At 47.9% G+C, this 72,089-nt stretch overlaps 1 protein-coding gene across 6 annotated transcripts; it reads right to left on the reverse strand.

Moving 5' to 3' along the window:
* Nucleotides 1–30,554: 30,554 nt before the first annotated feature.
* LOC123401313 (probable magnesium transporter NIPA8) lies at nt 30,555–58,465 on the reverse strand. Of its 6 annotated transcripts, XM_045095090.1 has the most exons (15): nt 58,089–58,463; nt 57,459–57,521; nt 57,090–57,356; nt 50,525–50,609; nt 50,368–50,429; nt 32,748–32,833; nt 32,576–32,649; nt 32,214–32,316; nt 32,003–32,131; nt 31,801–31,900; nt 31,583–31,702; nt 31,382–31,472; nt 31,248–31,305; nt 31,033–31,159; nt 30,555–30,953 (listed from the first exon to the last, which is right to left on the reverse strand). In XM_045095090.1, the coding sequence occupies exons 3-15, from the start codon at nt 57,180–57,182 to the stop codon at nt 30,792–30,794; spliced, it is 1,290 nt and encodes a 429-aa protein (XP_044951025.1). In that variant the 5' UTR covers nt 57,183–57,356; nt 57,459–57,521; nt 58,089–58,463; the 3' UTR covers nt 30,555–30,791. The 6 variants fall into 6 exon arrangements, with proteins under 6 accessions (XP_044951025.1, XP_044951026.1, XP_044951024.1 ...); XM_045095091.1 differs by lacking the exon at nt 57,459–57,521 and having other exon boundaries at nt 31,248–31,302; nt 58,089–58,465; XM_045095089.1 differs by lacking the exon at nt 57,459–57,521 and having other exon boundaries at nt 58,115–58,463.
* Nucleotides 58,466–72,089: the final 13,624 nt, after the last annotated feature.

The following is a 72,089-nucleotide window of genomic DNA, read 5'->3' on the forward strand; positions in this document are numbered from 1 at the left end:
CTAACCAGCGTGACGAGGGAGATGCTCGAGCAACACTTAGAGGTGTGCTTTGACGCACGCCCCCGCAAGAGGGAAGTACGGCGCTAGGGGCACAAGAGTTCATCGCCCAAGAGATTGACAAGGTGCGAGAGGCGTGTGCGATGCGAGGCGAGCATAGCATGCAACACCCCACCAACTTGGCTGCAACCCCCAAGAAGAACGACCAGGTGCGCATGTGCGTCGACATCGCAGGCCTCAACATGGATGACTCCCGGGACCTCTTCTGGCCATCAGGCGTTGGCTTGAGCAGGGGCGTCACTGCCAGCAACACACATGCCCTTCAGCATGGAAAATGCTGCTGCCACTTTCCAAAGGCTAGCGCGGCTCATGGCGATGCCTCGCAAGCCGTCGAGGCCTCGCGAGACCCGAAGACCTCAAGCGTAGGTCGGCCCTGAGCGGTGAGCCTCTGTGGTCTGCCTCACCAAGCAGCTCGATGCCCCAGAAGCGTCTTGATTACCAGGTGACTTTTTGGTTGTTGAATTAAGGACGCCCGTCGAGTTGCCTTTACCTCGAGCTGGCAAAGTTTCGTCCTTGCAGCTTCCTCGCTTTTTGGTTGCGTACCGAACCTAATTACCTTTTTGTTGAGTTTATGTTGTCTACCTAAATCTTGTGTTTGATATCTCAATGCCATCTAAAGTCGCCGCGCTCTCGTGATTCTCCCCTTGACCGCCCCATGACTGGGGGCTGGACACGGTGTCTGTGTTCGGGTCCTCCCCTGCAACGTTAGTAATCCAAGAGACCGGACTCTGCCTCACGGGGCAGCCCCCGTGCACGGCACCTCACAAAGTTCATTGGTGTCCCGCCCTTTCATGGGATCGTCGTGGTAGGTAAGTAAGGGCACGTCCAAATTTGTATAACTGCGCGCTTAGTGTTTCACCACCCCAGGTGCCACGCGCTCGCCGAGTTTTCCCTTGAACATTTCATGGGAGAATTCGACATGGAATTTGTGCTAAGGTACGTCCCCGTAGCATCGCTAGGCCTGAGCGACCGAGCCCTGCCTAGCAGACCAGGCCTACACGTGCCATCTCGTTTGCACCCCAGTACCCTATGACGTCGCACAATGGTCTCGAGATGACCGCCCGGCGCGTGTCACCCTGAGCATTCGGATGACGAAGGGAGTGATGTGCCTTGCGAGGCCCTCGCTTAGCCCTCTAGACGCGGGTTGCGTGACCTCGCTACTGCACCAGGGGCTGAGTGCAAGTAACGTGAGGGTCGTGGAAGTGGCTCCTGAACCTTGCACCTGGAACCCTCAAAGTGTCCGCTTGTGACCTTCTCACGTAAGAATGAGGTGGGGCTATACACGCCTCGGAGACACTCGGTGCGCCACTCCTTGGCTTCGGGAGGACTCCCGCCCATGCCCAAGTGGAAGCCTCGTGCTCCGTGCTGGCGGAAAATGGTCGAACCGTGACTATGCCCATGCCAAGTGGAAGCCCCATGCTCCACGCTGGCAGAAAACGGTTGAACCGCAACTATGCTCACGCCAAGTGGAAGTCCCATGTTCCGTGTTGGCGGAAAATAGTCGAACCGCGACTATGCCCATGCCAAGTGGAAGCCACATGCTCTACGCTGGCGGAAAACAGTCGAACCGCGACTATGCCTATGCCAAGTGGAAGCCCCATGCTCCATGTTGGCGGAAAACAGTCGAACTGCGAATATGCCCATGCCAAGTGGAAGCCCATGCTCCACGCTGGCGGAAAATGGTCGAAACATGACTATGCCCACGCCAAGTAGAAGCCCCATGCTCCGTGCTAGTGGATAAAATAACTGAGGGTGCCCTATAGATCGCACCAACCTCAGGGTGAGTTGTGCCATACATGGCTCCTGCCGAGGTCGCTGTTGGCTTCCTCCCGCGACTTACGCTTGCTAGCCACCCCTCGGGCCCTACGCAAGTGGGGGATGGACACGGTGCCTATGCTCAGCACAGGCCCAGCGGCAGTAAAGAACGCATGGGACCAATCTCGGGCTCACACGCCTGCTCCCGCGCATGCCACCCCACCAAGTCCCTTGGTGTTTGGTCTCCTCACGTGGCACCCAAATGCAAGCTAGCGAGCGCCCTTCATTCGGAATAGAGCTTGTGCACGAGAGACTCTTCTTTAGGACGGATCGCCTAAGGGATCTTGCAAGGTGTGCCCAGAGGGTGACAAGCTTCTAACGTTGCAAAGCACTAACGAATACTGAGGCACGCACGGGGCTGGGCCCTGTCAATGCAAGGCGCAAAGCAAGCAAAAAAACAAACCCAAGCATGGGAGGAGAACCCCGTGAAGGAAATTCTGAAGCGGGCGCACGGATAGAAGACGTGACGGGAAGTAAGCTACGGGGAGGCACACCCTCATGCCCCGTGTGCCTCCGCACGCCACGACCACCATGTTGCGCGTTCCAAAGAATTGGGTTGACGGCTTTGTGATACGTCTCCAACTATCTATAATTTTTTATTGTTCCATGCTATTATATTATCTGTTTTGGATGTTTTATATGCATTAATATGTTGTTTTATATTTTTTTGGGACTAACCTATTAATCTAGATCCTAGTGCCAGTTTCTGTTTTTCCCACATTTTTGAGTATTGCAGATAAGGAACATTAAATGGAGTCCAAACGGAACAAAATCTCCGGAAAGATTTTCTTGGACCAGAAGACACCCAGAAGACTTGGAGTAGGGGGCAGGGTAACTGCCGGGAGTCCACAAGCCTGCAAGGCGCACCCTCGGGGTGGCCATGCCCCCTGGCTTGTGGGGCCCCTGCAGGTCTCCTAACCCTATTTCTTGGCCTATAAATTCCCAAATATTCCCGTATCGCCAAAAAGAGCAGCAAAATACTTTTACGCCGCCGGGAGCCTCTGTTCCCGTGAGATCCAATCTGGGGCCTTTTCCGGTACTCTGCCGAAGAGGGAATTGATCATGGAGGGCATCTACATCAACTCCATTGCCCCTCCGGTGAAGCGTGAGTAATTCACCACATACCTACGGGTCCATAGCTAGTAGCTAGATGGCTTCTTCTCTCTCTTTGATCTTCAATACCATGTTCTTCATGATCTTCATGGAGATCTATCCGATATAATACTCTTTTGTGGTGTGTTTGTCGAGATGCAATGAATTGTGAGTTTATGTTCAGATTATCTATGGATATTATTTGAGTCTCTTCTAAATTCTTATATGCATGATTTCATATCTTTTCAAGTCCCCTCGAATTATTGGTTTGGTTTTGATATAGGCGAGGGTGTCCCGATCATTCGATGAGATGGTGGCTATCGATTTGGTGGAGACGACTTTGACGATCCGACTACAAACGTGCATGAGGTTGCGCCTTAGCAATCACTAAACCAACTCCAAGAGGTTATTGACCACGTCGGAGCACGATCAACCTGACCACGAAGGTCTATTCCTGCAAGCAATCGAAGAACAAGCAAGAATATGATATTGCAATGTGAATATTACGAATATAGATTAAGTATTGATAAGGGTGGGGCTCTGAAAGCGGTCTTAGTCTGGTCGTTGGACACAAACGAAGTACACGAAGTTGCAATGGCTAACTTTTAACTAAACAAATCCCAAGCAAAAAGCTACTAGGTTGATCTGCTTATATAGGACCAAGGGATGGCGGCAAACGAGGTGGGAGGACATCCTAAGGCATTCCAAAACTAGCCCTAGGTCGTACAAGGCCTTAGGGCCCAAGTGGAGGTGATGCAACACCTTTGGACTTGTTGTTTGACTCGGATTCTGGTGCAATGTCATACCGTTTGGTCTATATCTCCACGCTCCGGACGAATTTGAAGGTGCTCCAATTGGGCTGGAAAGCACATAAAATCTAATGGGCATCCCAAAAATAATCACCCCATTCGGAGTCTGTATGAAAATGTTGAAGGCGTTTTGGTACAGGTACGTCTGTGCAGTACGAATCTGAGTCTACAACGTGAAAGACTTGGACTATATCTTCTCTTGGGGTAAAAGTGACGTAAGATAAAACTTCTTGAACAGCAACTAATTATTTCCTTTGACATGAGAGGACCACTTGAATAGCACCGAACCATTTCCTCTTCCCTTATCATCACACGTGGTTCATACTAGTGTTCGACCATTCTGCATTTAGGTATAAAATAAAAACAAGTGAAGTATTTTTGTTCCGGATAACATAAATAAATTATTGCATGACTTTTATCATAAATCACCTCAAATAAATACGCATATGCAATGATTGTGGTAATATCAAAGGTAGTCATGTCCTCACCATCCTCCCCTTTTTGAAAATAAAGTCGTTCTTGGCGCTGCTTAATCTGAAATATGGCTAACAAAAGAGATAAGGTGTACATGTTGTATATGTATATGTCATACATTTTTACTTACCTTGATTTTTACACATATGACACATATATACATGAGTAACTTTCATATGTTATGAAATATAAAGCCAAAATATTATCACAAGAAGTAGAAAGCATGAAAATATTGCAACTCAGCTTGCACATATGAGTGAAGTCCTTGTTCATATTAAAAGATTGACAATGTTCATCATTAAACCATCCTAACATTGGTGAATACACTTTCATTGTTTCAAATTTACATGCTACAACAAGATTAAATAAACAAACATGCAACAAGTCATTTGACATAGAATCATCACCAAGATTAGAGGTCATAATAAAACGATTAAACATTGGCGCAATTATTTTGAAAAATACTTGATGCAAATTTGATTTATTCTCTCATTCACATGGTTCTTTTTCATCAACAGTTAATTCAATCAGTTCAATCAACATTGTTGATATTGTACTTAGTTGATCACATGGCAAAGTCAAATCATGAACGTTGTCCTCCAAAATAGGCTGTGTGACCAAAGTAATGGGTAGCTCATCACATGTTACATTGCAATTGACAAGGCATTCATCATACTCATGTGGAGGTGGAAGATAAGTACCTATGTCATTACCTCTTATGATCAACTCAGATGATGTAGCCACTCTCGATGGTAACGTATCACATGGTGAAGGTGATATAGCCCTCACAACAATTGATGTGGTTGTCATCGTACGCCTAGTAGTTGAAGGAGCATCCATATCAACTCTTGGAATAAGCACCTTGCACTCTTTCTCCTTGTGGGCAACACGTCGTTTTATTTCCTGTTCAGCTTTGCAAGAAAGACGAAACAAACGATCCATAGGATAACACTTTTCATGGCTTAGTATCTCCTGAATATCATGGTTTAATCCTCCCCAAAATTTATCCATAAAATCTTGTTCACTTTCTTCTAATGAGGAATGCAACAAGGTTGTTTGTAAATCATCATAATATTTTCTTACAGTGTCACTACCTTGTTTTAAATGTTGTAACTTTTTAATCATGTCATGAGTATAATAAGCAGGAACGAATGTGTGTCTCGTGGCAAGTTTCAAATCATCCCAAGTAGTAGGTATATAATCAGGGTGTAACCGACAATATCCACTCCACCAAACTGAAGCATAACCAGTGAAAGAACTAACCGCAATCTTAACTTTCTTATGTTCAACAAAATTATGGGAAGCAAATATATCATTTATTTCAAATTCCCATTCAATATATAAAGCAGGTCTAAAATGGACATTAAATGGTGGTATAGAAACATTAACCTCATGATGTGTATTTTTATCTCTCTGCACCTCTCGTAACAGCTGTTGTGGTGGCACGTCTCCCACGGTCGAAGAAGCCCATGAACTGACAACTCTGGATCCTGTCATGACTAGTAGAAACAAGAAACAAAAATCCAAGAACATTGTTCGTATGAACTACGAGGATGTGGTGGTAAAACGCTTAGAGTAAAGCAAATATCAATGTCTTATAAATTCTTACCATGCAGCAGGCGGTGACCGGCAACCGACGGTTTCAATATCTCCGAAGCTTGAGTAAAGCAATTACCAGGTAAACATATCTATACACGCTGTAGAAATATGTGGATCTAGGATGCTTAATATATGGTAGCAAAAGATTAGCAATGATCAGTTCAGACATGCAATGCTGAATAAACGCTCAACGACGGTAGTGTGCTGGTCCTAGGCTAGACCGTACTAGAGACGTGAGCCTAGAACACTAACGGAGTCACATCAAAGCAGAAATAGCAGCAACGAATGATATGAAGTAGCTCTCGATAGGAAGATATAAGTGAAGATCACAATGATAGTAAAGATAGTGATGATAAATGACCCCTAAGCAGGATAAACCAAAACTATCTATGCAACTTCACTCTTGAAAATATGATTCCAAATTTCTGATATTTTTTCTCAAGAATGCTACTGAATCAAGCTTTCGAATGCAGAAAGAATCACTCAATTCCGAGATCGTATGAGGACTCAAAAAAATCTTGAACGGGCTTGAAAAATATTGACAAATAGTGTTCCTCATGTTCGGAGGGCAAAAAGTCCTATCTAGAAGCCGATTTTTAGGTGACAATAATGAACTAACTAGATGAACTATTTAGATGTGGATCGTCGATAGATCCAATTTGAGTACTCGTGGAGCCAAAACGGACTTCGTATGACGAAGATATGCCTGTTTTACTGAACACTGCACAAAAAAGTTTCCAATCCGAATTCAGATATGGGATTGAGTCTAGACAGATCCGAAATTTTTTTTCTCACAATTTTTTATAATTTTTTCTCTATATTTTTCTCTGACTTTTTTATTTCTTTTTTTCTCTTTTTTTTTGCTCTCACTTTTGTTTTCTCTTCTCTCCGACAAATCAAATAAGGCGTAGATTGGATCAAGCGTAGATGCGTACGGTGGAAATTGATGGTAAGTGGTGGGCGACAACGGAAGGGATGACGGCAGCGTGGTGCTGGTATAGGGCAGCGGCAATGAAGATGGTGTGGCGGCGTGGTGGTGGTATAGGGCAGCAGCGATGAAGATGGTGCGGCGGCAGCGTGACAACTTGTGAACAGAACTCGAAACTCTAAAAAACTAGACGCTAAGACCAGCAACTTGACACGAGATGCAACCGATAATTCAAGTATGCAAGCACTAAAAACAAAATTGCAAAGGCTGAGACTTTCTTGGACAAAGGATGACTAGATATATCTCTTTTTTATTGTTTTTTCTTGGGTAATAGGTAAGAAAAATAAATCTAATCTAGGGATAACTAAAAACTCTCATCGAGCAACCTGAAAACTGATACCACTTGATATAGGCGAGGGTGTCCCGATCTTTCAATGAGATGGTGGATATCGATTTGGTGGAGACGACTTTGATGAGCCGACTACAAACGTGCACGACGTTGCGCCTTAGAAAACGCTAAACCAACTCCAAGAGGTTATTGACCACTCCGGAGCATGATCAACCTGACCACGAAGGTCTATTCCTACAAGCAATCGAAGAACAAGCAAGAATATGATATTGCGAACATAGATGAAGTATTGATAAGGGTGGGGATCCGAAAGCTGTCTTAGTCTGCGAAGTACACGAAGTTGCAATGGCTAACTTTTTACTAAACAAATCCCAAGCAAAAAAGCTACTAGGTTGATCTACTTATATAGGAGCAAGGGGTGGCGGCCAAGGAGGTGGGAGGACGTCCTAAGGAATTATAAAACTAACCCTAGGTCGTACAAGGCCTATGGGCCCAAGTGGAGGTGATGCAACACCTTTGGACTTGTTGTTTGACTCGGATTCTTGTGCAACGTCATACTGTTTGGTCGATATCTCCACGCTCCTGACGAATTTGAAGGTGATTCCAATTGGGCTGGAAAGCACATAAAATCTACATTGCATACCAAAAAGAATCACCCAATTCGGAGTCCTGATGAAATAGTTGAATGCGTTTTTGTACAGGTATGTTTGTGCAGTCCGAATCTGAGTCCAAAACGTGAAAGGCTTGGACTCTATCTTGTCTTGGGCTAAAAGTGACGTCAGAGAACTTCTTGAACAGCAACTAATTATTTCCTATGACATGATAGGACTTCTTGAATAGAACCGAACCATTTCCTCTTCCCTTGTCATCACACGTGGTTCATACAAGTGTTCGACCATTCTGCATTTAGGCATAAAATAAAAATAGGTGAAATATTTTTGTTCCGGATAACATAAATAAATTATTACATGACTTTTATCAGAAATCACCTTAAATAAATACACATATGCAATGATTGTGATAATATCAAAGGTAGTCATGTCCTCATCAGGTTTGGCCAACTAGATTGGTATTTTTTGCAATGGGAGAAGTGCTTAGTTCTCGTACAATCTTGCGGTGTCCTCACCCAGTGACGAAGTAGGGGTAGTGAGGCACGTATTGTATTGTTTCCATCAAAGATAAAAAGATGGGGTTTTCATCATATTGCTTGAGTTTATCCCTCTACATCATGCCATCTTACTTAATGCGTTACTCTGTTCTTCATGAACTTAATACTCTAGATGCAGGCAGGAGTCCGTCGATGTGTGGAGTAATAGTAGTAGATGCAGAATCTTTTTGGTCTACTTGAAAGGGACGTGATGCCTATATGCATAATCATTGTCTTAGATATCTTCATAATTATTTTCTTTTCTATCAATTGCTCGACAGTAATTTGTTCACCCACCGTATTATTTTTCTTTATGAGAGAAGCCTCTACTGAAACCTATGGTCCCCGGGTCTATTTTCCATATTGTATTTTCAGATCTATAAACCAAAAATACCAAAAATACTTTGCTGCAAATTATTTAATATTGTTTCCGCAATCTTGTATATCTATCTCTATCGGATCTCATCCTTGCAAATAACTCTCAAGGGATTGACAACCCCTTTTTAGCGTTGGGTGCAAGTGTTTGATATTTGTGTAGGTACTACTATTGGGGCCTTGTTTATTCCTCCTACTCAATTGATACCTTGGTTCTCAACAAACTGAGGGAAATACTTATCTACTTTGCTGCATCACCCTTTCCTCTTCAAGGGGAAACCAACGCAAGCTCAAGAGGTTGCACTTTGCGCGGCTCGGTAGACCTCGGTACTGTGACTTGACATGCCAGCAATGACTGAGTCAGGCTCGAGGCTGGCTCCTAGTGACGCAGAGCGCCAAGGCAATCGCAGAGAAAGGGACAAGCCTAACAAGGAGAACTAAGAAGAAACTCATTTTCGATGGGCATTAACTTAAAACACAAGGGCCATAATCCTTCTTATACGCCCTCGCGGGGCCACCATGTTTTTTTGCACGGAAGGTAAGAAATATAAACAAAAAGGGTCGGGCTCGAGTAGTGCCGCTTCCAGGATACCGGCCCTGGCGCCACCTCCACCTAGTCTGAGCCCTCCTCCTTGACACGGACGCGTGGGGAGCTGTCGCGGTCGTAGCTCCCGGAAGAAGTGCTACTACCACCATCGTCGGCGGAGGAAGTACATCCGCCGTTGTTGCTTTCCATGCAGTAGTCCAGGCAGTCATCGACTCTCTCGAAGATCTTCAATAAGAGTGTGGCGAACCCGTCGAACTTGAAGTAGAGGACATGGCCCTCCTTCAAGTCGGAGTGAGAGCGAACGATTTCCACCCCCGCGCCAGCTACATGAAGTCGTGGGGGTGAATTCTATCGTCACCTAGGAAGGCCCGTTGCAGCAGTCATCTGGCTGCAGCCACAAGCCAAAGGGGTGCGCTCCACCATCTCCCCCGTGAAGGAGATCGGGAGCTGGAGCCAGGTATGGAGTTGGCCCTCTATCTCCATGATGAACTCATGGGTTGCATCCGCGGAGTGGCTCCATGACCGGGCTGACCAAGAGGCCCTGCATTCCTCTTGCCCCGCCAGCGGCCACCTCGCCCCCCACGGCTATGCCCGTGGGCTGACCTTCCTCCTCGACTGCCTGGGCCGGCGCGAGTCGCCGGCGAGGCGTGCCCGAGCCCCCTGAGAGGCGCCCCGGGCACGGTAGCGGACGCACAGGGGTGGCCTCGCCCCCTCGCCGACGGCGACGCCTCCGCCTCCTCCCCCGCTGCCTTTCCCTTCTCGATGGAGGAAAACCTCCTCAAAGGCGCCATCATCAATGCAACAACACATGAGACAGAGGTACTAGCAAGAACCACCCTTGTACTCCCTTTCTCGCTCTCAAGCAACCCAAATAAGCACAAGTAGGGTTTTACACCACAAGGTGGCCCGAACCTGGGTAATCTGCCATGTCCATTATTCTTCCTCCTTAGCTCGACCATGCCGGAGTGTTGTCGTGAGGTTGCGCTGTTGAGTAAGGCAGAAGAACCCGCGCACCCCAGAGTTCGAACCTATTTGGGTCCCCGGAGCCCTAATTCCGACAGTACTCTAACAGCCCGAGACCGACGCTCCAAAAGATTCCCCTTTTATTCTGTTGCCGCCCTGTGATTATTTGTTTGTCGCATTCATCATCTCATCATGTGCATCACCTACATTGCATTGGCACTCCATTGCCGCCAGTTTCCAAAACGTGCATCCATTATTAGTTGCCAGTTCTCTCTGTTTTCGTCGTTGTCCGTTTCGAGACCAACCACACACGCACGTGTGTGCGGCATCGTTAAAATATTGTTTTTAAAAGTGTGTATAAAACTTTCTCGGATTGGTTGAAACTTGGCGTGCGGTCTTATTTTAATGTAGGTAGGACACCTGCCAAATTTCGTCGCAATCGGAGCTCGTTTGATACCCGTACCATTTATTATATAGTGGCACTTTAGCCGATTCAATTTGTCACACATTCGGTGTTTTAAAAACTCATGTCACGGGCCACAAGTCTCCCTCCCATCCCCACAAAGCCTCTCTAACACATCCTACTTTAGCCCACCAAAACCACCTCTCCGATCAGACCGTCCGATCGCGATCGGAGGGTCGAAAAACACTCAAAACCCCCTAACCCTAGCCCCAATACTATTTTAAAAGCCGCCCTACCTATTTTGGACAAAACCTAGACCTTCTCCTCATTTTCCCCGCCCCAACAGCCACCAGCCGCTAGACAGCTCTCCTCCCACCTCGAGCTGTAGGGCCCGCGAGGCCTAGATCCAGCCCGCCCAGGCCATGATCGCCCCATCGTCGTCACAGCAGCAAACTCCCGCAGCGCACCGCACCCACCCGAAACCCTCGTCCCCAGCAACGGTGCCTCGCAGGCTGCCTTCGCCTGCGCGCTGCCCTTCACGTCGTCGGCCACCTCCGGTACTGGATCCGGCTGCCCTACCGCCTCCCGTGACTGGATCCACACCCGACCAGCAGCCGAACCACCCCGCGCGCCCAAGACGCCACCCGCCGCCGGCCAGCAGCTTCCCATCGCCGGGAACGGACCCCTCCGCCCGGGAGTCATCGGGTCCGGCCGATCTCCACCGCCCCATCCGGTCTAGTCGCTCGCCGTCCTCCCTTGGCCGCTGGGGGCGCCGCTTGTGCCATTGTCGTCGTCCTCCCTGCAGGCGAGCACGAGGTAGGGGCGGGTAGGAGCGCCTGCTCGCTCGTGCGTGAGCCAGCCTCCTTGGCCAGGCCCAGCTCCGCGTCGCCTCGGCCTAGTGCGCTAGCCCTGCCGGCCCAAGTGGCCACGCAGGTGAGGTCTCCCCCTCTGCCTATTCCTCGCTTTGTGCGCTCCATAGCTTTCGAGCGCCATGCATGTATTGCGGCTTTTAGCTTTCGGCCCATGATTTTTTAGTGTCTCCGAATTATCCCTTTTAACCAGTGCTTTTAATTTCAGAAAAATGTCCCGTTTTAAACCGCCCATAACTTTTAAATCGTGCATCGTATGCAAAAACCGTAGATATGTAAAACGTGTAGAATTTCACGTAGATTAATATTTTCCAACTCTCATGCATATTTAAAACTGTTTAACATGCTGTTTGCATTGGTTTGTGTGACAACATGTTAAAACAGGTTAATTCATAGCTAGTTAACCGTAGCTCTGTTGGACATGAGCTATATTTGTAAACCAACTAGAATGACTCGTAGTTTTCCGTGAACCACTTTATTTTGCCGTTTAACAAACCTAATATATGATTAGGTCAGACCTGAATAGATTTCAAAACTAAAGTGTGGGGTTAGTCCGGAGATGCTATATGATGTTTCCGGTCTCATTTAAAATGCCTAGATAGGTATTTTAATTACGCTTCGCATCCTGCCATGTTTAAGAACATTTAATATTGAGGTATACCTAAACGAGAGTGAACTGAATATTTGAATGTGGAGTTTCATCAATATGCAACTCGTTGCATACTAAGCTTCACTTAATGTGTAGTGTTTGATTGATGTGCATTGCCATGCCATGCCTTGCATAATTGAATTGATCATGCATCATATGTGTTGTGCATCATGTCGTGCATATGTTGGGGTGTTATCATGTGTTGTTTGTTGTTTCGGTTTGCTTCTTCTCGATAGAGTTCTGCAAGCGTGTTGGCATGTGAGGATCCATTCGACTACATTTGTTTGTCTGCTTCATAGAGTCGTTCTTCTTCCAAGCGGGGTCACAAGAAAGATGGCCATTTCCCTAGATACCATTACTATCAAGGCCATGCTAGTTATTTCGATTCTACCGCTATGTATCGCTCCTGCTAAATGGCAGCCTCTCAACATTGCCATGAAAACCATCAACCTTTCTACAACCTAGCAAACCACTGATTGGCTATGTTACCGCTTGCCTAACCATTGCATAGTGTTGCTAGTTGCAGGTGTAGTTGCTTCCATGTGATAACATGGGTTCCATGTTATATCACCATATTAATGTTATTTAAATTAATGCACATATATACTTGGTAAAAGGTGGAAGGCTTGGCCTTCTAGCCTAGTGTTTTGTTCCACCTTTGTCGTCTTAGTTTCGGCTACCGGTGTTATGTTCCATAAATGAGCGCTCCTAACATGCTTGGGGTTGTTATGGGGACCCCCTGGATTTTCATTTTGGGATAAAACTCGTCTGGCAAGGCCCAACATTGGTATTATATTTGCCCAACATAATAATTTTGTTAATACTGAAAAAACATAGGGCGTCATGAACCGGAGGAGTAATTCAACATAATACAGGGGGGCCGGTGCTGATGGTGCTGGTCCAAAATAGAGCATTGTGCGGGGCCACCCAAGGCAACTCAGGGAATTTCTATCATGTCTTCATACGCATAGCTTATCCGTCGTGTTGTGATAACAAGATACGCGGCTCCTATCGGGGTCATCGACACGTCGGGCGGCCTTGCTGGACTTGTTCTACCTTTCTCAAGCGTCTTGTGCGAGGAATTCCGAGGATACTTTGGGCTATCTCGAGGTTGAGGTTTTCCAATAGGAACCCGTGGAGATCACGGTTTTCCTTGATCGAGGTTATTCCGTCGCAGCGTGTGGTAGTTTTTTATGGACTAGTTGGAGCACCCCTGCATGGTTAAATCTTTTGAAAAGTCGCTCCCGCGGTTATGTGGCAAACTTAGGAACTTTGTTTAACATCCGGTTCTAGATAACTTGAAGTAAACTTAATTAAAACTTGCCAACTAAGTGTGAAACCATGACTGTCTCTTTCATGAGCTCCTTCTCCGATCGAGGATACGATGGGGTTATGTCTGACGTAAGTAGGTGTTCAGGATCACTCATTTGATCATTATTAGTTCACGTCCGATTATGCTTAGATCATCCCCCTCTTTTATTCTTGTACTCGTAAGTTAGCCACCTCAAATAAATGCTTAGTCGCTTGTTGCTGCCTCAACACTTAACCATACCTCACCCATTAAGCTTTGCTAGTCTTGATACCTTTGGAAATGAGATTGTTGAGTCCCTGTGGCTCACAGATTACTACAACACCAATTTAGTTACAGGTAAAGTGATATTATGACGTCAGCGCGATGATTATGCTTTTGGAGTTTCTTCTTCTTCTTCTTTATCGATCTAGGATGGGTTCCAGGCCGGCAGCCTGAGATAGCAAGGATGGACGTCGTTCTTTTATCGTTTTTTTCATCCGTAGTCGGACCCTGCTCTTCTTCATGATGATTGTATATTGTTGTATTGATGTGACATTAATGTATCTTGTGGCAAGTGTAAGCCAATTCCTTATCAGTACATGTCCTTGTAACGATATCCATTCTTGCCAAACGACGAGATGTGTTTCTATCCCTGTCGAGGCCCTTGCGCCAAAATAAGGATAGGATCGCATCTTGGACGTTACAAGTTGGTATCAGAGCAGTACCGACCTAGGGCCCCCTTGATTGATCGAACTTGGTCGAGTCGAGTCTAGTCAAAAGCTGCTTTGAGTCTAGTTATATATCGGAGAGTAGGATTCTTTTTTCTCCTCTTCTATGCTCTCGTGAGAAATATTCACGTAATAATTTTAATTCTACTCCTCTTCTCACTCTTAGTTTTTTTAGGATCATGCGGATATTTTGCAATCTATATGATGTGGATGTGATGCAGTTTTGAGTTGGTGCCTCCTGTCTGACTTGATTTATTTTGGGGAGTTGAGCTCCAAGGGATTCTTGAGCACATTGTTATCATTCAGATTTCTTAGTATCTCAGGGCGGAGGATGTTCAAAATTGCTTCAATACTAGTAGTGGCGGGAGGGGTCCGGCATCCCCGGTACTGGTGGAGAGTGTTCTAATGTACTGCCATAATTAGTATCGTTGTGTTTTCGAGGGTCTGTGATAGCTGAATTTCCTAGATCTCTGGTTATGTGTTGACGGATGTGATACACTGGACGGGTTAGTATTATTGCTAGGAGTTGAGTGTTGGATTTTACTCCTTGTATCCGTGGACCCGATTGCATGACCAGAAATTTCAGGAGTTCCTAGGTGGGAACTCAAGTACTTACTTATAGGACAACCTTCCAACACATGCATGATGTGAGGTTGGGATTCGACATCTAGTGGAATACCACAAAAATATCAGAAGAAATCTCTGTCATGAATTTGTTCTGGCTTGTTTCGTAAGCCGCATCCTTTGTTTTGTTGGAGTATGGTAATTCGAGTTGCTTCGATGTCAAATGGTGATTTCATATCTTTTCTAAGTGGTGTTCTCATATTTGTATCGGAATGCTGATTCTTTTGCTCAATCAAGTTGTCTTGTCAATTCTTTTCAATCGGTGTGCTTCTCATCAAGTGAATTAAATCCTCTCCAATGTTTGGAAGATGAATCTCTAATTTGTTTCCGGAGTTCGTCTCATCCGTCCCTAGTTGTCTTTGTCCCCCCCACCCCACCCCACCCCACCCTTTTCTTTAGTGATTCAATTCTCATACAAGTGTCTTCTTTTCAGTGTTGCTTCCGCTATCTTATCTTCTGTGTTGTTTCTGGTGTTTCATGGTGAAGATTCTCAGGAGTTCTAGTTCATCATTTTTCATTCTTGTTATCTCTTCGGTGGATTCAATTCAAGCTCTCGGTGCTCATCATATCATTTTCTTCCTCTAATGATTTATGTGCTGGAAATTCTTATCCAACCCTTTCTTGTTTTCATCTCTCTATATTCTATCTGGAGGGTTGAAGATATCTCAGTAGTTTCTTGTTTTCAATCCTTTGAATTGTTTCAAGGCTCTCATCTCATCAAGTTTTCATTGTACCGGTGCAACCTTTCTTATCAATCTTTTCAACGGTGTTTTCTTTTGAGTGAGGCCATAACCCACAGGTTTTCCCATGATCTTATCTAGCTCTTCTAATCTTTTCTCGAGATCTGTAATTCTTGAAGTGTGACGTAAGTATGATTTACATCGGTCATATCCCTCCTCCGAGATCAATCTGAATTACTTTCATCTTTGGCTCAACTTTTTCCTTATTCATTATTCCGGAGTTTCTCAGTAATTCGTGATGGTGCTTCTTGCCATGACTCTCTGCATTGAAAACAGAAGGAGTGTTTATCTTAAATCTTCGTCCATTCTTTTGAAGATTGTCATCTCAGCTTCATGTTATCTTCTTAAGTGTTTCCATCATGAGTAATTCCTTCCATATCAATATGGTGCATTTCAAAGTTGTTTTCTTTTCTTGATCCTCCGAAGGCCATCATTTCAGAAGATTTCTTCGTTCTCAGCTTTCAGCTTTCATTCTCAAATTCTTCTCAATTGTGTCTCTTCGTTCGTCTCTCAATTATTCCGGTGCCTTGTTGAAGTTTTTTGTTAGGCGGGTCATTATCTATTCATTCTCAGGTGTTCTTCAAGATTCTTGTGGTAGTACCTCAAGTGTGCTTTCTCTTGCATTTCAAAGAGCAATTCTTCCTCCTTTATCCTTTGATGTGGGGTTATAGCGTTCTTGTTAGTGGAGGAGTCTCAAAGAGAATTTGTTTCAAGAATGAGATATTTAAACCCACCAAATCCTTTGATCATCTGATATTTTCAACCCATGATTTCGTCATTGATCTATCTTGGTTTAGATTTCACCTAACGCGTTCTCTAAGGATTGCGGCTATGATGGTGATTATCATTGATCCAAGTTCTCAATATCCTCTTGGTGAAAGAAGTTTTGCATATCTTGTTGCTCCCAAGCAATCTTTGTTTCCGTTAGTGGCTGGCTGTCACCTCATTATTTGAAATGGTTTCCATAAGCCCACAACAAGCTTGTTCTTTTCGTTGTTGGTTTTCCAACAACTCCGTTCAATTCTTCTTGCAAGTAAGCTTGCCAAATTCAATCGTGGTAGTAGTTGTCATTTTCTTCTCCATTCTTTCTTCCCAATGATCTAGTTCATATTCTCTTGTTCCAGAGTTGTTGTGATGTTACTCCCTTCAATTTATCATCTTGTTCTATCAAGACCATGTTCTCTCCTTGCTTATTCAATTTAGTTAGTTTGTTCTGAATCTTCTCGGGATCTTTAAATCTTGTCAATTTTTGCCCCTCTTTCCTACCGAAGTGCCACCGAAATTTTGTTTGAAATCTTATTTCTTTCTCATATCATTCTACATCTCGTTGCAACCTTCAAGATTCATTGGTTTCACCCAGTTGTAAAAGAAGCAGCTAAGGTTACCTCTTCCTTTCCCCCTTTCATTCTTAGATCTCGGGGCAAGATCTCTTGTTAGTGTAGGAGAGTTGTAACAGCCCGAGATCGACGCTCCAGAAGATTCCCCTTTTATTCCATTGTTGCCATGTGATTATTTGTTCATCGCATTCCTCATTGAATCATGCGCATCATCTGCATTGCATCGGCACTCCCTTGCCGCCAGTTTTCAAACTTTGCATCCATTATTAGTTATCGGTTCTCTCTGTTTTCGTCGTTGTTCATTTCGAGACCAACCACACACGCATGCGCCCGCGGCATCATTGGAATCTTGTTTTAAAAGTATGTATAAACCTTTCTCGAATTGGGTTGAAACTTGGTGTGCGATCTTATTTTAATGTAGGTAGGCCACCTGCCAAATTTCGTCACAATCCGAGCTTATTTGATACCCGTACCGTTTACTATATAGCGGTACTTTAGACGATTTAATTGCCGGACGTTCGGTGTTTTAAAAACTCGTGTCATGGGGCATCAGTCTCCCTCTCGTCCCCACCAAGCCTCTCTAACATAGCCTACTGCAGCCCACCAAAACCACCTCTCCCATCGGACCGTCTGATCGCAATCAGAGGATCGAAAAAGGCCCAAACCCCCCTAACCCTAGCCCCAATACTATTTAAACAACCCCTTGTCTGTTTTGGACAAACCCTAGACCTTCTCCTTGTTTTCCGCGCCCCACCAACCACCAGCCGCCAGCCAGATCTCCTCCCACCTACAGCCGCAGGGCCCGCGAGGCCCAGATCCGGCCTGCCCAAGCCCATATCACCCAGTCGTCGCCGCAGCAGCACACTCCCGCAGCGCATCGCAGCCACCCGAAGCTGTCATCCCCGGCCGCGTCACCTCGCAGGTTGTCGCTGCCTGCGCGCCGCCCTTCCCGTTGCCGACCACCTCCGGTGCTGGATCCGGCGGCCCCGCCGCCTCCCATGACCGGATCCGCACCCGACAAGCAGCCGAACCACCCCGCGCATCCTAGCCGCCACCCGCCGCCAGCCAACAGCTTCCCATCGTCGGGAACAGACCCCTCCACCCGGGATTCACCGGATCCGGCCGACCTCCACCGCCCCATCGAGTCCCGCCGCTCGCCGTCCTCCCTTGGCTGTCGGGGGCACCGCTTGTGCCATTGTTGTCGTCCTCCCTGCGCGCGAGCAGGATTTTGGGGCGGGTAGGAGCGTGCGCTCACTCGTGCGTGAGCTAGCCTCCTTGGCCAGGCCCAGCTTCGCATCGCCTCGGCCGAGTGCGCGAGCCCCGTAGGCCCAAGTGGCCACGCAGGTGAGGTCTCTCCCCTCTGTAATTCCTCGCTTTGTGCGCTGTGTAGCTTTCCAGCGACATGCATTAGTATTGGGCCTTTCAGCTTTCGGCCCACGGTCATTTTTTTAGTGTGTGTGAATTATCCCTTTTAACTGGTGCTTTTAATTTCAGAAAAATGTCTCGTTTTAAACCGCCCATAACTTTTAAATCGTGTGTCGTATGCAAAAACCGTAGATATGTAAAACATGTAGAACTTCGCGTAGATTAATATTTTCCAACTCTCATGCATATTTAAAACTGTTTAATGTGTTGTTTGCATTGGTTTGCATTACAACATGTTAAAATGGGTTAATTCGTAGCTAGTTAACCGTAGCTCCCTTGGAGATGAGTTGTATATATAAACCGACTAGAATGACTCGTAGTTTTACGTGAACCACTTTATTTTGCCGTTTAACAAACCTAAAATATGTTTTGGTCAGATCTGGACAGATTTCAAAGCCAACGTGTGGGGTCAGTTCGGAGATACTATATGATGTTTCCGGCCTCATTTAAAATGCCTAGATAGGTATTTCAATTACGCTTCACCTCTTGCCATGTTTAACAACATTTAATATTTATGTGTACCTAAAAAAGAGTGAACTAAATATTTGAATGTGGAGTTTTTTCTATATGCAACTCGTTGCATATTGAGCTTTATTTAATGTGTAGTGTTTGATTTCTGTGAATTTTCATGCCAGGCCTTGCATAATATAACCGATCATGCATCACATGTGTTGTGCATCATGTCGTGCATATGCTGGGGTGTTATCGTGTGTTGATTGTTGTTTCGTTTGCTTCTTCTCGATAGAGTTCTGCTAGCGTGTCGGTCTACGAGGATCTGTTCGACTACATTGGTTTGTCTGCTTCATGGAGTCGTTCTTTTTCCAAGCGGGATCAGAGGTAAGATGACCATTTCTCTAGATACCATTACTATCAAGGCCATGCTAGTTGTTTCGATTCTACTGATATGTCTCGTCGCCTACCACCTGTTAAATGTTAGCCTCTCAACATTGCCATGAAAACCTTCAACCTTTCTACAACCTAGCAAACCACTGATTGGCTATGTTACCGCTCGCCTAACCACTGGATAGCGTTGCTAGTTGCAAGTGTTGTTGCTTCCATGTTATATCACATATTAATGCTATTTAAATTAATGCACATATATACTTGGTAAAGGGTGGAAGGCTTGGCCTTCTAGCCTATTGTTTTGTTCCACCTTTGTCATCTTAGTTTCGGCTACCGGTGTTATGTTCCATAAATGAGCGCTCCTAACATGCTTGGGGTTGTTATGGGGACCCCCTAGATTTTCATTTTGGGATAAAACTCATCTGGCAAGGCCCAACATTGGTACTATATTTGCCCAACATAATAATTCTGTTAATACTGAAAAAAGCATAGGGCGTCATGAACCCGAGGAGTAATTCAACATAATACAGGGGGGCGATGCTGATGGTGTTGGTCCAAAATAGAGCATTGTGCGGGGCCACCCAAGGCAACTCGGGGGATTTCTATCCGGCCTTCGTATGCATAGCTTATCCGTCGTGTCGTGAGAACGAGATACGCAGATCCTATCGGGGTCGTCGACACGCCGGGCGGCCTTGCTGGACTTGTTTTACCTTTCTCAAGCGTCTTGTGTGAGGGATTCCGAGGATACTTTGGGCTATCTCGAGGTTGAGGTTTTCCAATAGGAACCCGAGGAGATCACGGGTTTCCCTTATCGAGGTTATTCTGTTGCAGCGTGTGGTAGTTTGTGATGGACTAGTTGGAGCACCCGTGCATGGTTAAATATTTCGGAAAGTCGTGCCCGCGATTATGTGGCAAACTTAGGAACTTTGTTTAACATCCGTTTCTAGATAACTTGAAGTAAACTTAATTAAAACTTGCCAACTGAGTGTGTAACCGTGACTAACTCTTTCGTGAGCTCCTTCTCCGATCGAGGATACGATGGGGTTATGTCTGACGTAAGTAGGTGTTCAGGATCATTCATTTGATCATTATTAGTTCAAGTCTGATTATGCTTAGATCATCCCCCTCTTTTATTCTTGTACTCGTAAGTTAGCCATCTCAAATAAATGCTTAGTCGCTTGCTGCAGCCTCAACACTTAACCATACCTCACCCATTAAGCTTTGCTAGTATTGATACCTTTGGAAATGAGATTGCTGAGTCTTTGTGGCTCAGAGATTACTACAACACCAGTTGCAGGTACAGGTAAAGTAATATTATGACGTGAGCATGATGATTATGCGTTTGGAGTTTCTTCTTCTTCTATATCGATCTAGGATGGGTTCCAGGCCGGCAACCTGGGATAGCAAGGATGGACGTCGTTCTTTTATCGTTTTATTCGTCTGTAGTCGTACCCTGCTCTTCTTCATGATGACTGTATATTGTTGTATTGATGTGATATTGATGTAGCTTGTGACGAGTGTAACGATATTCATTCTTGCGAAACGAAGAATGTGTGTTTATCTGTGTCGAGACCTTCACGCCAAAATAAGGATAGGATAGCATCTTGGATGTTACAAGTACATAACATTGCAAACCAAAAGACATGAAAATTGAACTCTAACGACCCACACGCTTCATCTAAGAAAATGGACTGTGATAGATAAATCATCGCACACAATCCTTACTACATAATCATTTGCTATAATCTAATTCATTACACACACATGGTACTGAGAAATTGTTTGCGTACAACCAAATCATCAGTCACGCTTATTCCTACATAATTGTCTGCGATAAATGTTATTTCACAAATGATTCTTTTCAAAACAGTGTGTGCAAATATTGAAGGAACCCCAGATGTTTGCAATTCTTGTCCGGTTGGGAACTCACGCACATCGCAGATGTTTTCTCGATACGTAAACGATGGAACCCCATGTTGGAAGATTAGGCAAGTTCATGATTAATTCCAGTAAATAATTCATGACTAAAACAGAAAGTAGCATGCAATACTCTAGCAAACCGGCAGAGCAACTAAACATGCACAACATCACCGCGCAAGAAGTAGCAACTACAGTGATCATCATAAACAGATTATGAGTAATGTATTATTCGTTAGTTGCAGCAGGAGCGACTGTGTTGATGATGATGTTGGTGAAGATCCTTTGCTGATGGCTATGAACACGACGATGAGTAGCACCGCCCGACTTGGGTGGTAGACGACCTATGGTGACGAATCTGAGCAGTCACGTAAAGTTCTTCCCAAAAACCTAATTCGTCCTCTCCCGGTGCAGGATCGCAAAGACGAATGGTTTTGGAGACTTGCTCTCTCGCACGCCGATGCACGCCGGCATTCAATATGAGGTAGACTACGATGGCGGCGCAAGTTCTGAGACGAGGCAAAACCCTAGATGTTTTCGGTGTGTCTTTGATCGACCACGATAAGCAGTATATATAGGAGGACCAAGGTCGGTTCTGTGTCGCGACCACGTCTCAAACCGACTTTGTTTCCAAGTCGCATACTTACCGGACAAGAAATTCTCAACTTGTCTGCCAAGACATAAAAAATAAAACCGCAAAAGGAAGCCGCGCCCCTGCAAGGCATCGGACCGGAATTTGGCGGACCATTCATGTGCATGTCGCACGTACGCCCTGGCCGGCCAGGTCAGGCGAGCGAGCGAGCGCGTGTGGTTATCTCCTTTCTCTTCTCAACACACACTTAGAGTGGTGGGGAGAACTCACTATATAAAGAGGTCCAACACTTCCTCCACTAGCGGTATGGGACTAAACTTTAGCACCACCACTTGCCATTTTATTCATGGGATCAATTTGAGATTTCAGAATTTTGTAGATGGGCCAAGCCCATTAATTCTAACAATCCCCCACCAGTTCTCAAATACCCATTTAGAGATTTTCCTTTTCTCTCCACTTGTTTAATATACCAGTGTTTCAGCAGAGACTGTTAAGTTGAACTTCTGCCTAGAACTTTAAGCTACATCCATCCACAACTTGACAATGGACTATGCCTTGAATTGCTAGTTTAGTGTGAACAGGTTTCACTCAAAGTCTTAACCAGTACCTGGCTACCAGTAGGCTACCCCGCGGTTTGGAGCATATACGTCGTACTCCCTGGTCTCTTCGTGGGCTTACTAGAGATTACCCAAATCTCCTAGATTGTGACGTTTTACAATCGGAGCTCATATAGGTGTGTTCTTTCAAGATTGCTCTGTAGGACAACATCTTTACTATAATAGCCAATAGAATCACATTAAGGCATGTTGCCAACCTTCCTTACAGCACTTAAGCCTTACAACACCGAGAGTTTTGCATATTCACTTAGAGACAGTCACTTATTACTCTCCTCTATTAACCAATAGCTTGTTCTTCTCATGTCCTAATTCACGGGATCTCCGATCACAAAGGTTGGGTTACTACTATGGTGTAACTTCTATGGGTATCATACCCATCTCCCTCGATGCAATATCTATCACATTTTGTGATAGTCCCTTTGTAAAAGGATCTGCCAGGTTTTTGTCTGTTTGAATATACGTAACAGTTATTACTCCGGAGTTTCTCAACTTCCTGACATATTTCAAATGCCTCTTCACGTGTCTTTATGACTTTGCGTTATCCATAGAATTATGTACTTTAGCGATAACTGTTTGGTTGTCACAATTCATAAGAATAGCTGGTACGGGTTTTTCAACCACACGCAAGTCCATCAAGAGTTCATGCAGCCATTCTGCCTCTACAGTGGGTGTGTCTAAAGTAGTTAGTTCTACTTCCATAGTTGACCTTGTCAATATGGTTTCCTTGCAAGACCTCCATGACACTGCACCACCTCCATGAGTAAATACATACCCACTTGTAGCATAGAGTACATCAACATCAGAGATCCAATTTGAATCACTATATCCTTCTAGCACAGCGGGGTGCCCTGAATAGTGAATTCCATAACTCATAGTACCTCTCAGATAGTGCAAGACCCTTTCTAGTGCATGCCAATGATCATTACCCGGGTTGGACATGAACCTACTCAGTTTGCTCACAGCAAAAGAAATGTTTGGTCTTGTAGCGCTAGCTAGGCACATGAGTGAACCGACAATCTGAGAGTATCTTAATTGATCTCTCGTTTCTTTCTTGTTCTTTCTAAGTGTTACGCTGGGATCATAAGGTGTTGGAGAAGGCTTGCTATCCATAAAGCCGAAACGGCTCAAGACCTTCTCAACATAGTGAGATTGCGTTATAGTAATCCCACTCTCATCCTTAATAAGTTTGATGTTTAGGATCACATCGGCTTCTCCCAGATCTTTCATGTCAAAACTCTTTGATAGGAAAGTCTTGACCTCATTGATCACAACAAGGTTTGTACCAAAGATCAATATGTCATCCACATACAAACATAATATGACACTATTGCCTCCACCATGGCGATAGTAGACACACCTATCAGCCTCATTAATGACAAATCCCGCAGAAGTCAAAGTTCTTTCAAACTTCTCATGCCATTGCTTAGGTGCTTGTTTCAGACCATACAAAGATTTTAGCAAATTGCACACCTTTTTATCTTATCCTTTTACCACAAACCCATCAGATTGATCCATATAAATTTCCTCTTCCAACTCTCCATTTAGGAAAGTTGTTTTTACATCCATTTGATGAATGATCAGACCATAAGAGGCAGCCAGGGAAAGTAGCACCTGAATGGTGGTTATTCTAGCAACAGGTGAATAGGTGTCAAAGTAATCTTTGCCTTCTTTCTGAGTGTAGCCCTTGGCCACAAGTCACGCCTTGTACTTATCAATAGTACCATCAGACCTTAACTTCTTTTTCAATACCCATTTACAACCCATAGGTTTACAACCATAAGGTCGTTCAGTTAACTCCCAAGTACCATTAGAAAGAATTGAGTCCATCTCATTATGAACAGCTTCTTTCCAATCATCTACATTCGGAGATGCATATGCCTCTTCAATAGACTTGGGAGTATCGTCCACAAGGTATACGATGAAATCATCACCAAAGGATTTTGCAACCCTTTGTCTCTTGCTCCTTACAGGAGCTTCATCGTTATCCTTCTCATAGACTTCCTCGGGTGTTTGTTCAATATAATCATCAAATGTACTAGATTTAGAATTTAACTCAGAAGAAAATCTAGCAATGTTATGCATATCCTTCATAGGAAACATATTCTCAAAAAATGTTGCATCACGAGATTCCATTACAGTATCTACATGCATATCAGGAACCTCAGATTTAACTACTAAAAATCTATAAGCAATGCTCCGCTGAGCATAACCCAGAAAAACACAATCCACTGTCTTTGGTCCAAGTTTGCGTTTCTTGGGGATAGGAATATTGACCTTTGCCAAACATCCCCAAGTGCGCAAATAAGAAAGTGATGGTTTTCTCCCAACCCACTCTTCATAAGGGGTTTTCTCTTTATTTTTGTTAGGAACTCTATTCAGGACATGACATACAGTCAACAAAGCCTCCACCCACCATGCCTTACATAAACCAGCAGTGTCTATCATGGCGTTCACCAAGTCAGTCAACGTGCGGTTTTTCCTCTCGACAATCCCGTTTGATTGGGGCGAATAGGGAGGCGTCCTCTCATGAATGATACCATGTTTCTCACAAAATTAATAAAAAACTTTGGGAAAATATTCTCCGCCATGATCCGACCTAAGACGCTTGACCTTTCTCTCTAGTTGATTTTCAACTTCAGCTTTATAGATCTTAAAGTAATCAAGAGCTTCATCTTTAGTTTGCAACAAATAAACATAGCAAAATCTAGTCGCATCATCAATCAAAGTCATGAAATATCTATTTCCACCTTTTGTCAACACACCATTCATCTCACATATATCAGAATGTATGAGTTCTAGAGGTGCCAAGTTTCTCTCTTCGGCAGCCGTGTGAGGTTTCGAGGTGCTTCGATTGCACACAACTATGGCACTTAGAACCTTTGGCAAGTGTGAAATTAGGAACTAAACTCATACTGGATAGCCTAGACATTAAACCAAAATTAATATGACATAAGCGAGAATGCCAAACACTTGTATCATCATTAATACTAGCACAAATTTGGTTTACTGACTTATTCCAAAAATCTGAAAGGGGAAAGCGGAACAAGCCTCCGCACTCATACCTTTGCCTATAAATTGTCCAAATCTCGACACGATTGCTTTATTTGACTCTAAAACTACCTTAAGCCCATCTCGACATAGAAGGGAGCCACTAACTAGATTCTTGTACATAGTAGGTACATGCTGCACGTTCCTTAGTTGCACGATCTTTCCCGAAGTAAACTTCAGATCCACCGTGCCAATGCCACGAGCAGAAGCATGCGACCCATTCCCCATTAGGACGGAAGAATCCCTTGCGACCTGATAAGAAGTAAACAAAGAGACGTCAGCACACACATGAACGTTAGCTCCTCAAACAATCCACAATGAAGATAATTGGAATACTGAAAGCACAATAGGTAAATTACCATACCCATCAGTATTGCTAGCGGACACCATGTTGACTGTCTTGGAGCTGATTTTCCCTCTGCGGTCTGCGCTTTCTGGGCATTCCTTGGAAAAGTGTCCGAGCTTCCCATAGGCATAGCACTCTAGCTCAGCCTTGTTGAACTTCTTCTTCTTGAAGGTAGTAGTCTTTATAGGCTTGTTGAAAATAGGCTTGTTCTTTCCTTTGTTCTTGTTCTGTGGGAACCTTTGTACCATGTTGGCAGTAGGTTGAACCGCACCTCCTTTCTCAGTAGTGTCTTTAGCCCGAGATTTCTCTTCAATGTCAAGAGATGCAATCAGATTTTCAACTGATATCTCCTGTCTCTTATGTTTCACAGAAGTGGCGAAGTTTCTCCGTGAAGGAGGCAACTTTGCAATCATGCACCCAGCCATAAATTTATCGGGTAGATCACACTTACGGAGTCCCGGTTCCCTCACAATACACTGTATATCATGAGCTTGTTCAACCACAGAACGGTTATTCACCATCTTGTAGTCGTGAAAATTCTCCATGATGTACAATTCATTGCGTGCATATGTAGCACCGAATTTAGCCTTCAGTGCATCCCACGGTGTCTTTCCATCTTGTATGTGCATGTACACATCACACTGACGGTCGGCAAGAACACTCGAAACGCATCCCACAAACATAGTGTTGGCTTCCTGGAACTTTTTCTGATCTTCATCAGAAGCTCCCTCTGGCATGTCAGCACTAACATGGAAAAGTTTCGGAGCAGTAAGCCAGAGCGTGGATCTCACTTCCCACCTCTTAAAGTGCACACCGGTAAACTTATCCGGCCTCAGTGCATCAGCAAATCCAGCCATAGTTAACTCAGGAAATTGCCTACAATTAGGTTTTTGGATTGTTGGAAGATTAGGCAAGTTCATGATTAATTCCAGTAAATAATTCATGACTAAAACAGAAAGTAGCATGCAATACTCTAGCAAACCGGCAGAGCAACTAAACATGCACAACATCACCGCGCAAGAAGCAGCAACTATAGTGATCATCATAAACAGATTACGAGTAACGTATTGTTCGTTAGTTGCAACAGGAGCCACTATGTTGACGATGATGTTGGTGACGATCCTTTGCTGATGGCGATGAAGACGATGATGAGTAGCACCACCCGACTTGGATGGTAGACGATCCGTGGTGACGAATCTGAGCAGTCATGCAAATCGCTTCCCAAAAACCTAATTCGTCCTCTCCCGGTGCAGGATCGAAAAGACGAACGGTTCCGCAGACCTGCTCTCTCGCACGTCGATGCACGCCGGCGTTCGAGATGAGGTAGACTACGATGGCGGAGCAAGTTGTGAGACGAGGCAAAACCCTAGATGTTTTTGGTGTGTCTTTGGCTAACCTCGATAAGCAGTATACATAGGAGGACCAAGGTCGGTTCCGTCTCGCGACCACGTCTCAAACCGACTTGGTTTCCAAGTCGTATACTTACCGGACAAGAAATTCTCAACTTGTCTGCCAAGACATAAAAAATAAAACGGCAAAAGGAAGTCGCGCCCCCGCAAAGCATCGGACCAGAATTTGGCGGACCATTCACGGGCATGTGCACGTACGCGTCGCCCCGCCAGGCCAGGCGAGCGAGCGAGCGCGTGTGGTTCTCTCCTTTCTCTTCTCAACACACACTTAGAGTGGTGGGGAGAACTCACTATATAAAGAGGTCCAACACTTCCTCCACTAATGGCATGGGACTAAACTTTAGCACCACCACACCACCACTTGCCATTTTATTCATGGGCTTAATTTGAGATTTCAAAATTTTGTAGATGGGCCAAGCCAATTAATTCTAATAGCCCATATCACCAACCCACTCGAGCACACGGTTCGAAGTATTGTGTGTGATTGGGGGTCGAATTGTGTAAATAGCATTGCGATGTACTAGTGGCATATGCCAAATTCGGAAAACCAGTACACACTTCACCAATGAGGTACCAACCACTCACGAGACTTACAAAAACATGCAGGCACCTATATCGGTCGGTCAGAGAAGGACGAAATTGACACAACTCCATGCGAACACCGGTCGGATAGAAACAATAGGACAAAACTAAAACAACTCTACGTAGACATGAACTAGAAATTTAAAAATATTCATTGGTTCTAGACATGTTCCCAAGTTCTAAAAAAATCTCACTAAGTTTTTAAAAAACCGAGCAAAACGGACTGATAAACCAACAAAAAACAGAAATGAAAAAAAAAGGTAAAGGTTTTTTTTAGTATATGTAAAAGGTAGAACGGAAAAGAAAAATAGAGAGAGCGGGCAGATATCTTCGAAGTAGCCTATGTGAAACAGTGTGTGGACGCTGGCTACTGTTAATATTGTGATTATCTCAACCCCTCCAAACTTCCTCAAAAAGAAAGAAAAATCTCAACCCCTCGAAACAAACATGTGCAAAAGAACAGGTTAATACATGTGAAACTCTCACTAATTGGGATTGCACGACAACTTCTTGTAGGACTCACGTTCTTGGATGGAAGCAACGCACGTGTTCTTACGCTTGAGGGCCCTTGAGTTTCGCTGCAGGAAAAACAAGTTTTTATTTTAGAATACTGTCACTGATTCATTCATCACAAGTTGTCATACAACACACATATAGAACCAGCCAGAAAGGACAAAGTAAGATATGAGTGCAAGAACACTTGCAGAAAATCCCCTCAAAAAATAGAAAATACAAGAATTTTCCGAGTAATAACTGCAATTGCCCAGCGCTGCTACATGCCATCGCTAGAGTTGGAAAATTACCATTGCCCGATTAGGCTTTGTGAACCGATTGAGAGGCTCTCATCGTTGGCGGAGCCAAAGTCGTTGCGACGCGTCGACCGGGGGACATCCCCGTACTCCTCGCGTCATGGAACCGCTGCTTGCCGCCGACGTGGTCAAGGCACATCATAGGGACTGTCATCCATGGACCACCATCCCAGCTCTTGGACCATTGCCTTCCCATGCAACTGGACGGTGCCGCTTAGGGCAACCAACACCAGCCCAGTGGCGGAGCTAAACCATTTGTGTAGCCTGGGTAAGGTATGAGCGCTACAAGATTTAGCTAAAATTGTCCACAAAAAACTCCCATAAGACGCACAGTCTGTAGTAAAATTAATGAAGGATTGGCTAGTGGAGCCCGGGCAACTGCCCAGACTAGCCGGGCCTTGGCTCCGCCACTGCAGCCCATCAGGGAACACCATATTTGTTGCACCAAAGAAACACCATAAGACAATCTTTCATGAATCCCTCCACCTTCCCACCATGGCGCTGTCAAGATGGAGCCGGGACCAGATATTTTTTTTCCAACTGTCAAGGTCGCTGCCATCCAAATGACGACGAGGGAAACACACATCCTAAGAGCATCTCCAGCCGTCCGGCCTCCTAGGACGTAAAATAACGCCGTCTGGGGGCGCGTCGGCGAAAAAATCAACCGCCCCCTGTCGGGAAAATGACACTTATGGGAAGCTCTAAGGGTCCCTTGATCGTTCGGCGGAGGGAGAGAGGTGGCGCCAAGAGCGGAACTTGCGATCAGCACCGACAAGGTTGTTTACCCAGGTTCGGGCCGCTTGGCGCGTAAAACTCTACTCCTGCTTTGTTCGTATTGGGTGCTTACTATAGGGTTATTTGCTACAGTAATTTAGCTGGTGATTGTAGAGTCTAAAAACCCAAAAGGTCCAACTCGTAGAAATGAGCCTTGGGCCTCCTTCTATAGGCAAAGGGGTCACCAACAGTGTGCTCATGAGCTGCATAGTAAACAGGGTTCACCGCTTATCTTTCTATTGTGGTGTCAGGGGCAGTAAATGCCTTGGCGGGCCCCATGACCAGCATCAAGGTGGCTTCGACACGTACCCAGGTGTGTTAACACCTGGGCTTTGTGCTGGCGCATGAGGGATGCGTTGGAGCGGTGGCGGTCGGTGGCACTGTGGCAGGAGGGACACCTGGCACGCGAAGGGAGCCTGCCGGCCTGGCGTCCTAGCCTACGGCCTCACCCATCTTCCCGGCAAGGATGGCTTGCCGGGGTCTTAGACATCTTCCCGACAAGGAGGGCTTGCCAGGGCCTTGTGAGTCTTCCCGGCGAGGAGGGCTCGCTAGGGTCTTATAGCCTAGGCTGGCTCTTCACACCTTTGGTGGGGCGTGGTCTTGGCAAGCCTGGGGTTTACCTTTCCGTCGGTTGTCTTGGTGTGTCGCCGCCAAGCGTGTTGCTGATGCCCGTGCACAGGTCTGGGGCACAGGAGACCCCAGTCTCTAGTGCACCGGCACCCCCCTCCCCCCGCCCCAAAGGTCGCCCCAAGTGGTTTTTTGAAGGAAAAAACATGACCCAAATTCGGCCAAAAACGACTCCTCGTTGCCGCCCAACGTCGTCGCCTTCTACATGTCAAGAAGCTTGTAGAAGTTAGTCACCGTCGTCGTTGTCGCCGCCCCGCCACCGTTCTTATTGCACCCCTGTCGTGGTGAACGGGGTTGGAAGGCCCGGGCGCCTCCTCGTCGTTGTCATCGAGGATGACATCGCTGACTCGATAGGTCCACGGCTTTTTTGCGTCAAAAACGTTTCCGGCGACGCCCCCAGGCTCTCTCCTCCCAGCGCGTTGGGTTCGGCTTGGGATCGCCGGAACAAACTACGGTCCTAACCGATTAAAAACGGGCTTCTGGGCCGCTTTTTCTCAACCGTCGAAAAGAAATAGCCTAAGGAGGCCTGTTGGGGACGCAGTTAGTGATGCTCTAACCCTAACTACACGACTGAGGCGGAGAAGCAGTGTCCCCTTCCCACCCGTCACCAAAGCGGCGGAGGGGGAGAGGTCGTGGCCTCGCCATCAAAGGTAGAACTGCTAGCAGGAAAAATACGTTGGGGCGCATCATTTACCATCCCATGATTTGCATGCCACCACTTAAGCTTTTTCACACGTTACGTGGAAAACTGCCGTACAAATGGAGTCGATTGAATCAAGGAAGTTTATTCTAACATGGTGTATTTATACATGTAGTGCAGGCAGCTGTTTCAATTACATCATGGGTATGGAGAATGTTACAAGGGGAAATGTTGAAACTATACACTGATGTTACAGCTAATTAGCACTGAGGCATAACAGACAATTGCTTTGGGAAGTACAAACAGTTACCAAATAGCAATATAAAAGAATAACATCTGTATTGTGTATCTATAGGACATCACAAGTTATAGATTATCCCATTCAGTGGAGCGCAGGGGGGTGTACTTTAATCGGTCAGTTCGAATTCCTCTAAACCCTGTTGTTCTCGAGGAAACCATTGGCATTGCAAGCACCGAAGAAGCGCTGATGGTCTCCTCCCCAAGGCCAAGTGACATGGAGCAAGCCGACTGCAAATAAGATCACTTGAGGAAGGCATACCTACATCAACGCAAAAACATACCTTGATCTACAAAAAAACGCACTGACCTTTGCCCTCGACAATATGCGTTTTGCTTTCACTCTTACTGAGGTTGAGAATGAGTCCATATCATCTAGTTCCGTCTCCTCCATCGGCAACTTTCTTGGCCTGCAATTTCCTGGTACATGTGCTTCACTGAAAAGGCAAGGTAAAAAGACATTCACTGTAAAATGCAATAAGCATAAGGTTTAACTAGTGGAAAAGAAGAGATAGCAACAAGAACCTGTTCATATCAATTGTCAGGTCCTTTTTGGAGTTAGAGTCATCTTTGGTGTCAGCTACTGAGAATTTCCATAGTCAAAACCATTTTATGTTGATGTAAAAGCACATGAAAATCAACTTATTGCAAGTGCCCACCTTTATTTTCATCAGGTGCTAGCAGGGATATGCCTATGAAGACAAATGTCATGCCCAACACGAACATTATTATCCTGAGCGTATCGAACACCTAGGACAAGTAAAAAACCTCAGTTTGTGCATGAGCAAATGCAAGATTCACTTGCCCTCGCAAACAGAAGATTCACTTGCCATTACAAACATTCATGAATAAGAACTTACTTGATACTCTTGAAAGTAAACAAATCCTGTACAAATAGAGAAGAAAGTCCATGCAATCTGAAACATTGGGACAATCAGTATTGCATCAAACAGAGATAGTCCTTCATTCAGCCTCGCCATCTGTGCCACAGTAGTCAGATTACACAACAATATCAATCACGACAGAATGTATCATTGTCTCAGAATAATGCATTAGCTTAGTGTCTGCACTAGATTACCCAAAATCCAGCTGTACAGAGAAATAACAGAAGAATTGAGTATGTGAACCAGCTGTGGAATTGGTATCTGCTGCTCATGGTCAGCCTCAGCATGTTAGACCTAGTAGTAACCAGAGAAAGGTGGGGAGCATTGCAAGGTAGTCAGAAACTCGCAATCAAAGAGGATATGCATGTCATATGCATAAATCTCGGTCAAACCTACAATGATTTCGCAAACAAGACGGAGCAAGACCCAATGGCACCAGATACGATAGCGTAAGAAAAGGGCAGCAGTGTTCGCCAATGTGTGCTAGTATCTTTTGCATTATCTGAAAGAATTGTCTCTCCACTCCTGCAACAGAGTATTGTAACAGGTAAGAAACAACATAATTAAATGCTTCTAAAGAGGCTAGGCTTTAAGAGGACAATTTCACCTATAGAGATATTGACTGAGTGCAACAACAAAGACCAATGACATACAATAGAGAACAAAGACCAAGTTGCTGTATTTCGCAATCAGCTGCTCCGGAGTATAAACTGTCCACGTATTTATATCATCAGAAGATTTACTTACAAGTTAGAACACACATAAAGATAAAGCTGCGGGCTTACAGCTATACATCGTAATAGTATATGCTGCACCCAAGGTTACATGCTCCCTTGCAGGAGTGATGGTGTTACAATTGGCATGAAGACAAAAGCACACCAAAATAAAAAACTAAAACTAAATTTCCTTACTGAAATACTAGTCTATCAGGAAACATACAATATAAATAATGTATTACATAACTCATACCAGGAGATTGATGATTGCCGAAGGAAACCAAGAAGACATTGCCAAAGACAATAAAAGTTGTGGCAACCATGACCCTGAAATAAAGTAAAATCTTATTTAGTCTCATTTCATGATTCAATGTATTCATTCCAATATTCATTTGACGTGGTCCCAAGAAGCTAAACATACATACTTCACTGAAATGGTCTTGTTCAACACAACGTAGGCAAATGCAATATTGGATACAAACTGAATTGATCCAAGGGCTGCAAGAAGTGACTGCAGTAAAATTAAACAACCAATCATTTTCCAAATCACCGGAGTCACTAGAATGGAACTGGATATGAAAACCATCATATATAGGACAAATGTTTTCTACCACCCGGAGTATTTGTCAAACCAGAGAGTATGTATGCACATCATGTACTCCCTCTGTCCCGAATTACTTGTCATGGAAATGGATAAAAATGGATGTATCTAGAACTAAAATACGTCTAGATACATTCATTTCTGCGACAAGTAATTTCGGACGAAAGGAGTACTCCCTCCGTTCCTAAATATATGACCTTTTAGAGATTGTACTATAAACTACATAGGGATGTACATAGACATATTTTAAAGTATAGATTCACTCATTTTGCTCCGTATGTAGTCTCCTAGTAAAATCCCTAAAAGGTCTTATATTTTGGAACGGAGGGAGTAGTATATAAGAATATTTGGGTAATATATATACCACTTTTTAGGTAGTATGTACTGTTTTTAGTAGATTGTTTTATACCGGAAATTGCTTTTGGAGCTCAGCCTCCATGGAGGCCTTTAAATTTGAATTTCAAATTTCATGTAAATTCATATTTTTACATTTTAAAAATTCTGAAAAAAATACAGAGATAAGTGAGGGCATAACACACATGTGTAAATTTTTAGAAAAAAATACGTTGAAACGAGGGCTGGACAAAAAAAAACTGAGGCTTTTTAACACATGATACTATTCATCGTTCCAAGCCCTGAATTTGTCTTTTTGTGCAGATCGTATTTTAAGGTATTTCATCCCAAAATTTTAGACACATACACATAACATCCTTCTTTACTTGCATTTTTTTTTCAGGATTTTTTGAAACCGAAAAGTTCGAAATTTGAATTTCTCAAAAATTTCGGCCTCCAAACGTCCATTCTCGTTTTATACGTACAAATATGAATGTATTTTCAATATATATAGTAACACTATTCATCACTCAGGGTGTAGAATAAGTTATTTTGCACCCGATGTAATTTTACGACCATTTCATAAAAAAATAAGTTTGGTATACAATAGTTACATTCATATTGATTCACTACACAAAATTGGGCATAAGAAAAGTAAGATATGAGCCATAAGAGCACAAAATTACATTCATATGGATAGCTTGTACTGATGTAATAAGAGAGTATTTGTCGTGGGTATAAGTCTGACAGTAGATGTGTAGGGTACGAAAGGATGGGCAGAGCCTTAGCTACGGCGAGGTTGTATGAGTTCAGGCCCCTCTGCGGTGGAGGTAATAGCCCTACGTCTCAGTGCTCTGGGAGCTTGTTGTCGAGTGGAATATGAAATACAATGAATTGCTCACCCCTGCACCAGTGGGGGAGGGCGGCTTATATAGAGTGCGCTGCCCTCCACAACGGTTCGGTGCACAGGGGTGGAGTAGTGGCGAATAAATGCCTACGTTACAGGTAACGTATGTCTTAAATGCTAACAAAGGCACAGGGAAACATACGACCGTTTCCCTCCTGGGGGGTTACGATGCACAGACTAGAATCCAGTCGGTTAGTTTGATATACTCCGAATGCTCACCTCCGACTGGATGGTGGAGGGTCCGTTACCGACTGGATGAGGGGTAGTCCTTGGGTAGGACCTACAGAACAGGCCTATGACCCTACCCTAGGACTATAACCCCATCATTAGTCCCCGAATGGATTGGGGTTGGAACGACGAAGCGATGCTTGAAGTACGGATCCGACTGGTACGGATGCGACTTTGGCGTTGCTTGCCTCGATCCATTTTATCTTCTCTGACCAACGATCCGAGTGGAAGTATTTGTGAAACAAACTGTCGGAAACCGAGTGCTTCCGTGGTATCTTCTGACGTGACCAGTCAACTGACAGCAGCGGATTTTCCGGGATCCTCAAATTTCGGTTACCGCGCGCTCAGCGGGGATGACAACATCGCGCTCGTGGTACCTGACGCCTCGATCCCCGCGCCTTCATCTTCTCCACTGATATCGCCGCGACCAGTCGGGGGATAAGATTTCGGAGCCACTTGCCAGTGACCAGTCGGAACCTTACTTAAACCTCAGCGGCGAGGGTTTTTTTCGTAACACTCGTCGGATATCTTGCACTTGCATGCTCCGCTCCTCTCGCCACCCCCTGCGCATCTCAAGCTCCTTCCTCCTTCTCCCCTGCGCACCCTCCGCCATGACCAAGGGGCAGACTAGCAAGCTAGAGGCGAAGAAGAAGGGAAAGGCGGCGGCTCCTGCTCAGTGGCGGCAGCGAACGCTCCCGGCGGGGTGGATCCAGGGAGATTTTTGTGGAGGATGACGACTAGGGAAGGTCTGAACAAGCTGCGGTGCCTATCCTTGAGGCTGTTCCGCCGGTTACCACTCTCGCCACGGACGCGCCGCCGACTGAGGTGATGCCGTCGACTGAAACGGCGTTGATCGCTGCTGGACCGACTGGAGCGGGCCTTGGGATGCCAAAAGAGCCTCCTACGATGCCAGGCCCGTCGACTGTCGAGTACAACGTCCAGCGCCTCCCAGAAGATCAGGTGGGAGCTGCCAAGGGGTCATGGTGCAGGCGGAGCTGATGGCGGGAGAGGCCAAGAAGGCGTACGACTCCATCGCGTCCCTGTACCAGCGAAGCTTGGAACTGCGGGACGATATCTGAGTAAGTGGGCTAGTAAGTATTTACTTTTCTCTTGTAACCCACTGGGTGTGCTCGGATATCGTATGATTTTTGCAATGGGTTCACTAAGAGTGAACCCAGTGGGTGTAACCCCCGAGACTTCTGTCGAGTGCTTGCACCGGCAGTTGTCTTTATACACATTTTTTGTTGACTTGAGCAGATCAAAAATTAATCTGTTCGAATGCTAACAGTTGGGGCACTCGGAGTGCACCTATTGAATGAGTCCCCGAGAGTAATTTTACTCAGGTCGGGTAGTAGTAGCCTCATAGGCTTAGGTGTTGTCATGTAGCTCAATAGGGCGGACCTGTTTGAGTTTAGTGACCCCACTGGGTGTAGTCCCCGAGACCGCTGTCGACTGCTTGCGTCGGCAGGGGCCTGAAGAACTTACATTTTTTATTGTTGAATTTGTCTGGCCGTCTCTTGGCGCTGACTGACAGAAAACTTGAGAGATGGGGACAGCGTACGAGACTCTTAGGGCTAAAAAGGTTCAGTTTGCTGGTGAACTGGATGCGGCAATGGTTGCAATGGCTGGTATGAAGGATGTTCTGGCGGAACGAGAAAAGTCGTTGGAGCAGGCCCGTGAGGCGAACAAGGCTTTGACTGCTGAGGTGGAGAAAATGGGGAAACAAAGGACGGAGCTGATGGGGCAGATGAAGGTGCTAAACAGGCGGTGCATAGCACAGGAAAATTACGTCAGTGATTGGGTCCGGAAGATGATAGCGCTTCTGGGTGGTAAGTCTTGTTTTTCCGAGTGCTTGTGGACCGTGCATTTCATTCTGCGTTGACTGTTTGGTCGTCCTGTCTTTGCAGATTTTTGCATGGACGCTGAGGTTGAAGCAGCTGACGTTGAGCGGTCGATGCTTGAGAACATTCCACTCGACGAGGACGCCAATCAAGATCTGCTCCGAGCGCACATTCGGCTGGGCAAAGTTGGACCTTTCATCGGTCGACTGAGAGAAGTCGTCGGCCGAATCGACAAGGAGCTTTGGCCTGAAGACAAGTCTCGGCACGAGATGGAAGGCTTGATGACTCGCCTGGAGGAGGTCCCGAACCGAGTGCAGTCATGGAAGAAGTCTGCGGCTCGCTGTGGTGCGGACGTCGCTCTGTCTCTGGTCCGAGTGCATTGCAAGGAGGTGCGCGAAGAGAAGCTGAAGGCGTTGCAAGTCGCGAACACGAAAAAGTTTCGATTCGAAGACTTCATGGAGACCTTCCTTGAGAGCGCCACCCGCATCGCCGACGGGATCGACCTCGATACATTCGTAGAGCCTGCCAGTCCCATCACCAGTCCTGACGACGCTTGAGAAAACTTTTACCTCGGTATGCCGAGTGTTCATTGTAATAAACTTTGGCCACTGCTGTTGGCCGTCACATTCTTGGTTCGGTGTGGATAAGCTTGATCTACACCGAGCCAACTATCCTAAGGTGAACTTTGAATTTGAATCGAACCTTTTGCTCTTCTGTTGCCAAAGAGTTGCTGATACGAATTTGGCTCGTGTTTTTGTTTGGCGTTTCTTGGTGAAGCCAATGGCAAACATGCGGAGCATGTAATTGTTAGTTGTCTTGACATCTGCATGAGCCTCACTGAGGGTCTGCTGAGTTTCCGAATGAATCTGCAGGATACACTCGAAGGCAATAGAGTACTTAGGCAATTCGTGATCGCGGCTAAGTCTTCGAGTGCGACTGTTAGGTCATACTCGGAGCGGGTTGTTACTCATGTAATTGTCAGTGGTCTTGACATCTACATGAGCCTCAATGAGGTTCTGCTACTCATGTAATTGTCAGTGGTCCTGACATCGACATGAGTCTCACTGAGAGCCTGTTGAGTCCCCGAGTGTATCTGTAGGATACAGTCGAAGGCATTTTAGTACTTAGGCGATTCGTGATCGCAGCTAAGTCCTCGAGTGCGACTGTAAGGTCGTACTCGGAACGGGCTGTTACTCATGTAATTGTCAGTGGTCTTGACATCTACATGAGCCTCAATGAGGTTCTGCTAATCATGTAATTGCCAGTGGTCTTGACATCCACATGAGCCTCAATGAGGGTCTGCTACTCATGTAATTGTCAGTAGTCTTGACATCTACATGAGCCTCAATGAGGTTCTGCTACTCATGTAATTGTCAGTGGTCTTGACATCCACATGAGCCTCAATGAGGGTCTGCTGAGTCCACGAGTGTATCTGTAATACACTCGAAGGAAGCTTTCTCATTTAAGCGATTCTTGATCGCAGTTAAGTCCTCGAGTGCGACGGTTAGTGCACGCTCGGAGAAAATTTGTACTTAGGCGATTCTTGATCGCAGCTAAGTCCCCGAGTGCGACGTTTAGTGCATACTCGGAGAAAGTTAGTACTTAGGCGATTCTTGATCGCAGCTAAGTCCCCGAGTGCGACGTTTAGTGCACACTCGGAGAAAGTTAGTACTTTGGCGATTCTTGATCGCAGCTAAGTCCCCGAGTGCGACGTTTAGTGCACACTCGGAGAAAGTTAGTACTTAGGCGATTCTTGATCGCAGCTAAGTCCCCGAGTGCGACGTTTAGTGCACACTCGGAGAAAGTTAGTACTTAGGCGATTCTTGATCGCAGCTAAGTCCCCGAGTGCGACGTTTAGTGCACACTCGGAGAAAGTTAGTACTTAGGCGATTCTTGATCGCAGCTAAGTCCTCGAGTGCGACGTTTAGTGCACACTCGGAGAAAGTTAGTACTTAGGCGATTCTTGATCGCAGCTAAGTCCCCGAGTGCGACGTTTAGTGCACGCTCGGAGAAAGTTAGTACTTAAGGCGATTCTTGATCGCAGCTAAGTCCCCGAGTGCGATGTTTAGTGCACACTCGGAGAAAGTTAGTACTTAGGCGATTCTTGATCGCAGCTAAGTCCCCGAGTGCGACGTTTAGTGCACACTCGGAGAAAGTCAGTACTTAGGCGATTCTTGATCGCAGCTAAGTCCCCGAGTGCGACGTTTAGTGCACACTCGGAGAAAGTCATTACTTAGGCGATTCTTGATCGCAGCTAAGTTTTCTTTCTTTCTTTTTGAGACCGGAGCCTGCGACCGCGGAAGAATTTTGAATCTGCAAAAACTCAATCTGCTTTGTATTATTTCACCAATACTTGTTCTTTACATAGCTTCAGTCGACGGTCACGTGTAGAAGCGCTTCAGGAGATCTCCGTTCCATGCTCGCGGCTCATCTGTTTTCCTGTCGATGTTGTAGAGTTTGTATGCTCCATTGTTCAGCACCTTGGAGATGATGAAGGGTCCTTCCCAGGCGGGAGCCAACTTGTGAGGTCTTTGTTGATCCACTCGGAGCACCAGGTCGCCTGCTTGGAATGTACGACTCCTGACGTGTCGCGCGTGAAAACGCCGCAGATCTTGCTGATAAATGGTTGAGCGAGTCAGTGCCATCTCGCGCTCCTCCTCTAGAAGGTCCACTCCGTCTTGCCTTGCTTGTTCTGCTTCAGCTTCGGAGAAGAGTTCGACTCGTGGAGCATTGTGGAGCAAGTCACTCGAAAGGACCGCTTCTGCTCCGTAAACGAGGAAGAACCGTGATCGCCCTGTAGATCTATTCGGGGTTGTGCGGAGATCCCAAAACACTGAAGGTAGCTCGGTGACCCATGCGCCAGCGGCATGTCCCACCTCTCGCAGGAGTCGGGGCTTCAAACCTTGCAGAATAAGTCCATTTGCCCGCTCTGCTTGTCCGTTTGTTTGAGGATGCGCCACAGATGCAAAATCCACTCGGATACCTTGGCTTGCACAGAAACCTTTGAATCTGTCCAAGTCAAAGTTTGTCCCGTTGTCCGTGATTATGCTGTGAGGTACCCCGAATCTGGAGATGATGTCCCTGACAAACTTGATGGCTGTTAGGGCGTCGAGCTTCTTGATGGGCTTGGCTTCAATCCATTTTGTGAACTTGTCGACTGCCACCAACAGATGTGTGTATCCTCTTTGGCCTGTCCTGAATGGACCGACTGTATCTAATCCCCATACCGCAAACGGCCAAACAAGAGGGACTGTCTTCAACGCAGATGTTGGCTTATGGGACTTGTTGGAGTAGAACTGACAGGCTCCACATCGGTCGACCATATCTTTAGCCATTTCGTTCGCCTGTAGCCAGAAGAAGCCAGCTCTGAATGCTTTGGCGACGATTGCTCTTGAAGAGGCGTGATGACCGCAGGTTCTGAATTTCTTTCAGGATTAACTGTCCCTCCTCTGGGGAGATGCATCGTTGAAGAACGCCTGAAACGCTTTCCTTGTACAACTGGCCATCAATGACAGTGAACGACTTTGACCTGCGGACTATCTGCCTGGCTTGGACTTCGTCTTCTGATAATTCCTGCCTCAGGATATATGCAATGATCGGCACAGTCCAATCGGGGATGACAGCAAGAATTTTCATGATCAGATCAATCACAGCAGGTACGTCGACTTCAGTCGGATCTGTCGAGCTCTTTGGTTGTACTGGTTCCTCTGTGAAAGGATCTTCTTTAACTGAGGGAAGGTGGAGGTGCTCAAGGCAGACGTCACTCGGGACTGATCTCCGAGTGGATCCGAGTTTTGCCAACTCATCAGCTGCTTGGTTCTTCAGTCGCGGAACATGGTGGAGTTCTAGACCTTCAAACTTCTTCTCGAGCTTCCTCACTGCATTGCAGTATGTGGTCATGGTGGGGTTCCTGACGTCCCACTCTTTCATCACTTGATTAACCACCAAATCCGAATCGCCATAGACCATCAGGCGACGGACGCCGAGTGCGATGGCCATGCGCAATCCATAAAGGAGAGCTTCATACTCTGCCTCATTGTTGGAGGAATCAAAGTGTATCTGCAGCACATACTTGAGTTTGTCGCCCTTTGGCGATACAATCACAACGCCAGAGCCGGAGCCATTCAACATCTTGGACCCATCGAAGAACATTGTCCAATGAGCCGAGTAGATGTGGGTCGGTTGCTGTTGTTCTACCCATTCTGCTATGAAGTCAGCCAGAGCTTGAGACTTTATAGCTTTCTTGGCCTCGAACTTGATATCACAGTACAACATCTCCATTGCCCACTTCGCCACTCGGACTGATGTGTCCCGATTATGGAGGATTTCCGACAACGGAGCATCAGAAATGACAGACACCGAGTGGTCTTGGAAATAATGAGCCACCTTCTTCGCAGTCATGTAAATCCCGTAGATAAGTTTTTGATAGTGGGGATACCTCTGCTTGGAAGGGGTCAGGACTTCGGAGACGTAATACACTGGCCGCTGAACTTTGTATGTTTTGCCTTCTTCTCGTTCGACTGTAAGAACAATGCTGACGACTTGATTTGTAGCCGCGATATACAGAAGAAGGGGCTCTTTACTGAGCCGAGCAGTAAGAACCGGCTGGGTGGAAAGTAGGACTTTGAGGTCGTCGAATGCAACTTGGCTTCATCTGTCCACTCGAAAGTATCTGATTTCTTCATGAGTCGGTACAGAGGGAGTGCTTTCTCGCCGAGTCGACTGATAAACCTGCTCAAAGCCGCTAGGCAACCTGTGAGCCGTTGAACATCGTGTATTCTGACCGGCCTCTCCATTCGGACGATGGTCCCGATCTTTTCGGGGGTTGACATCGATCCCTCGTTCGGAAACGAAGAAACCGAGTAACTTTCCGCTGGAAACGCCGAATGAACACTTGGCGGGGTTGAGCTTGATATCGTACCTACGAAGGTTGGCGAATGTTTCTGCCAAGTCAGTCAACAGGTCGGAACCTTTGCGTGACTTGACTACGATATCATCCATATACGCCTCCACATTCCGACCGATCTAGTCGAGGAGGCATTTTTGGATCATGCGCATAAAGGTAGCTCCTGCATTCTTCAAACCGAATGGCATAGTGATGTAGCAGAAGCACCCGAATGGGGTGATGAAGGCTGTTTTTAATTCATCGGGGCCATACAGACGGATCTGATGATAGCCCGAGTAGGCATCAAGAAATGACAAACGCTCGCAACCCGCGGTCGAATCGACAATTTGATCGATGCGGGGGAGCGAAAAATGGTCTTTCGGGCAGACCTTATTGAGATGCTTGAAGTTATTGCCTCTCTACTCTCTGAAACACAGCACACACGAGAGATTTTGCGCAGCGAGCTACATGCTGCTTTTCTGCTTTCTTCTCCTTTTATTCCTTAACTGAAACGAACGTGCCGCGGTTCCAGCGCTCCGACTGGATCGTGCCATCCCACGATCGAGCACTTGGTCCACGGCGAGCTAAAACTCCTCCCAGATCGCACGAACGCGTCTTGCGGGAGGGACTAACTAACCTGACAAAAAGGAAATGCTAACTGAACCTATCTGCTAACTGAACTAACTGAAGACTAAACTGAACCTGCTAGCTAACCTAGCTTATTGTGCAACAAACTCCCCCTAAGCTAGGTTTGCTTGCATCTGACGACTCCTACTCGATCACGCATCTCCTGGAAATGGATCCGACGGAGCGCCTTGGTGAAAATGTCCGCAAGCTGATCGCCGGTCCGCACATACTGAACATTGATGCTGCCGTCCTCGACGCACTGACGGATGAAATGGTAGCGCAGCTCAATGTGTTTGCTCCTGTCGTGGAAGACAGGGTTTTTGCTCAGCGCGATCGCTGACTTGTTGTCGATGCAGAGCCTGATGGCGCCGTCGTCACGCCCAAGTAATTCTCCGATCAGCCGCCTGAACCAGATGCCCTGACAGGCAGCTCCAGCCACGGCGACGTACTCCGCTTCGCACGAGGAGAGTGCGACGATCTTCTGCTTGGCTGACTGCCACGACACCGGACTGCCTCCGAGGAAGAAGATGGTGTCGCTCGTGCTCTTGCGGTCATCCAGGTCTCCCCCGAGGTCCGAGTCGCTGTAGCCGACGAGCTCTGCGCCGCGCTCCTGCCGGGCATAGCAACACCCTAGTTGCCGTGTGCCGGCGATGTACCTGAGAAGCTGCTTCACAGGGCCCAGTGTTCGCTCGTCGGTGCCTCCATGAACCTGCTGACATACCCGACGACGTAGGTGATGTCAGGTCGCGTATGGGTGAGGTAGCGTAGGCTTCCCACCACGCTCCTGTAGTATGTGGCATCCACGAGTTCGCCGGCCCCCTCCCGCCTGAGCTTGAGGCGCGGCTGCATCGGCGTGGCCACGGGGTGACAGTCGGCCATGTCGGCCTTCTCTAACAGCTTGCCGGCGTACGAGGACTGCGCGATGACGATCCGGCCCGGCCTTTGGTCCACCTCGATGCCGAGGTAATAGCTCAGTAGTCCCAGATCACTCATCTTAAAGAGCCCCATCATCTCCTTCTTGAACTCAACGATCGCCGCCGTGGACGCTCCGGTGATTATCAAGTCGTCCACGTACACGCCCACCAGGAGCCGTCCGCCATGGCCAGCGCGCGTGTACACTGCGTGCTCGGATGGGCATTTCTCAAAGCCGAGAGCATTGAGGCTGTTGTCGAGCTTCGCGTACCACGCCCTTGGTGCCTGACGCAGCCCATAGAGCGCTTTGTGCAGCCGGAGCACCTTGCTCGTCGCGCCGGCGTGCTCGAATCCGGGAGGCTGCACCACGTACACCTCCTCCTCAAGTTCGTCGTTGAGGAAGGCCGATTTGACATCCAGGTGGTGCACCTCCCACCCTTCCTGTGCGGCTGCGGCGAGCAACACACGCACGGAGTCGAGACGGGCCACCGGGGCGAAGACTTCTTCAAAGTCGATGCCGGCGCGCTGCACAAAACCCTTCGCCACCAGATGGGCCTTGTGTTTGATCACCTCGCCGGCGGCGTTCCTCTTCTCCTTAAAGACCAACTTCAGGCCGATGGGTCGGTGACCTGCGGGCAGATCGCAGAGAGACCAGGTCTCGTTGGACTCAATGCACCCCATCTCTTCGATCATCGCTGCCCGCCACGCCGCATGAGGCTCCGCTTCTACGAACGTCGCCGGCTCTCCCTCAGGTAGTAGGAGGAGATGCTCTGTCCTCCCGCCTTGCGCCGCGCCAAGGTTGACCAGATCATCCAGGCGGCGAAAGCGGTGCACGGCGTCAGGATCGTCTGCGTCGTCGGACATGTCCGCATCATGAGGCGGCGGGGTTGCGAACTGCACATCCTGCCAGACAGGAGTGGCAGCGGACGCGCCGCCTGCTGCTGGCGAGTTCTCTGTCCCGGCAACGGAAACGGGGTGTGGCGATGTAGGCGTGCTCAATCCAGCTCCCCCGGTGGTAGGTTCGGGTGACGGCGGAGCAGAAGTTCTTGCCGGCGTGACCACATCTTCAAGGGGTCCTCCATATGCCGAGAAGTCGACGACGAAGGAGCCGCCTGCGCCCGCCGTCTCGTTGCTCCAATCCCAGCTCGCGCTCTCGTCAAACACGACGTCGCGGGACACGTGCACCCGACGCGTCGCCGGGTCGTACACCCTGTACGCCTTGGAGCCGGGCTCATACCCGATGTGTACCATGGGAGTGCTCCGGTCGTCCAGCTTCTTGAGAAGGGGGCGCGCGCTCTTGACATGCGCCACGCACCCGAAGACGCGCAGGTGGCTCACCTCTGGCTTCCTGCCGTGCCAGGCCTCGTACGGAGTCGCCCCGTCCACGCTGCGCGTGAACGCCCGGTTCAGGAGGTAGACGGCCGTGGTCACCGCCTCTCCCCAGAAGTAGTCCGGCATGCCCTTGGCTTTCATCATGCTCCTTGCCATGCCCACCACCGTCTGGTTGCGCCTCTCGACCACGCCGTTCTGCTGCGGTGAGTAGGGCGCGGTCAGATGGCGTTGGACTCCGGTGGACGCGAAGTGCTTTGCCAGCGCCGTGGACGTGAACTCTCCACCGCGGTCCGTCCGCAGTGTGCCCAGCTTACGCCGTGCTTCTGTCTCAACACGCGCCTGGAATTCCTTGATCGCTGCCGCGGCCGCGGCCTTGCTTGTCAGCAGGTTGAGCCACATGTAGCGGCTGTGATCGTCCACGAGAAGGAGGAAGTAGCGCCGTCCTCCTGGTGTCGCTGGCGTGATCGCTCCGCAGAGGTCCGCGTGGATGAGGTCGAGCGGCGCCTCCGCTCTGTACTTGGCCGTCTGGGGAAACAGCGCCCGGCGTTGCTTGCCGGCAAGGCACGCCTGACAGAGCTCTCCGGAATGCTCAATGCCTGGCAGCCCTCGCACCATTCCTCCCCGCGCCATCCTCTGCAGAGCATCGATGTGCAGGTGGCCGAAGCGGGCGTGCCAGCGCCATGACACGTTGTCCGTGCGCGCACCGAGACAGACCGGGCGCACGGGGTGAATGTGCAATTTGTACAGGCGATTTGGAGATCACTTTACCTTGACAATTAGGGCGCCGCGGCGGTCGTGGACGGAGAGGATGCCGTGGTGGACGTTGATGTCGCAGCCGTTCTCGTCGAGTTGTCCGAGGCTCACCACGCTGCTCTTGAGCCTGGGGATGTAGTACACGTCCATCAGGGCGCGTTGCGCTCCCCCGTCGGTGGCGAACGCGACGGTGCCGCGCCCTTCGATCTGGACCACCGAGCCGTCCCCGAACCGCACGGATCCGGTGATCGCGTTGTCGAGCTCGGTGAATGCCGCGCGGTCGCCGGTCATGTGGTTGGACGCGCCAGTGTCCAGGTACCACACTGGGTCCGGGGCGGCGTCCCCTGTGGCTGGAGCGACGCTGGAGTGCTCCTCGTTGAGGAAGACAGCGGCCTGGGGTGGATCGCGACGATCATCGGCCGGCGACTCCGTCTGGATCGGGTGCACGAGCTCGACCACCTCGGCGAACAGCATCTGAGGATCGGCCTCCTCATCGGCCTGGGCGAGAAGGGCCTCCTCCTCCCTCTTCTTCCTGCATTCGCGAGCCCAGTGGCCCTTGATGCCGCAGTATCGGCACTTCTCCTTGTCCCCGCCGCTCTTGTTGGGGTAGTCCGCGCCGCGCGCGGCGCCACGTCCGCCACCGCGGCCCCTTCCTCGGCCACGGCCGCCGCCCTTGCGACAGTTGTTGTTGCCGCCCGAGGCACGCGGCTGCAGTTCGTTGGCCTGCCACTCCTCCCGAGTGAGAAGCAGCCGCCCACCTTGGCTGCTGCTGCCGCCTTGTGCGTCGTCGAGGCGGTCCTGCACGACGCGTAGTCTGCCGGTGACCTCGTCCAGAGAGAGCGTGCTGATGTCCAGCAGCGTCTCGATCGCGATCGCCACCTGCGCGAACTGGGGTGGAACCACGCGCAAAAACTTGGCCACTACCTTTGATTCTTCCATGGTGTCGCCAAGGGCGCGCAGGCCGGTGACGATCCCTGACAGGCGAAGCGAGAAGTCGTCGATTGTCTCACCGTCGCGGAAAGTGATGCCTTCGAAGTCACACCGGAGTTTCTGCGCGTCGGCCTCGCGCACACGCGTGGCACCGAGGCGCTGCAGGGCGATGGCGTCCCACGCCTCCTTGGCGGTCTCCTTCTCTCCCACCGCGAGCAGCACGTCCGAAGGGAGGCCGCGCAAGATGGTGATTATCGCGTTGCGCTCGTGGTGGAAGGAGACGTCGCCATGGGATACCGCCCCCCACCAGCCATGGGCCTGAAGGTAGACCTTCATGAGCAGAGCCCACTCGGCGTAGTTGGTGCGCGTCAGCATCGGGAGCGCGCCCGAAGAGGGCGCCGGCTGCACCATCGGCTGCATAGGCATGTCGCCGCGGCGGCGAGTTCGTCCCCGATCCTGGGACGGTGCACGGAGGCGTGGAGGGGTCTGCGAACGCCCTGAGCCGCTCGCGAACGTCCTTGCCGCGGCCTCCGACGTCCTTGACATGGCTCTGATGCCACTTGTTGCCTCTCTACTCTCTGAAACACAGCACACACGAGAGATTTTGCGCAGCGAGCTACATACTGCTTTTCTGCTTTCTTCTCCTTTTATTCCTTAACTGAAACGAACGTGTCGCGGTTCCAGCACCCCGACTGGATCGTGCCATCCCACGATCGAGCACTTGGTCCACGGCGAGCTAAAACTTCCTCCCAGATCGCACGAACGCGTCTTGCGGGAGGGACTAACTAACCTGACGAAAAGGAAATGCTAACTGAACCTATCTGCTAACTGAACTAACTGAAGACTAAACTGAACCTGCTAGCTAACCTAGCTTATTGTGCAACAGAAGTCGATGCACATTCGAAGCGACTTGTCCTTCTTGGGCACCATGACAACATTGGCGAGCCACTCGGAGTGGTGTACCTCGCGAATGAAGTTGGCTGCCAAAAGCTTGGCCACTTCTTCTCCGATTGCCTTCCTCTTGTGCGCGGCGGACCGACGCAGGCGTTCTCGGACAGGCCGAGCGATGGGATCCACATGCAGACGGTGCTCAGCCAACTCCCTGGGTACACCTGGCATGTCAGAGGGCTTCCATGCGAAGATGTCCCAGTTCTCACGGAGGAATTGAGTGAGCTCGGCTTCCTATTTAGGATCGAGGGTGGTGGAGATGTTCGTCAGGGCAACAGTGTCGTCTGTCGGGTGGATGCTGACCTTCTTCGTCTCTCCCGCCGACTGGAATGCAGACTCCGGAGCTGGCTTCTTCGCACGCATCAAGTCAGCAGGGTCGACTGTTTTCTTGTACTCGTCAAGCTCGAGGACAGCCATCTGCTGATCGACGATCCTTGACCCCTGCTGCAGACACTCTTCGGCCCGCTGTCGATTGCCTGTGATAGTGATCACGCCTTTCGGGCCTGACATCTTTAACTTCAGGTACACGTAACATGGACGGGCCATGAAACGTGCATACGCCGGGCGGCCCAGAATTGCGTGGTACGCGCTCTGGAAGTCCACCACCTCGAACATTAGCTTTTCCTTGCGGTAGTTCTTGTCGGAGCCGAAAACGACATCCAACGCGATCTGGCCGAGTGACTTGGCCTTTCGTCCAGGGACGACTCCATGGAACTGCATGCTGCTCTCGCTGAGTTTGGACATCAGAATGCCCATCCCCTTGAGAGTGTCGGCGTACATGATGTTCAAGCCACTGCCGCCGTCCATGAGGACTTTGCGCAGTCGGACTCCTTCCACCACCGGGTCGACAACCAGAGCCTGTCTCCCTGGGGTGGGTACGTGTGCTGGATCATCCGACTAGTCAAAGGTGATCGCAGTCTGAGACCATTTGAGGAACTTGGGGTTGGTAGGGGTGGCCATGTTCACCTCCCTGTTCACCAGCTTCAGTCGACTCTTGCTCTCAACGTCAGCAAAAATCATCAGTGTTGCATGGACTTGGGGGAACGGATCCTCCTCGTCCTGTTCATTGTCCTTTTCACTCGGTTGCCCTTCGCCGAACCCCTGGATCAGGAGGCGACATTGCCGAGTGGTATGCTTCGGATATATGGCGTTGCCCTCTTCATCCATCTTCGTATGAATCGGACATGACTGGTCCAGGACGGGATTATTGAACTGCTTCTTCTTGGGGGTGAACTGAGCCTTCCCCTTGCCCTTGAACTTGGCGTTGGTAACAGCTGCAGCTTCTGCCTGCAGAGTGGACGGAGCTTTTTGCTTCTGCTTCCGAGTGTTACTCCCATCTCCATCGGCGACTGTTTTGGGCTTGCCGCTTCGGATGCGGTCCTCTTCTTCGCCATTTGCATAGCGTGCCGCTATCTCCATCATCTTGCTCATGGAGATGTCGTCTGTTCGGCCGAACTTCAGGTACAGATCCATGTACCGCACGCCTGCCTTGAAGGCGCAAACTGCTTGATGCTCTGTGACGTTCTCCACCGTTTGGTAGAGGGTCGTCCAACGCTGAATGAAATCGCGCAGGGGCTCATTCTGCTTCTGGACACAGTGCTGGAGCTCTACGAGGCCAGCAGGGCGCTTGCACATCCCTTCGAAGGTCCTGATGAACACTCGAGCCAGATCTGCCCAGTTGTAGATGCTTGAGGGGGCCAACTGGTTCAGCCACACTCGCGCCGAGCCGTCGAGCATCAGAGGGAGGTGCTTCATGGCGACGTGGTCGTCCCCTACTCCGATCTGGACTGCCACTCGGTAATCATCCAGCCACGTTTCTGGCTTGGATTCTCCTGTAAACTTGTTGATCCCCGTCGCCAATCGAAAGTTGGGAGGGATATCAGCCGAACGGATGGCTCGACTGAAACACTCGGGACCAGAAACGATGGTCTTGTTTCCACTCGGACGGTCAATATCGTGACCATCGCGGTGGGCTCGGCCCCTGTCGACCCTCCGCTGGGCGATATGCCCTCTCGCGTCGGGCCTTGGGTCGTAAGTGTCACCGACTGAACACCGATCATCATGATGTCGGAGCCCGTAGGGCCCATCCCGCGGAGGGGTGCATGAACGTCGACGATCTTCGGGATTTATGGAACGGCTGCCTCCCCTGTGTCGCTGATGAGAACCAGGGCCATGAACTGACCGATGCGTGTTCGCATGAACAGAACTATTGTGGATCCTGTTGTGCGACTGGGAAACCGCCGAGTTTTGCTGCTGCGCCGTATGCAGCAGGGCACGGATTTGTTCGATCCCCCTGCCAGCCTCTGAATCAATCGGCTGAAGGGAATCGGCTATCTTGGCAGCGGCAGCCAAGTTGAGGATGGGCGTGCGAAACAACTCCAAGTTGCTCCGCCGAGTGTGCCGACTGGCAGAACGGCGAGGTGGACGGCGAGCGCCAGATGTTTCGCCGATCTCATGCTCGTTCCGGCCAGCTTGGCGGGGACTTTCATGGGAGTTGGCCATGTGTACTTCTGCTGCAGGCCCACGACCCAAGTACTCAGAAGGGATCTCAGTCGGAACCGAGTCCGAGCGCTGGGACGGCGGGGCAACCACAACCGACTCTAGGACCGCCACTTGCGAAGACGCGTTCTGGCGCGCCTGGGCGTGTTGCACCCAACGCTGGAGCCGCGGACAGCGGGACCGCTTGTTGCGGCGCGCGACGGCGACGTAGGCCGACACCGGAGCCGACTGCTGGAGAAGAAGAATGCCGCGGGCGCCGGCACGGAAGTGCGTAGCTCCGCGACGGGGAAGCGCCTCGACGTCGAGAGGTGCGTCCCGAAGCCATGCCGAATCGTCGACGATGAAGGAGAGAGCGCCGAAGAGGATCTCGTGACCCATGCTCGAATCTCCGCCGGACGACATGACGAAAAGATGTAGTAGCAAACTCGCCGGAAGTCGCTTAGACGCCTGCCCCAAGATGGGCGCCAACTGTCGTGGGTATAAGTCTGACAGTAGATGTGTAGGGTACGAAAGGATGGGCAGAGCCTTAGCTACGGCGAGGTTGTATGAGTTCAGGCCCCTCTGCGGTGGAGGTAATAGCCCTACGTCTCAGTGCTCTGGGAGCTTGTTGTCGAGTGGAATATGGAATACAATGAATTGCTCACCCCTGCACCAGTGGGGGAGGGCGGCTTATATAGAGTGCGCTGCCCTCCACAACGGTTCGGTGCACAGGGGTGGAGTAGTGGCGAATAAATGCCTACGTTACAGGTAACGTATGTCTTAAATGCTAACAAAGGCACAGGGAAACATACGACCGTTTCCCTCCTGGGGGGTTACGATGCACAGACTAGAATCCAGTCGGTTAGTTTGATATACTCCGAATGCTCACCTCCGACTGGATGGTGGAGGGTCCGTTACCGACTGGATGATGGAAAGTCCTTAATTCAGTCAGAACTGACTAAGGGCCTTGTCCCTTATGAGGGTTAGTCCTTGGGTAGGACCTACAGGACAGGCCTATGACCCTACCCTAGGACTATAACCCCATCAGTATTCTTCACCCTAGAGGCCAACATATGCGGCAAAGTCAACTAAAGCTGTTATGTAGGACTAATACAAAAGCAAGAGGGGGGGTAACAATCCGTCTTTACTTTCAGTTGCATATGCACTAGTAGTCCAGTACACATAATATAGTCCATTCTCATCCATATCATTCATTAGTCTTCCATTCTAACTAACTATAGTTGCTGCGAAGAGAAGGTAATAATCCAACCTGTGCGGCATATGCGAAGGACATGAAGTTTAGGCAGTTCCCCACAGCGAAAAAGAGTATACCTGGATGCATTTTTAAATTATTAATTAGATATGACAGTTTCCTGTTATTTTATCAAATACAAAAGTGAGTGAATAGGCTTATCAGACAGCATTACCTATTCTCCAAGTCTGGAAATACATAACTGATTTTGGGACAAATTTGCCATCGACTTGATTGTTACTTGAGTACAACTTTTCTCTCTGACAAAAACAAAAACAATCTTAAAATATAATTCTATAAGTATGTTCTTTCATAGAATGTTTGGCACAGTAAATAATATGCTCAAACAAGATCAGGGGGTAAACAGATAGATGCATGCAGAAAGAATGAGTACATCATTATGAGTATTTGTTTGGAAAGCCATGCAATATATGCCATGTTGTCTGATTGTTTCACATAAAGGAGGTGTTGTCTGATTGTTTCACATAAAGGAGGTGTTTGGTTGGGGTTCTGTTAACGTAAATGGTAACGTAATGAGGTTACACCGCATTGTGGCTGTAATGGGACTTTTGCTGGTTTTGTTTGGTTCACTCCGGTAACGGTAACACAGAAGGTATACAATCGAAGATACGAGAAAAAGAAACCTGCAATTAGGGATGCTCTAGTGTCTGTGATTATCTTGCTCCACGGAGAGATCACCATGGACACTAGGATCTGAGGTTTTGACAACGATGGTGGTGGCGGCGGCACAGCTACAGCAACAGAGAGGTGGCCGTGATGGTACGGCAGCAGTGTTGGCTTTTGAACGTGCGTATGCAGCTGTACAGGCGTGCCTACGCGATTCTTGCTTCGGCCGGCTACTTGACGGAACTTGCGTAACTAGCGACACGAATAAAACTGATCGATGGATTTGATGGCTAAAGGCCCGTGTCGAGCCTTTGCTTTTGTATTGCTTTTCGTTTTTCTGGTGTTACAATCAACACCCCTAGGGTGTCTTTTATACACGTCCACAAGGGATTATGGAAATAGACTAGGACTAGGAATCCTAATACTACTAGGACTCGGTTTGGCTTTCTTTCCTAATCCTACATGAGCAACATGATTAACATCTACATTCACCTCCTTAATCTTGTTGCTTGACTTCACTTCTTGCACTCCGATTTTCCTCCTCATCTCGATGAACTTCTGTCGACCGAGGGACTTGGTGAAAATATCGGCAAGTTGGTCTTTCGTGTTCACATGTTGAACCTCGATCAACCCTTCTTCAATGCACTCCCGGATATGGTGGAACCGGGTATCTATGTGCTTGCTCCTTTCGTGATGAACCGGATTTTTGCACAACGAGATTGCAGCTTGGTTATCGATCTTCAGTGACACCTTCTGCACCTCCTGCTTTGCAAGAATAGCTAGGAGTCTTCTCAGCCACACTGCTTGACAAGCCGCCGTGCTTGCCGCTATGTATTCTGCCTCGCATGAAGACAGTACCACCACCTTTTGCTTCTGAGAATTCCAGCTAATCGGATTCGGGCCAAGGTAGAAAACCATGCCCGTTGTGCTCTTTCGGTCATCAACATCACCTGCCATGTCGCTATCTGAATATCCACGAAGGATCAATCCTTCCTTTCCCTTTCTGTACGTGCAGCCAAGATTAATTGTGCCTTTCACATAGCGTAGAATTTGATTGACCGCGCTCATGTGTTCGGTTGTCGGTTTCTCCATGAAACGACTCACGATCCCGACTGAATAAGCCAAGTCAGGTCGGGTATGCACCAAGTATCTTAGGCTACCCACAACGCTTCGATACATTGTGGTGTCCACCGGTGGATTTGAGCTACGCTTGCTCAACTTGTGACGTTGGTCCATTGGAACTTGTGTCGCGTAGCAATCTGACATGCCACACTTGTCCAATAACTTGACCGCGTAAGCCGATTGACATAGGGAAATCTCTCCGGAGCTTTGCTTCACTTCAATGCCCAAGTAATAGCTGAGTAATCCCAGATCACTCATGCTAAACTTGTTCTTCATTTGCGCCTTGAAACGTTCAATTTCTTGTACGCTATCTCCGGTGATAATCAGATCGTCGACATAAACTCCAACTAGCAGGTTTGAGCCTTTGGAGTTCTTTGTATAGACTGCGTGCTCGAGGGGACATCTCTTGAACCCGAGCGAGACCAGACTTCGGTCTAACTTTGAGTTCCAAGCTCTTGGCGCTTGCTTTAACCCGTAAAGTGCCTTCTTGAGCTTGTAAACTTTCCCTTCTTCGCCTTTCTTCTCGTAGCCGAGGGGTTGTTCCACGTACACTTCTTCTGTGAGATCGCCGTTGAGGAAAGCGGATTTAACATCCATATGATGAACCTTCCAATCCTCTTGTGCTGCCAAAGCTAGAAGCACTCTCACCGTCTCGATTCGAGCAACCGGTGCAAACACCTCATCATAGTCAACTCCTTGACGTTGAACGTAGCCCTTTGCAACGAGTCTTGCCTTGTACTTCACAATGGCACCCTCCGTGTCCTTCTTTAACTCGTAAACCCACTTCAAACCTATCGTCTTTTGGTTTGGAGGTCGGGTTACCAAAGTCCACGTGCCATTGCTCTCAATTGCCTTCATCTCCTCATCCATGGCGTGCGTCCAGCTAGGACTTTTTCTCGCCTCTACGAAGTTCGCCGGCTCCTCAACTCCGAACAGACATAGTCCGGAGTACTCGAGCGTAACTGGCTTTGTGTACTTGTAGACTTTCTTGAGGGTCTTGTAGCGACGAGGCCCTGAGGAGTCCGTTGTGGCTTGCGAAAGAGGCGACACAAATTGTGTCGGTGTTGATGCACTTGAGGAAGACGGCTGAGACCTTGGTGTGTCATCGACATCCGTGTCGTCGGCGTAGTCGTCGTGACCGTGACCATCATCTTGATTGTCGTCGTCACTATGCGCCTCGTTGTCGATGTTGTCGTCGAGATCTCCGCATGTGTCGTGCGCGGCGTTGTCGCTATCTCCTGGCGACCTATGCGCGTCGTCGTCGGTGTCGGCACCATGATGATCACTACCATTGTGGTCACCTTGGTTGAGCGTTTTGCCAATCACCTGGACATCCTCCCCTGCATCATCATCAGTTGGAAATACAACTGCAAATATGTTACTGTTTGGAGCATCGTCGGCTGCGGCGCTCCAATTCCACGCTTGGTTTTCTTCAAACACGACGTCGCGTGAAATCCGTAGACGCTTGGTTTGTGGATCGTAGAAACGGTATGCCTTGGTGCCAGAACTGCTCTCGTATCCGATGAACACATCTTGGTGCTACGATCGGCAAGCTTTGAGAGATGTGGCTCCGCCGTCTTCACATGTGCCACGCACCGGAACGTCCGTAGATGAGACACATTCGGCTTACGTCCGTAGATTGCTTCATACGGAGTCTTGCCGATCACCGCCTTCGTTGGAGCCCGGTTGAGAAGATAGACCGCCATCGAGACAGCTTCTCCCCAAAAAATCCCCGGCAGGTTCTTGCTCTTGAGTAAACTCCTTGCCATGTCAACCACGGTTCGATTGCGCCTTTCAACGACCCCATTCTGCTGCGGCGTGTAAGGTGCCGTGAGGAACCTCTTTATGCCAATCTTCTCGCAGTAGTCGTTGAACTCATTCGACGTAAACTCTCCGCCGCGATCTGTCCGTAGAGCGTGAACCTTCAGCTTGTGTTCCATCTCCGTTGCAGCCTTCAGCTTCTTGAATGCTTCAAACGCCTCATCTTTAGACCGTAGGAGAACGACCCACATATATCTCGAGTAGTCGTCTACCACAAGGAAGAAATACTTCTTTCCAGCGTGAGTTGCCGGGGTGATAGGGCAACATAGATCACCATGGAGCAGCTCGAGTGCATCACTTGCACGATAGGTAGACTGAGCAGGGAATGGCCTGCGGTGCTGTTTTCCAACCAAGCACCCGTCACATACTCGATCAACATGGTCGATAACTGACATCCCGGATACCATCTCCATCTTTGACATCTTCAAGGCGTAGAAGTTAACGTGTCCAAATCTAGCATGCCATAACCACGAATCATCATCACTCTTGGCGAGCCAACACTCCGGTTAAGATTGATCAAGGTTGAGGATATAGAGCCTATTCCGTGTGCGATTAACACGAGCTAGCACGTTTCGGAGGTTGTCGAAGATCGTCATCACTCCGCTCTCTATATTCACCTTGCATCCATTCTCGTCAAGCTTCCCAATAGAGATGATGTTGTTGCGCAGCCGTGGGATGTAGTACACTCCGGTGAGTATGCGATGTTCGCCTGTGAGACCCTCAAAGAGGACAGATCCTTGCCCGCAAATCTCCACAGCTGAACCATCACCGAACTTGACCGAGCCTTCAACATCGTATTCCAGCTCGAGGAATTTCTCCTTGCACCCCGTCATGTGGTTACTGGCACCTGTGTCGAGATACCACGACACGTTCTGATCACCGGATAACTTTGGTGTCACTTTTTCCTCATGAAGTAGCACCTTCCGGCTTGGTTTCACAACCACCGTTTCAGCGAGATCACAAACTTCGGCCATCAGAAGACCTGGACCTTCGTCTTCCTGCTTTGCCAAATTTGCCTTGATCTCCCGCTTGTTAGGCTTTGGACAATCCATCACAAAGTGACCCATCTTATTGCAGTTATAGCACTTGACCTCGGACAAGTCCAAGTTCCGTGGTTTCTGCTCTTTAGATTGGCCCGCCTTACCACGACCTTGTGGTTTGCCTTTTCCTTTGCCTTTTCCATTTTGTCCATCGCCCTTCGTGTTGCTTGAGCCTTCGCCACCGTCACGCCTTCCTTTGCTACTTGGGGCCTCCCAATCTGTGCGCGAGTACATGAGTTGGTCACTACCTCCTCCTTTGCCTTTCCGACAGCCACGAGCATTCTCTTCCCATGTCCGCAATCGTCCGATCGCCTCCGTTATGGTCATGTCGTCGATGTCGTAAAGCTGCTCGAGCGTGCCGATGATGTACGTGAATTTATCAGTGACAGAACTGAAAATTTTCTCCACGATCTCGGTCTCATCGAGCTTTGCACCAAGCGCGCGGATCTCTCCCACCAAAGTAGTAAGACGCATGGCGTAGTCATTCACAGATTCAGTTTCCTCCATCTGCAACTTGTGAAATTGGCGCTTCAGCACTTGTGCCCGAGCCTTGGTGACGCGATCTTCTCCGATCCTCATCTCCTTGAGTGCGTTCCACGCCTCTCTTGCCGTCTCGAACTCCGCCAATGTCATCAGCACGGAATCCGGCACAGACTGGGCTATGGCGGCCATGGCACCTTCGTCGCGCTCCTCGTCGACGTCGTCGTCCGTGATGGCCTCCCACACTCGAAGGGATCGAAGAATAATCTTCATCTTCACCGCCCACACGCCGTAGTTGGCGTCGGTGAGCATCGGGTACTGGATGGGGATGTTGCGATGCGCCTGGACGTTAGCGCCGCTCGTTCCTCCACCACTGGTTGCTGACTTGACGCCCTTCTTCACCTTGTCGCCGTTCTTGTTCGCCTTGGCACCGCCGCTGCCGGACTTGACCGACTCAGCGTCGCTGTCCGTCATCGTAGATCGTAGATCGTCGAGGCTCTAGATACCAATTGTTGGCTTTTGAACGTGCGTATGCAGCTGTACAGGCGTGCCTACGCGATTCTTGCTTCGGCCGGCTACTTGACGGAACTTGCGTAACTAGCGACACGAATAAAACTGATCGATGGATTTGATGGCTAAAGGCCCGTGTCGAGCCTTTGCTTTTGTATTGCTTTTCGTTTTTCTGGTGTTACAATCAACACCCCTAGGGTGTCTTTTATACACGTTCACAAGGGACTATGGAAATAGACTAGGACTAGGAATCCTATTACTACTAGGACTCGGTTTGGCTTTCTTTCCTAATCCTACATGAGCAACATGATTAACATCTACAAGCAGCGGTGGTGTTCCAGCGGCCGTGATGGAACGGCAGTAGCGATTGGGGGGGGGGGGGGGGGGGGCTTTGGCGGACATGATGGTACAGCAGCAGCGGTGGTGGCAGCATTCCAGCGGCCGTGATGGGACGGCAGTAGCGATGGGTGGGGGGGGGCTCCGGCGGACATGATGGTACGGCAGCAGCGGTGGTGGCAGCATTCCGACGGCCGTGATGGAACGGCAGTAGCAGTGGTGGCGGGTGTCCGGCGGCCATGATGGTACAGCAGCAGCAGTGGTGGCGGCGGCGTTCCGACGGCCGTGATGGAACGGTAGTACCGATGGTGGCGGGGGGGGGGGGGATTCCGGCGCCCGTGATGATACGCCAGCAGCGGGAGGCCCCCGGCAGCTGTGGTGGTACGGCAGCGGCGCTACGGCGGCCGTGTGCGAGGCAGACACAAAGACGTGAGCGAGAAAATTGGATCGGGGTGGGATCCCTTAACAGCCAGGGGTGGGTGTAATCAATTTTGTATAGCACTGTAATTGGATTACACCGTATCGGATTCCCATCCCAACTCAACCAAACGCAGGTAACGGTTTTGCATGGCGCTGTAATCAGGTCCCGGCCAAAAAGTCGTGAAACAAACACCTCCAAAGTGCAAGTTACTGAAAACAAGTTGCCCACCTGAACTTGAGGTGACAAATCACAATCCTAATTCAATATTAGGAAGTTTTCTTATGGCAAAAATAGCTAAAAATGATACATACCATATGGAACCCAGATTTAATTTATTGGAGTTAAGTAGATAGGTAAATTAAGAGCAGTTATGCAATACCCACCTGATCATGGCCCAATTTGAGAAGGTTAGTACCAAAATTTATGGCAACACTACCCACGATATTGATCAACGCTCCTATAATCCAGTCGGCCATGAGTCGAGAAGGAATAAATCCCTCTTACAAATATATGGCATACTCCTCCAACAAGCCACTTGTAGAACAGCTCATTTCACATGTCTTGCTGTAACCAACTGGAAGTGTTTATTTTGCTGACCGCTCCACAAGAAATAGTATGGAGATGAAACCTGTGGTGGATGACACCGCCACCTGCAAAAGGAAGGGCGCAACTGGCATGTGAGTCAGATGAGTTAAAGATGATTTAACACTCACAAAGAGCATCATTTCGTGTCCAAAGATGAGCTAGCACACCTTGAGAAGCTGGCCAATGTAACAGCGAGAAGCTACAACATTACTGGCTGTGCATAGAATCTTCTGGCAAACATTGCCAGAGAGGACAACAAACTTTATGTTAAACAACTGCAAGCTACAATAATCCGTCCACATTTAGCTGCCCAGTCTTCAATAAGCTACTCCCTCCGTAACAAAATGTAATACGTTTTTTATGCCCTATGCAAAACCAAAAAAAGTCTTACATTTTGGTACAGAGGTAGTATTGTTTATTCATTATTTGAGAACTGCGCAAGGCTAACATCCTACCATTTCGGGGAGGTAAGAAGGGTCACTCCCCAAATTGATGACCAAATGTAGCGGGCTTTGCCGATTAAATACTTTGTTTGGGCAATTAATCACAAGATCCATTATCTCAGGCTGCGGCAACGTGAACTGATCCACTGGAATAATCATAATAAGGGCTCATTTGGTTGTTGGGGAGTAAAAATCCAGGGCAATAAACCCCTAGAGAGAGATTTTCCTGTGCATAGGGGATCCCTCCCAACCCGCGGGAGATGTTCCCACTAACCAGGTGCCCAAACTGAAAAGAGTAGGGAAGGAGATCTCTCACAAGAACAGGTGGGTAGAAGAGCAGGAAGAGGGGATAACCTTGGTTCAAAGAGGAGGACAAGGACCTGGCCGTCAACGTCGCCGGAGGTGACCGGAGCTGGGAGAGGGGAGATCCGAGGAAGGAGGGGCGGAGCGTTGAGGCGGAACACTGGAGGGAGGAGGCCCGAAGCGTAGCTCTGGTCGCCGGCGAAGAAGCTGGTGGGCGGTGCGCTGGATCTTCGTTGTTGTCGCCTCGCTTCCGCTTCTCTCGTCTCGTCTCAAGCCGTGGCTTGTCCTCCCGAACCCTCGAGGCGTGGATCTCTCCTCCGTGGAAAAGACATGGATCGGCCCGATCTGCCCTCGTGGTCTCTGCGCCCCGGTTTTTGCCGGGGATCCCGGGGGATGGGGCTACCCTGGCCCGTAGGCCTCCTTCCCTGGCTTGTTTTAGAATCGTCACTTCATAAGGTTTAATTTATTTTCAAAAATGACTAATAACACATAAATTTACTTCAAAAACTACGATAAAGGAAACACGCGAACGCATTCATAACTTAGATCTACCCTAAAATCAACAACATATATCGAAATAGTTTGAAGAATAAACCACATGCATAGAAAAAGGGAGGGCGTAAATGCAAACAATATTGTAAATGAAGGCACATGCATGTATAGATCATCATCTGAGATGGAAGGGAAAAAACGAGTATGTTTTACACTTTCGTGGTAGTAGACGCCCTCAGTGGCGGAGCTTGGATTCTTGAGGCACGCAAGGAAAATGGAGGAAAGCGGCAGCCGGCTCGGGGAGCATAAATGACGGAATGGATGAAAACATAAACAAATGTGATGCAGGTCAAGCCTGATCAAAAGGTGGTTGGCACATAAAAAGACCAATGAAAACCGTCGGATCCATATCGAACGAGCAGCGTGGTCCACAGTGAGGTACAACGAAACTGAAAAGGGACGGACAGGCAAACAGCCGAACATGTTTTGTTTCTGTTTCATTTTTATTTTACTATCATAAGTCTTGATGCGTTGTAACAAAAGAATAAATAATAACTAGCTAAATGTCCGTGCGTTGTCGCGGAATAAAATAAATAAATACAAACATGCATACCAAACAGTTGTTTCAATTAAAAAATGTATGTCAACCAATAGGTAATATGGTTTCTATTTATGTAACGACAAACACTTTCTCTTCTACACGGTCTTCTGCAATCATCATCTATATCATGTTCTTACAAGAAGATCCGTTCCTTTCTGTAAATCATCGCTCATTGAAAAACATGTCGTCTCACCTTAACATAGCAAATCTATGAAATAGTTCTTAACATACTATGAGAGATGATGGTGTAGTGTGTGTCAAAAAAATGCTTCCCATCTAATAGTGTAATGAAAGTGTTTGTCTCTCCTTGTTCTTCAACAACCACAAATATAGCATTTTAATTTATGACCGCACGGAGTATAAAGAAACCAATTGCGATATATAGCTGAGAAAATCAAGCTAAAACAAAAACGTGAATAACTTCTCCCATTTTATTGTGCTAGTCATTCTCGATGATGTAGGTGGTGTGTATTGTACTAAGAATATAATTTTTGTTATAACAATTTTCTACTAAATATCTACAACTATAAAATTTTAAGCAAGGGTTTACAAAAAGAACTCCTACAATCAACAATAATCCAATTATTGAACAAATCAGTCTCATTATATTGTGTTCAACAATGTTCACATTCTCGTTAGCTTATATATCTTGTGACGCATCTAAATTAAAATTTGAAGCATTGGACCAAGCATGTGTATATGAAAACAATGACACTTCTAAAGGTATCTTACTGCAGGATAAATTATAAGCATTTGCATTCTCCCAAACTGTCACCGTGATCTAGAGCAGCATGGTCTCTTTGGATGGGAGCGCCTCTCGTAAGAGTGGTTGTGGCCATGGTAGTTTTTGTTTGTGTGCCTCACAACGTCCAAGACAACAACAACTTGACTTGATGGCAATCCAAATGGAGCTGCATATTTTGACAAGGATAAACCTAAAATGCATCAATAGATTGTAAAGTACAAGTACACGGCTACTGAGATGTACATGTACGCACTCCATCTCCATGTAGATGATCTGGTCATATGGATGCATGGTTGGATGATATTCTTGGTATGGTGTCCATAGGCGCGCTAAGAAGGAGGAAGGATCATGTAGGTTATGTGGAGCTCCATCCGCTCCACCGCGGAGCCGTCGGCGGCCTTGTACTCCTGAGTTATACGGTGCCACATGCGACGACGCTCTTTCTCTTGTTGTTTTGACGGGGGGCGACGAGAACGTATTGTTTGGCTCTGTCGGGTTCCTTTGGTCGGACCAACTGGAAGCGTGCTAGGCCTCGTCACAGTGAGTTGCTTGGCCGGCAAATGCGGCAGTGGAGATGGGCAGGTTTGGGAGGGGTTCGTAGATGATGGGCACATGGCTTCAAAGAGGCAGATGCTAGGGCAACGATGTTGGATTGAAGGAGGTGACGGGGAGATGGTGCGGAACTAGATATATGGGGAAGTGTTGATCCAGTTTCTATGGACGGGGGAGAAAATTAGGAAACCGTATAAAATACCCTTGGGAGAAAAATTAGAGGCGTGAGGCGGGGATGTTACTTCGATCGATGGTACAAGTAGGAGTAGAGATCTATAATGTTGTGGAATAAACATAATAAATGATCATGCCCTAAAATTAAGGCATACGCTAAAAAACATAGAATACAAACTAAAAGAACCCAAATGTTTGGATTTTTGGTGCATATGAATGAGGGTGTGATAATCCTTCATCTCCACTCCTCTGCGGTCGCCGAGTCCACCCAGGTCGATGGGAAGGGCGCACCGCCATGGCCACCTCAACTCAGGGCGCCTCGTCCTCCGTGGCCCAAAGTCGCGCTCCTACCATGGGAGCAGATGCCACACCCCGCCGCAGTGACCACAGTGTGTAGGATCCGAAGTATATCTAGAGGGGGTGATTAGACCATTTGACCAAATAAAAACTTAGCCTTTTCCCAATTTTAGTTGTGGGCAAGTTTTAGCAATTGTTTGTAAGTCAAGCATACCCTACACATGCAAGTCTAAGAGTATAGCAACGAAAAGTAAAGACATGCACATGTAAATAGAGTGTAGGCATAGGAAAATCTAATGCAAAAGTTGACACGACGACTTTTGGTGTGGTTCCGATAGGAGGTGCTATCGTACATACACGTTGATGGAGACTTCAACCCACGGATGGTAACAAACGCGAGAGTCCATAGAGGGCTCAACCCACGAAGGGTCCACACAGAAGCAACCTTGTCTATTCCACCATGGCTTACTGTCACGCCCAAGATGCGACCCTATCCTTAATTTGGCACGAAGGCCTCGTCAGGGATAGAAGCGCATCTCGTCGTGCCGCAAGAATGGATATCGTTACAAGTACATGTACTGAAAAGAAGATATATATATATATATATATGTATATATATATAGGATTGGCTTACACTCGCCACAAGCTACATCAGAGTCACAGCAGTACAATACATAATCATCATGAAGAAGAGCAGGGTCCGACTACGGACGAAAACAAACGAGAAAAGAAGAACGACGTCCATCCTTGCTATCCCAGGCTGTCGGCCTGGAACCCATCCTAGATCGATGAAGAAGAAGAAGAAGAAGCAACTCCAAATGAACAATCAACGCGCTCGCGTCAAGTAACCTTTACATGTACCTGCAACTGGTGTTGTAGTAATCTGTGAGCCACAGGGGACTCGGCAATCTCATTTCCAAAGGTATCAAGACTAGCAAAGCTTATTAGGTGAGGTAAGGTAAAGTGGTGAGGTTGCAGCAACGGCTAAGCATATATATATGGTGGCTAACTTACGAGTACTAGAAATAAAAGGGGGGAAATCTACGCATAGCGGACGTGGACTAGTGATGATCAAATGAATGATCCTGAACACCTACCTACGTGAGACATAACCCCACCGTGTCCTCGATCGGAGAAGGAACTCACGAAAGAGACAACCACGGTTACGCGCACAGTTGGCATATATAAATTAAGTTAACTTCAAGTTATCTAGAACCAGTGTTAAACAAAGTTTCCACGTTGCCACATAACCGCGGGCACGACTTTCCGAAAAGATTTAACCCTGTAGGGGTGCTCCAACTAGTCCATCACAAATTACCAGAAGCCGCATAGAAATCCTCAATCACGAAGCTCGTGATCTCGTCGGATTCCCTAGTGGAAAACCTCAACTCTGAGATTACCCAAAGCATCATCGGAATCCCGATACACAAGATATCTCGTCAAAGGTAAAACTAATCCAGCAAGGCCGCCCGACGTGTCGACGATCCCGATAGGAGCCGCGTATCTCGTTCTCAGGACACGACGGATAAGCACAATGTACGGTGGCCTGATAGAAATCTCCCAAGTTGCCCTGGGTTGGCCCTGCAAACGACTCTAGTTTTGGACCAGCACCATCAGCATTGGCCCCCTGTATTATGTAGAATTACTCCTCGGGTAGCGCTAACTCCCTATGCATTTCAAATTAACAGAATTATTATGTTGGGCAAATAGTACCAATGTTGGGCCTTGCCAGACCAGCTTTAATCTAAAACGAATTATCAAGGGGGTCCCCATAACAACCCCGATCGTGTTAGGAGCGCTCAATTATGGAACATAACACTGGTAGCCGAAACTAAGGGGGCAAAGGTGGAACAAAACACCAGGCTAGAAAGGCCGAGCCTTCCACCTTTTACCAAGTATATAGGTGCATTAAATTAAATAGCATTAATATGGTGATATAACAAGGAACCCATATTTTCACATGGAAGCAACTGCACCTGCAACTAGCAATGCTAACACAGGATTAAGCAAGCGGAAACATAGCCAATCAGTGGTTTGCTAGGTTGAACAGGTTGAAGGTTTTCATGGCATTGTTGAGAGGCTGATATTTTACATGTGGTAGGCAATGAGACATAATCGATAGAAACGGTAAAACTAGCATGGCAATGACAGTAATGGTATCTGAGTAAATGGTCATCTTGCATGAGATCCCGCTTGGAAGAAGAATGCCTCCGTGAAGCAGACGAACCGATGTAGTCGAACGGGTCCTCACAATCCGACACGCTTGCGGAACTCTAACGAGACGAAGCAAACCGGAAACAAGAATCAACACACGATATTCACCACACAGTGCACAACACATATGATGCATGAGCAGCTGAATACATGCAAGACACGACATGGCAATTCACACAAGCAATCACTACACATTAAGTGAAGTTCAATATGCAACGAGTTGCATATTGACGAAACTCCACATTTAATTATTTATTTTTATCCTAATTAGATACACGACAATATTAAATGTGGTTAAACATGGCAAGAGGTGGAGCGTAATTAAACTACCTATCTAGGCATTTTAAATGAGGTCGGAAATGACATATAACACCTCCGAGACGACCTCACATGTTAATTTACATTTCTGTCCAGATCTGAACTAACACATTTAATTAGTTGTTAAACAGCAAAACAAATAGGTTCACGTGATTCTACGCGTCGTTACAAGCAATCTACACATAGAGAACATCTCCAACGGAGCTACTGATCAAAAGTTACGGTCGCCACAAGATATGATGTCATGAATGCAATATGTGTGCAACGACGGTCACGAGCACTTCAAAACATACAACCAGCAATAGAAAATAAAACTACACAAGATTCTAAGCAAGTTTCATATAGGACACGATCAAAACGGAGCTACGGATCAAAAAAACTACGAGCTAAGCAAGAAATCACTACAAACTGCCAAAATCAGCCACATAGCATTTTCTACATCCCACAACTACGAGCTACACAACTCCAATCTACTCAACCAAGGCATGAAACGATAGAGGGCAAGAAGCACTACAACAAACAACTAACAACAACTAGCATGGCATCATGGATCACTAGGGAAAGAAGTCACAAAATGGCATCTCACACGCTATTTCAGACTTAGAGAAAATAGTAGTTTATGAAGCTGCCGTTTTCGATCTGAATGTATATTGACAGCAGCGAAACCATACGCTACAGGACTCCAAATGGCATGAAAATTCAAAGCATGCTAGAGAATCACAAGGTCTACAACTAACTCCATTGCACCAACCTCAAAAGAGCTACAGAACACAAGATAGAAGCAAAACAAAACAGCAACAAAATATAACAGATCCCAGACTTAGAAATATTTCAGCACCTCCAAAAAGTACTATTTCTAGCAACTTGAGAGCACGCAAACCACACTTAAACATGCATTTCTATTGCAACCAAAAATACCAGGGGCTAGACTAAACATCAAAGATCAACTCTCTAGTTGACAACTTAATCAAACGAAGCACGGAATAAATCCTACGAAGAAGACAAGAGGACAACATGGCAAAATATCGCGTGAACTAACTTGCTCAAAAGCTAAAACTAATTGAACAGAAAAATCCTATGGATTTTTCTACCCCCAAAACATATAAAACATGTGGGGTTGCAACACAAAAATACTGCCACACGTAAATGCGAGATAAAATCCTATACACGGAAAAATAAACTAGCGGCAAACCCTACACGCAAAAATACCAACGTCTACTCTAAAATACATGGCAAGAGGGTTCCTAAAACAAGAACATTTCAACTACGGCATACGAGCAATCCGGACACGCACGAGAAATTATTACGGGACGAAACCTATTGTAACAGCACGTAAAACTATGCATATGGCGGCTCAAACTACGTCAAACAAATATGCAAGTTGTGAAATCGTATTCTACGCGCAAAACTACCCCAAAACCATATACAGTACGCCTCGATCCGACTAACAGATTTAAAGTTACGTGCATTCTAAATATCGTCTATATTCTGGAATTAATATAATTCCGAAAATTCCTAATAACTACACGGGCCGAAACTATTCCTAATGGGCTACACACGGGCATGGGCGCAGTTTAAAATAGTGTGCGTGCGGCGCAATATAGAGGCCTTGGGGGGGGTGCTCACCTTGGGGCCTTGCCAGACCTGGCGGGGACGCGAGACGGGCTGCGGGCGAAGGTGGGCCTTGGCGCACCAGAGACTGCGCTAGGCCGGCTGCGGGGGGAGGCCCAGCCGGGCGGTTGGTGGCGGACGGCCACGGGCGACGCCCTCGGTCGGGCTCCTCGACCATGGCTGCTGGCGGCGGCACTTGCCGGCGACGGGAACGACGGGGAAGGAGCTCGCGACGGCGGGGATCGACCGGATGTGACGCAGGACGACGGGATCCGCTTGTTCCCGAGGTGGAGGCGGGACTTGGCGGCGGGGGACGTGCGCGGGAGCTCGCCATGGCGGGCTGCGCGTAGCGACGGAGGGCGGCGAGGCGGGGAACGGGGCACTGACGGGGAGCCGAGGGCGCGGGCTCCGGCGCACGGGGAGGCGGCGACCGGCGAGGGTGGTGCTCAGGCAGGGGAGGCGCTGCTCGGTGCCAGGGCACGGGAGCGCGGGCGGTGGCGGTTCGGGCCCGAGCGGGCCGGATCTGGGCCTGGCGGGCCCGCTCGAGGAGAGAGGAGGGTAGGCTGGCGGCTAGGGTTTGGGAAGGCACGTGAAACGAGGAAAGAGGGGGGTTTGGCTGCCTTAAAAATAGGAGGGGTATATATAGACAAATGAGGGGCTAGGTTAACCGGAATTGCGTTCCGGATCCAACCGTGGGGTCGGATTCAAACGATTCCGCACGCGAGAATAGGTACGTGGCCGTGTAGTGTAGATATCCGGAGACGAGAGGGGAAACGGGCGGCGAGGCAACGATTTTTTAAAACACCGATAACCGTCCAAATAGACCGAATACGGTGCCACTACGGTCGACCGTTCGGGTACCAGACGGACTCCGATTGCGACGAAATTCGATAGGCGGCCTAGCTATAACTAATCACGACTGCATGCCAAGTTTCACCCCGATCAGATAAAGTTTTCAACACACTTTTAAAACAGGGTTTTGACGATGCCGCGGGCGCGTGCGTGTGCGGTCGGGCTCAGGACGGACAACAACGTGAACCGGCAACTAACAACGGATGCAAGTTTGAAAACTGGCGGCAACGGAGATGCCGATGCAATGCAGATGATGCGAATGATGCGATGATGATGCGACAAAAGAAAATAGACACACGACGAAAACGGAATAGAAGGGGAATCTTCTGGAACATCGGTCTCGGGTTGTCACACTTACGTCCACGAAGGACTAGCCTCACCCGTGGTAGATCTTCACGAAGTAGGCGATCTCCTTGCCCTTACAAACTTCTTGGTTCAACTCCACAAGACGAAGTATGAGGCTCCCAAGCGACACCTAACCAATCTAGGAGGCACAACCCTCTAAAAGGTAATAGATGTGGTAGTACGATGAACTCCTTGCTCATGTGCTTCAAAAGATAGTCTCCTCAACACCCAATCACTCTCTCCCAGATTTGGCTTGGGTAGAACCAGATCATCATAGATACCTCATCCCCTTTTAACATTATTGGCTTTCCTATGGACCCAAAAGTGATTTCTCACAAATATAAAATCTAGAGTCTTGTAGCTTGAAGCTCGGCCAATCCTATTCCTTTCCTTGCATCCAGGGGTTCTCCTCACAACCCTTAGCCAATGCATCTTTGAACTTTTCTGAAATATATTTAGATAAAATCATTAGTTCAATGACACATATGTTGTTATTAATTACCAAAAGCACCTTAGGGAGAAGTTGTGCTTTAAGAAGTATGTCTAGAGGGGGGTGATTAGACTACTTGACCAAATAAAAACTTAGCCTTTTCCCAATTTAGTTGTGAGCAAGTTTTAGCAGTTGTAGCAAGTCAAGCACACCCTACACATGTAAGTCTAAGAGTATATCAACGGAAAGTAAATACATGCACATGTAAATAGATGGTAGGGATAGGAAGATCAAACGCAAATATTGACACGACAAATTTTGGCATGGTTCCGATAGATGGTGCTATCGTATGTCCACGTTGATGGAGACTTCAACCCACGGAGGGTAATGGCCGTGCGAGTCCACACATGGCTCAACCCATGAAGGGTCCATGGAGAAGCAACCTTGTCTATTCCATCACGGCTTACGTCCACGAAGGACTAGCCTCACTCGGGGTAAATCTTCAGGAAGTAGGCGATCTCCTTACCCTTACAAACTTTGTGGTTCAACTCCACAACACGAAGTAGGAGGCTCCCAAGTGACACCTAACCAATCTAGGAGACACAACTCTCCAAAAGGTAATAGATGTGGTAGTATGATGAACTCATTGCTCTTGTGCTTCAGAAGATAGTCTCCTAAACACTCAATCTCTCTCTCACAGATTTTGCTTGGGTACAAGAGATTGATTGGGTGGAAAGAAACTTGGGGAGGCTAGAAATCTATATTCAAATGGTAGGATTGGAATATCTTGATATCAACACATGAGTAGGTGTCTCTCTCTCTCGGAAAAATGGATACAGGAAGTGTATGTATGTTCTGAGTGCTTCCTCTACGAATGAGAGGTGATTGAGGGGTATATACAGGCATCTCCAAAAATCCAACAGTTACAACATTGTTGACGAACTCGGTGAAACCAAAGTGAAACACGGTGGCACCGACTAGTGGAAAATGTGGCAACTTTTGTCTTTTCGATGAGACCGATATATGAATCTTGGTGGTACCGATTTTGGTTGGCCTGGTGAGATTCCACAACTCGGTGAGATTGGTTCTAAAAACTCAAAAATTCCGATTTTAATAAGTTGGCTACCCGAGTCGGGGGCATTGATTTCGGTTGCACCGATATGGCACTTGGTGTAACCGAGACACTAGGGTTTGGCATGGAATCTATCTCGGTAGGGCCGAATGGAAAATTTTGGTGGCACTGAATTTTGGACTTTGTGGATTTTGACAGAATATTTGTGGGAGATTTTCATGAGTATTTTTGGTGGCTATCTCTAAGCATTTGAGCAACCAGATCATCATAGTCACCTCATCCCCTTTTAATAGTATCGACTTTTCTATGAACTCAAATGTGATTTCTCACAAAATATAAAATATAGAGTCTTCAACTTGTTGTCAATAGATGTTCCTTGAATCTAGGGGTTCTCCTCACAATACTTAGCCAATGCATCCTTGAACTTCCCTGGAAATACTAGATAGAATCATTAGATCAATGACACATATGTTGTTCTTAATTACCAAAACCACTTTAGGGAGAAGTTGTGCTTTCAATCTCCTCTTTTTTGGTAACTGATGATAACATATAGATCAAAGCTTTGTAATAAGATATAATCAATGAATAGTATCATCGCTTTGAGAAGTATGTGATAAGCCAGAGCTCCCCCTAAATTTGTGCATTAGTTTAAATTTGCGTTTGAATGCAAATGCACAATCAATTAGGATCATGGGTCACTCTTCCATGTCACGTGCAAGTTAGCAGTGTGCATAAACTATATGAATGATTAATAATGCACATAACACCAAACAAATGAGTGAATGATCATTATATGGATATCTCAAAGGTATGAAATGGTAGCATGAACAATCAAAGCGTATGATCAAACACAACAAAGTTTAAGACATCCAAAAGAAACCAAGTGTTTTGGAAAACCAAAGAGAGCAACAAAAAGAACTCTGTCTCTCAAAGAACTCTCTCTCGAAGCCCTATTGATCTACATAATTCTCCCCCTTTAGCAACAAGTTACCAAAAAGTTCAAAGGTATAGAACTAAGCGTTGCTCTGGGCTCAGTCTCCTCCGATAGCAGTTGATTGAGTCGATGGGAGAGCATCGACAAAGACTTCAGCAGATGTCCTGTGAGGTGGTGGTCTAGACACTAGAGGTGCAGGAGCTGGTGGAGCTGATGCTTGGACTAATGAAGACGATCTGGACTCTGGAAGTGTCATAGCTATAGATCTGTCCTGGGTCATGAACTAAGTGGTAGTTGGCATAGACGTATCATCATTATCACCACTGCTGGAGTTGGGAGTGTGCACTGCATCAACTTCATGCTTCAACTCATTGATAGTGTTTGGCAACTCTATCACCTTGATATACAGGTCATGGAATTTGGTTTCCATGATCCTCTCGAGACTCTTCTGATTCGGCAAGATGTATGTAATGATCTTCCCCATCCCTTGGATGGTGCTGATAAGAAATGTCATCTCATCCTCTCTGGTTCTCAACTGTGGAGCTCTAGCTACTCTAGATGCATGTGCCTCTGCCTCAGTACGTATTTGTACTTGTGCTCTAGCTGAAGTGGGATGGCTGGGGTCCATCACCGCTTCATTATCTTCAAAGTCTGGCTAGAGTGGTAGGTGTTGACGATCGAGCAAATATACATTCTCCCCTATCTTGGAATTGATTAGCATCTTGATGTACGGTGCCTATCCGCAAGATCTCTTTTGATCAACAACAGTCCTTTTGATTCACTCTACAATCATGTTCATCACCCTAATACTAGTGTGGGTGTCTACATGGTGCAACATCTTTATAGAATACCCCGTGATCATCTTATCATCGCCTGATTTGGGCATCAAGGTGTACCTCATGATGGTGTTGGTGGTGTGTAATCGTGCTTGCAGAAAGTAGACAAAGCCTAGCTTGTGAGTCTTTAGGAATTGCTTGGGCACTTGGGTATACATATTGGCCATAGAATTGTGATTCATCTTTGCCTTGGTATAAATGTCCAAGTCACTCTATTTTGCCATTGGGGCAGCTAAGATGGTAGCCCATTATTCCATTGTTGATTGATACCTCTTGCCTTCAGTCATCCACACAATCCTATCATCACGGTAAAAGTGAGCCATGGAGTAGAATGGCATGATCATCTCGTTGTTCCATAATGTCATCTTCTTGCCAACAAAATCTTCAATATCAATGGCTCTAAAGTTTTCTTGCACATGTGGGAAGTAATCCTCATTGTTGAAGGGCAATAGAGGGATTGGTCGAATAGTTGTTTATGATGGATATATTATTGAGCCTCATGGACGAGTATATATTGGGTACAAGACTTGGAGGGCAAGAAGCCTCTCCTAGAGATAAGGTAGGAGACGGATTACAAATCCTAGACTACCAAATACATGTACACCAAATATATCTCTAACATCCCCCCGTAGTCGTAGCGGTAGCGTTGCGAACAACAGGAACGTCACGGACGGTCGGACTGTAGAGAATAACAGCCGACGGGCTGACATCCCCCCGCAGTCAGAACGGGAGCATCGGGGACGGTGTCGCATCGTGGACGCATGGACTATAGAGGAAGTCGATGAGTTGCTCAAGCAAGGTGATAGCCCTTTGTGTCGATGTCGAGGTAGCCGAGAGCGTAGGGTGGTGTAGCCGTGGTCGAGGTATCCATGCAAAGAATGCCGTGGTCGATGTCGAGTCGGGGTAGCCGGTGTCGAGGAAGTCGTCGTGGATCCTCGTGCGCAAGGAGGCGTCGAGTTAGTCACGGGCACAGTGGTGTCGAAGTAGTGGTGTGCCAGGAAGAAGATGTAGTTGAGACGCGTCGAGCCGAGTTTGCCAAGCCCGGGGACACATCATGGGCGAAGGCACGCGTCGGTGTTGCCAGCATCGCGCATGCGTAGACGGACGAAGTCGATGTTGACGATGCACCGTGCCAGGCTTGCCAGGCCTAGGAGCACATCGGGCACGAAGGCACACGTCGGTGTTGCCAACACCGTGCATGCGGAGACGGGGACCTGCACACAACTTGTACGCCTAGAGCCCGTTGCTCGATCGGTGGAGGGGCGCGCTATACTCGGGAAAGCCTTCATAGGACCTGCGGAGGCGCATGCAACCGACTGATCAGGTTAGTCGCACGACACGGATGCAGTCAATCGCGGCGGGCGGGTGATCAATCCGATCGCACGCGAGGTCGGAGGCGCTACTCGGTGATAATGATGACGTCGTGGATGATGAAGCGTGGTGGCCGAGCAAACCAAGGCGACAACATCCAGCGGGGAACGGCATGCCACAGGAGGCCGGCGAAGGGCCGGGGAGCCCGAGGCGGTCGGTAGGCCCAGCGTAGCCGGCAAGCCAAGGTAGCCGGTAGGCCTAGAGCAACCGGTAGCCCTAGCGCAGCCGGAAGGCCCGGTGCAGCCGGCAAGCCGAGGCAGCTGGCAGGCCCGGCGCAGATCCGAGCTCGGCAACCGGCGAGACCAAGGCAGTCGGGAGGCCCGACAACCGACAAGGGGCTCGGTGACCGGTAGGCCTAAGGCAACCGACGTTCCCGAGGCGGCTGGCGAGTGGCGACGAAGAAGGAATGTGGGTGATGCGGGCATCCTGTTTAGCGCGAGGCGGCGACGATGGCGTAAAGTGACAGGCGAGCAGATGCACGGACGACAACCATGACGGGCCACCGCATCGCGCAAGTCCGTCGGGTCGAAGTAGAGGCCGGCTGGTCGCTCCTAGGTCGGAGTAGAGGTGCGGTGGTCGACGGCGACAGCGGGCACACGAACCGATCTTGGATCAGAAAACCAAAAAGAAAGAACGCCGATCAAGAGACCGACATGAGAGAGAAAACCGAATGAAGAGATCGGGAAAAACTCACTAGGGCAATCGATCCACAGGACTGGCAGATGAACCCTATGTACGAGCGGCGCGGCCCTCGCCAGCGGTCATGGAAGTCGACCGCCCTGGGGGCGGCGTGCGGGCCGGAAGCGGTGGCGACGGCTAGGTCAAGAAACTTACGGCAAATACCATGTTGAAGGGGAATAGAGGGATTGGTGGAATAGTTTTTTATGATGGATATATTATTGAGTCTCATGGACGAGTATATATTAGGTACAAGACTTGGAGGGCAAGAAGCCTCTCCTAGAGACAAGGTAGGAGACGGATTACAAATCCTAGACTACCAAATACATGTACACTAAATATATCTCTAACACTCATGTTCCTTGATATAGTCCCAGTCTACATATCTCATATTGTTGTCCATTGGACTCCTTGTCCATAAGCAATAACTCGTAGATGTTCGGGAATGTTGCATGGAAAACAAAAAATTTCCTACGCACACGCAATACCTATCCATGGTGATGATCATCTACGAGAGGGGAGAGTGAATC

Source organism: Hordeum vulgare, chromosome 6H (genome assembly GCF_904849725.1).
Source record: "Hordeum vulgare subsp. vulgare chromosome 6H, MorexV3_pseudomolecules_assembly, whole genome shotgun sequence".
Classification (NCBI taxonomy): Eukaryota; Viridiplantae; Streptophyta; class Magnoliopsida; order Poales; family Poaceae; genus Hordeum; species Hordeum vulgare.

What these genes read in the sequence shown, in the direction of transcription:
- LOC123401313 (XM_045095089.1), bottom strand. Translation starts at nt 57,182, where the DNA reads ATGGCCGACTGGATTATAGGAGCGTTGATCAATATCGTGGGTAGTGTT. An exon ending in TTTCCAGACTTGGAGAATAG is followed by an intron (nt 50,430 to 50,524) that starts GTAATGCTGTCT and finishes AAATGCATCCAG; the next exon opens with GTATACTCTTTTTCGCTGTG. An exon ending in GCATATTGTCGAGGGCAAAG is followed by an intron (nt 30,954 to 31,032) that starts GTCAGTGCGTTT and finishes TCTTATTTGCAG; the next exon opens with TCGGCTTGCTCCATGTCACT.